This window comes from Impatiens glandulifera, chromosome 7 (assembly GCF_907164915.1).
Source record: "Impatiens glandulifera chromosome 7, dImpGla2.1, whole genome shotgun sequence".
In the NCBI taxonomy this organism is placed as follows: domain Eukaryota; kingdom Viridiplantae; phylum Streptophyta; class Magnoliopsida; order Ericales; family Balsaminaceae; genus Impatiens; species Impatiens glandulifera.
Window position 1 is genome coordinate 35,416,004 of NC_061868.1, and position 60,948 is coordinate 35,476,951.

General features: G+C 29.3%; 5 protein-coding genes and 2 non-coding genes across 7 annotated transcripts; all 7 read left to right on the plus strand.

Annotated features, from left to right (window-relative positions):
- Positions 1-8,976: 8,976 nt before the first annotated feature.
- LOC124909804 (nudix hydrolase 17, mitochondrial-like) lies at positions 8,977-9,936 on the plus strand. Its single transcript, XM_047450441.1, has 5 exons — positions 8,977-9,053; positions 9,164-9,287; positions 9,361-9,447; positions 9,606-9,734; positions 9,826-9,936. Exons 1-5 carry the CDS (start codon positions 8,980-8,982, stop codon positions 9,934-9,936), a joined length of 525 nt encoding a protein of 174 aa, XP_047306397.1. The 5' UTR covers positions 8,977-8,979.
- A 17,441-nt stretch (positions 9,937-27,377) lies between these two features.
- LOC124945315 (1-aminocyclopropane-1-carboxylate oxidase homolog 1-like) lies at positions 27,378-29,718 on the plus strand. The gene is made up of 2 exons (XM_047485725.1): positions 27,378-28,238; positions 29,262-29,718. Exons 1-2 carry the CDS (start codon positions 27,414-27,416, stop codon positions 29,508-29,510), a joined length of 1,074 nt encoding a protein of 357 aa, XP_047341681.1. The 5' UTR covers positions 27,378-27,413; the 3' UTR covers positions 29,511-29,718.
- Positions 29,719-38,105: 8,387 nt separating this feature from the next.
- On the plus strand, positions 38,106-41,174 carry LOC124910480 (probable peroxygenase 4). Its single transcript, XM_047451122.1, has 5 exons — positions 38,106-38,229; positions 38,307-38,392; positions 39,869-39,963; positions 40,671-40,796; positions 40,895-41,174. Exons 1-5 carry the CDS (start codon positions 38,118-38,120, stop codon positions 41,037-41,039), a joined length of 564 nt encoding a protein of 187 aa, XP_047307078.1. The 5' UTR covers positions 38,106-38,117; the 3' UTR covers positions 41,040-41,174.
- A 902-nt stretch (positions 41,175-42,076) lies between these two features.
- TRNAM-CAU lies at positions 42,077-42,160 on the plus strand. The gene is given in 2 exon segments: positions 42,077-42,114; positions 42,125-42,160. It is a non-coding gene; the product is annotated as a tRNA-Met (tRNA).
- Positions 42,161-44,710: 2,550 nt separating this feature from the next.
- On the plus strand, positions 44,711-48,696 carry LOC124910588 (probable peroxygenase 4). Its single transcript, XM_047451259.1, has 5 exons — positions 44,711-44,848; positions 44,925-45,010; positions 47,403-47,497; positions 48,180-48,305; positions 48,404-48,696. The coding sequence occupies exons 1-5, from the start codon at positions 44,737-44,739 to the stop codon at positions 48,546-48,548; spliced, it is 564 nt and encodes a 187-aa protein (XP_047307215.1). The 5' UTR covers positions 44,711-44,736; the 3' UTR covers positions 48,549-48,696.
- A 1,459-nt stretch (positions 48,697-50,155) lies between these two features.
- On the plus strand, positions 50,156-50,239 carry TRNAM-CAU. Its single transcript is given in 2 exon segments — positions 50,156-50,193; positions 50,204-50,239. It is a non-coding gene; the product is annotated as a tRNA-Met (tRNA).
- A 9,497-nt stretch (positions 50,240-59,736) lies between these two features.
- Positions 59,737-60,705, plus strand: LOC124909805. Its single transcript, XM_047450442.1, has one exon. The coding sequence runs from the start codon at positions 59,737-59,739 to the stop codon at positions 60,703-60,705; it is 969 nt and encodes a 322-aa protein (XP_047306398.1).
- The last annotated feature ends 243 nt before the right edge of the window (positions 60,706-60,948 follow it).

Genomic DNA, 60,948 nt, shown 5'->3' on the forward strand with positions numbered 1-60,948 from the left:
GTGGAAAAAGTTCTAATCTAAATATATAATTAGGATATTCATGCATAATTGATCGACTAAACATATAATCCATTAAATTATACCTTCGATGTGTGAATTCGATAAATCTTGCAGGATGCAAAATTAGAGTCCACATGTTAGTTTTGATTACTAGGACGAGAGAACAATAAAGACAATTTTATTGTCATTTGCGGTAAAATCATTCTTAACTCTAACTCTAGTTGATTTAAAGGAGATACAGAAGAATCACAGAATTCAAGGGACTATCCATTTTTCTAATTATAAGCGTTATTTTTCCATCTAGAGAATATGAAAAGACAATCATTAATATCCCGTCTTTCATTTCTGAAATTAATTTACCATTAATAATTGTTTTATTTCATAAATAAAATAATAAAACAATACAATCTTTTATATCCCGTCTTCCGTTTCCTAAATAATTTTTACCATTAATAATTATTTTATCTCGTAAATAAAACAATAAAAAAAATATTTCTAATTATTAATAATATCTAATATATTTACTAATAAAAGAAATAATTCTTTTTTAATCTATTATGTCAACTCTAAGTGTATAACTTCATAAAATCCAATTATAATAATTATACGTTAATTGTCCTACCCAAATTTAGTCATCGTGTATTGAATTAAAGGACATAAATCCTTCAATCTCCCACTTGTCCTTACACAAGTGTACAATATAAAATATATTTGTCTCTTAATGTCATATTTGACAATATGGTGACATTCATATCCTTTATCAAATATGTTTATTAAATTTATGAGTCTGAACTGTCAATAAAACGAATGATTCAAACAATCCATCTGAGTATGGCCATGCATTTTCAGTTCTTGCCTTACATGTGGCCGAGACACCATTCCTTTTCAATGTATCACATTATACATGAAGCATGAGGACTTCTCTAGTCTTGTTTGACTATCGCTTCCCTCAACTTTTAGTAATTCTAACAACTACTTGTATAACTCCTTTTTACTAAAAGTGTTTAACAGTGTCAATGAAATACCAATCAACAAGTGAGATCATAACAGACGCATGTTTGAGGAATCTAGTAAACATGGTTTAACTCAAAACTCTACAACTTTTGAAAAGTCTTAAGGTGATTAGTCTTACATGTATCCTTCATACACATATATGTAAATAACTTAGACATCTTCATGTCCCTATAGCCCATAAAAACTGGCACTATCATTCAACTTACAATATAGTAGTATATAAAATCATCTATGTCTATTTGATAATTTCAAACTATAGACATTTTAATAATTTTAAACTTCATTTCACTTAATGAGGTTTCATTCACCAGAACACTTAAGGTGATCTCATTTGTTAATAATGAATTATTTGGACATATTATTCAATATTGATAAGTACAATATATAAATAAGGATGAAGTATCATATATAATAAAATCATGCAGTCAAACATAAAATCAATGTCAGACACTCATAAATTCATAATGTAATACAAAAATTAAAATTAAAGCCATTCTCCAATGTGCTTAAGACCCTTAGCCCTAGTGTGACTTTCATGCTTGGGCATAGGCATAAGTTTGGTTAATGGATCTGTAATATTGTTATTAGTATGCACCTTACACATCATAATATCACCCATATTAATTATGTGTAGAATAAGGTGATATTTTCTCATAACGTGTCTAGATCTAGAACTCGAACTTGGTTCCTTTCCTTGGGCTATGGCACCATTGTTGTCATAATAAATGTCAATAGGATTTTAAATGTTATGAACAACACTTAGTTCATCTAGGAACTTTCTTATCCAAACGGCCTCCTTTATTACTTCACTAACAATAATGTACCCAACCTCTGTTATAGAATCCGCTACTGTATCTTTCTTGGAGCTCTTCCAGCTCACAACTCCTCCGTTTAGGAGGAAGACATGACCCGATTGAGACACAAAGTCATCCCAGTCTGTCTGAAAGCTTGCATTTGTATTTTCTTGTACGGTTAATTTTCATCTCCCCCCTATACTAAGAAATTATCCATGTTCCTTTTCAAGTATTTCAGGATATTCTTAGCTGCACTTTAGTGTGCTTATTTAAGACTTGACTGATATCTTCTACACATTCTTAAAGCATATGAAACATCTGAACGTGTACATATCATGGCATACATGATAGATCCTATAGTAGAAGCATATGGGATCTTGGTCATTTTTTCGAGCTCAATAGGTGTTTTAGGACATTGCGACTTGTTGAGATATATGTCATCTTGAATGGGTAAAAATCCCCTTTTAGAATTTTGCATATTGAATCTTTCAAAAATCTTATTAATATAAGTTATTTGACTTAATTCAAGTAGCCATTTAGATCTACCTCTATAAATCTTAATTCCAATTATGTACTCGACATTTCTTAAGTCTTTTAGTGAGAAGTACTTCTCTAGCCATTCTTTGACGGACTCTAGCATCAGAATGACATTCCCAATAAGTAGTATATCATCCACATACAAGATTAAAAATGTTACCTTACTCTCACTAAACTTCTTGTAAACGCAAAGATCCTCTTCGCATCTAATTAATTCAAACTCTTTGATCTTTTCATCAATTCAAAAGTTTCGACTGATGGATGCTTGCTTAAGTCCATAAATAGACTTCTTAAGCTTGCATACTTTCCCAGCATGATTCGGATCTTCAAAACTTTTAGGTTGTGTCATGTACACATCCTCTTCCAAAAAATATTTATAAAGGCTATTTTGACATCCATTTGTCATATTTAATAGTAATAATATGCAGCAATAACTAGGATTATCCTAATGGATCTAATAATAACAACTAATGAAAATATCTCGTCATAGTTTATACCATGAATTTGTCTAAAACTTTTAGCAACTAATCTTTCATTGTGATTAGATTACTGGTAAAAAAAACCTATAGCTATTGGTAAACCAATCGCTATTAAACTCCAAATCAATCGCTATAGGCATATAACGATTGATCATATACCGATCGCTCTCCATCGGCAAAAGTCTGATCGGTGTTGCCTTAATTGGCAACTGCGATTGATAGATAACCAATCGCTATATGCCTATAGCAATTGGTGTAATAACCAATCGTTACTACTCAAATGTTTTAGAGATTAGTTAATTAATCAATCGTGACTTCCTTTAGCAAAAATAAAAAAAAAATTATAATTTTATTCCTTTAGCAAGAAGAGTCTTTTATCCAAACAAATTACATTTTAAATGTCATCCTATTATTCCCATGAACCAATTAAGTAGATTTTTACTTTGAATGACATAATTAGGTACATACATTTAAATCGAGAGATCATAATTGGACTGGGTTCAATCCTTCATATTTCTAAAAAAAAGTAATCAATGAAGGTGAAAGGAATAGAAGCTTGCATTCTCCACTTTAAAGTGCTCATCAATAAAAGCTCCATTCTTTGTATGTCCTTTCCTTCAAATACAAACTTTGGTTCTTCCTCTTTTTAAGACATAAATTGCAATTCATCATCATTAATGGGTGTTTCTCGGAACTTATATGTCAGAACAGGCCTTCTTTGTGCTGAAATATCATAGATATGAACCTGCCAAATATGATCAGAAGGTATAAAAAATATACTTAGTATTTAGATTTTTAAAATGTTATAAAAAATAAAGGATGTTTAGATATTTTAGTAAATGATTTGATGGAAGTGATTGATGATTGTTAAATCAATAACCCACATCAAACAAGCCCTTAGGCATTAGTCATAGTTCAATTGATGCTTCCAACCCAAATAAGTTATTGAATCTTATATAAAATAAAAATAAGGATAAGAAGAGTGGAAATTAGTAACTTAATGGTAAAATACAATAACTCATGTTATCATTGTCATATGAGTTTTGAATATTCACACCCGGTCATTTTCAGGAGGAAAAAAGAACAAGTATTAGAATATTAAGTTTAGTTTACGGTTTTGGTTTTGTTTCTATACTCATTTATCTAATCCTAAATAGTTTCTTATTTAAGTTGATTCTATGTAATATTGTAAAAACACTTTTAATTCTTATATATAATGTAGTGGTTTGTTCTACCTTCCCCTTGTTTTATGTTTTTATTTTCTTTCTATTTCTGTGTTCTTAAACAATTATTATAATGGTTAAGAAATATCACATGGATTTTAACCCCTTTTGTATGTAAGTGGAATGATCACGTCGGAGAAGAAAACTATTTAATCGAACAATGTTTATCACCGCACCACATGTCATCCGAAAAAAATCGAGAAAACATGGTAGCAGATACGAAGAATATATATATAAAGAATGCTAAAATTTAGTGTGCACTTATCGATATGATCATAGTGTTTAGTGGTTCATCAACTTAGAGTGACATTGATGCAACAAAAGAAGAGAGTTTAAAAGACAAAGAAAAATAAGACCGAAGTACCAAAGACAAAAAAAAAAACAAAGAAGAATAATTCAATACAAAATTGGACAAATTAACTAGGACAAAAGTTTAATCAACTTAAAGAAGATTAAGACACCATTTTGGAATGGAATAAACCCACAATGATTTTGTTCGTAAGCAAATTTGCTAGCTTATATCATGTTTTGGACACCAAGGCTTAAGATGACCAAATGGAGAGTAATAAATTCATTTTTCTGCTGTGAGAATGACAATAATTTTGATTTTGCATCATGTTTGTTTTAACTTAAAAAATGAATATCCATGTCAAAAGGACCAATCTGGTTGATTTTAATAACTTAAGTAATCTATTCATTTGAACATGTTATTTTGTAAGGAGATTAATGTTTTTGACCTCTCTGTTTTTGTGATTTTTTATGTTTGAATTCAGAATTTTTAACATGTGTACTTTAAAGTAAAATAAAAAATTCTAAATTTGACCAATGTAAAAAAGTTAAGAGTACATGGTGACAATATCATCACATACAAATTGAGGTCTGAAATTCTAGAAATCAAGTAAAATGACTTAATTAAATGTCTTGGCCAAATTAACTTGAGTTGAATATAACTTTTTTTTTTTTGTAAAGCTGTCATGATTCCGCTCCTCCTTTGAGTGATTAATTTTCGCGAACCCAGAACTCATAGAGACTATATTCACTTCTTGTTGTCTTGTTGTCGCTAGGCTAGAAGAGAAAATGAGGTAATTATCTATAATAACCTTTTGCTAATAGATTTTCTTTTTTAAATGTTTCATGAGAAAAACTTGAAACAATGAACATGAGTTCTTTTATTGAACTATAAGTCTCCATTAATTAGCTAGTTAAATTAGTAGTTTTCTTAATTTGTGGTGAATATAAATTATAAGTACCTATAATAACCTTTGTCTAGTTGAAATATTTATTTTATTTTATTTTTTAAAATGATTCAAATATAAAAAATTAAAACAATGAACATGAGTTCTATCTAATACTATTGAACTATATAAGTCTTTAGTAATTGTCTAGTTAAATTATTAATTTTCTATTATTATATTTCGCTGTTTCGTTATCAATAAAATTTATTTGGGTACTTCTTAATATACATAAATAAACAATTATAAGTCAAAACATATCATTCGGTGTAATTTTTTCATCTGTCACATGCAATATCGATCTAGCTTATTTTATTTTTCTTCTTTAATTTATAATTTCTGTAAAATAAGTCATTAATGTAATCATCTAGGACGATTGCATGTGTGATTTATTAATTAGTTGTAATGTTTTCGTATGATATTGTCAATGCAAACATATACAATTGGTGGAATATCAAATGAACCCATGCCATTTTGTGGATGTTTTTTAAAAGAAGGGTCAAAGAGAAGCGGCAGAAAATAATTAAAATATAAAAATCACCAAACAATCCCTCATTATCTATTTATTATATATTTGCTTATTAAAACCCCATTATTTATTTCACTTTGTAGCAAGTGGATCGAGAATATTAAATACCCACTCATGTTTGCATATAATATATATATTAATATTTATGTAACATAGAGAATAGAGAAGAAATAAAGTGGGTATTAGAAGATGGATCCTACCGAGCTTCCTTCCATGTCCCCCTTTTTTTTTTTTTTTTTTTTTTTAAATGATAGGATCTTGTTTTATAATTTATTATTTGTAGTTTATATTGGGTTTTTTGAAAAAGAAAATTATTTAATCTTTTAGTTAGATTAAATTGTTTTAATGTCTTTCTTTATTTATAATTTAAATTTTATAATAACATTTGAGTGGAAAGATAATTTTTAATCTCTACTTATACCTAAGACGTTTTGAGTGTTATCGTTTTTTTCACTTAACTATCATATCTTAGTAGTTAGTTATGTTTCTTAACAAAATAAATTGTATTATTTTTTTTTATAATTTCTTTAATATTAAATAAAAAACAATTTGCTAGATCAATTCTCCTGTTACAATGGATTAATTATAAATAGATTTTGGATGATAAAAGAATTTTCTTCTAAAATTCATAAAACCAACGTATAGGTGGGGAATAATGACACTTCCACTTCCAATTGTTCAAAAAAGGTAATTGGAATTAAACCAAAGACTTTTCATATTCAAATATAGTTATCCAAACTTAAAAAAAAAAAAAAAATAGCCGAGAATTGAGAATTGATTACAATACTACTGGCTGAATGTTAAAATGTCTTGTATATGAATTATTATTTTTAATTGCATGTGAGTTCATGCTGATGAATTTTAAATATATGCAATGGGCGGCGCCAGTTAAATAGTCAAATATAGTAGAGTAAATTATTAGATTGAGAAAAAATAATTTGACAAATTAAGGTTTGAGATTCTATTTTTACTGAAAATATTTAAGTTAAAATATAAGATTATTATCAGGTTTGGTTTTGCTAATGACTAAACAATTAGAAGAAAACCAATATATGCACACAAATTGATGGAGACAGTTAATCCTAAATAAAAGAAAATGAAAAAAACAAATATCATTATATTAAATATCACGGGTTCGATTTCATTTTAAAACGATTTGTTTTGAATCGAAGTCACGATTGTTGGTGTCTTACTAATTCTCCTTAATTCAAAAAATTAAAATTGAGCTATAAAAGTCTAAACAAACGGACTCCTAATCCTTTGTCATAAGCCTTTCCAAAAGCCCCTTGCCTCTACGTATCCCGCGGCTTTGGCTTTCATCATCTCTGACTCTAGGCTTGTTTGATGTATATATGGAAATATTGTAATTGAAGTTAATTAATTTAAATTGTTCAAATATTTATAATCATTAATTTCAAAATTTTATAAGAAATATTTAAATATTTTATTTGATTATATAAATAAAAGATTATTTAGCTATATGTTGTTCTATTGTTGGTGTTAGTTATTTTGATGTTTAATAAACTCTTTTCAAAGTACTTTTCTTTAGGATATTTGATTAAAGAGAAGTGATAGAGTGAGGGAATTTAGTGAGGGAATTTGGTGAGGGAATTACGTGGCATCACCTTCATTGGTTGGAAAATGTAAAAGTAAGAGGAAAGAGAGAAAAGAGAGAAATTATTTGATTTTTTCAGCGAATAAGATTATGACACGTCATTCCCTCACCAAATTCCCTCACCTAATCATTTCTCTTGATTAAAATAGATTGATTAAGAGAGATAAATTATATAATACAAAGGTAATTTTTTTATTTTTAGAAAAGGAATGATATTAATATGTTAGTTGCTAAATTTTAAATTATGTAATACAATGTGTTTGAATTATAATTTATTTATTTTTTAGTATTTGTCTTTCTCACAAACAAACGAAGGTAAGATTTTTCACTCTAAAGTAATAGTTTTATTTCTTATTTAATTTATCGTATTTAAAATAATAATAATTCTTTCTCTTCTATTTTTTTTTTAACTATTCTCACACGTCACATCATTTTTTAAAGTATTTAAATCGCATTTGACAGTTTAAAACACGTACACAAAATTACGACGTTTCAAAATTTTATAAAAAATAAATATCACATTTATCCCTCTCCAAATCTTCTCAACCTTTCCCACTCCTATCACATTTTTTATCACCAAAATCATCTTTAAAAAATTTGAATGCATAAATTTAAACAAAATAAAAATAAAAAATAATATATATATATAAATTAAGGAAAATCAGTTTGATACTTCTCAATTAATATAATTATTTGATTCCATTCAAAAACTTCCAGTATAAATTAAATTTGTGATATTTTTATTTTTTATGTCGTCTATTTCTGCAGAAGATCCTCTACTACCATTTGTTTGTGTTCTTCTTGTCACTTCTCACATGGAGAGGGGTAATGTTGTAATAAAAAAAAGAATTTTTCTTTTATTATAATATTGCCCTTCTCCACATGTATGTGAGAGGCAACCTGAAAAAGAACACAGACAAATGGAACAGATGATCTATTTGTCTATTTCCACATAATCACTCTTTTAGGATAAGTCTAAAAAAAGTACTCAATTTAAATAAATATATAAAATATTATTTAACTTTCAAACTTTACATATAAATAAATAAATAAATAAATAAAAATAATAAGTTAAAGAATTAAAAAAAATTAAAAATGTTATAGCTCAAAGACTAAAAAGACTAAAAATGTCAAAACTCATATAAAACAAATCAAAGTTCAGCACCATTTATTAATAGACTAAAATTCAAATCCAAATAATAATTTGCCCAATTAAGTAATATAATTGATTAAACATAATAAATTAAATTTCATAATGCATTGGGATTAAATCAAAAAAAAGCCTAAAAAGGGTATATGTAGATCATTACTTACCTCTTGAGTCTTGTCCCCTGCGTGCAACTTGTATGGGGGCCCGCATTGTCTATTTCTTATTTATCCACATTTTCCCTCTCACTATAAATAACACATATTTCCTCTTCTCTTTCAACACATCAATTTTTGCCCACTTTCTTATAATAATTTCCTTGTAGTTTCTTTCTTTCTATCATTCATATTTCTTTATTTGTACCTTCATCAATATTAATCATCCATCTTTATAAAAAGCAAAAGAATTCATGGCGTGTTTGGTTTCTCGGTCTGGTAGGCATTTGCAGAGATACGACAACATAGGCCGTCGCATTGTAGTGGGGTGAGTGATTTATATTTTTGTAAATGGTTCGGGGCGTTGAAGACAAATGAGAACATGAGTTATTAGTTTCTTGATTTTTAAGATACAATATTAATTAATAGGTTTTGCAGATGCATTCCTTACAGATTTAAGAGAATGAGTAGGGACTTGGAAGAGGAGGATGAATTAATAATCTTAGAGGTTCTAGTTGTGAGTTCACGTAAGACCCGCGGCCAAGGAATGCTGTTTCCAAAGGTAAATTATAATGTTTGTTTTGTTTTAGATCTCTTGTTAATTAATTTGATCAATTGGTTTGGTTTGGTCTTAGGGAGGATGGGAAACTGATGAATCTATTGAAGAAGCAGCAACAAGAGAAACATTAGAAGAGGCTGGAGTTCGTGGTCATTTCGATCAGGTTACACTCTTTCATTTCTTTCCATCAAGATTTATCACGGTTTTATAACCATGTTTTAAATTTGAAATGAACATAATAACTATGATATAATTTTTACTTTTTAAGTCCAAAATAGTACAATATATAATAATTTGTGTTTGTGTTTGTGTTAATTTCAGGAAGAATTAGGACAATGGAATTACAAGAGCAAAACTAGGGGAATATACCATGAAGGAAGACTCTTCCCTTTACTAGTGACCGAACAACTAGATCATTGGCCAGAAAAAGATTTCCGTCAAAGACTATGGGTACGTATAATTTGTTTGTACAAATAATTAAGTCATGCATGACATATTATTAATTGTCTTAAATTAATATAAAAAAAATAATTAATTGCAGATGAATGTGGGTGAAGCTAGAGAAGTTTGCAAGTGGTGGTGGATGAAAGAGGCCTTAGATTTGTTAGTGGATAGACTTTCCAAACCAAATAACTCATTGAACAAAGCCTAGTTTGATTGATTCCCAATAAATACAATGTCTAATAATTGTAAAAATAATGAAAAATCGGTTCTCAATTTTCAATAATGTTTAAAATGTTCCAGACCAATAGGATTGTTAATTCATAATCAAAATTAATGTATCAATATGTTAATTTTGTATATATGTTTCTCAACTTGTACTTGATGTTTCAGTGTATTATTTATAACTTAGGTAATGTGTAGCAATTTTTTGGTTTTTGTGTGGTGATTATTTTTCTTCTAAAAACTGAAATAATATTAAGGGTTCGAAAATATGGAGACACAAGATGGAGATAAAAAAAATGGAATAAAAGAAAGATTTAAAACCGCTTTTGAAGCAGTTTACCCTTGACATATTAATTTTTTTGGTTATCTAATTTAACAAATATCTCACATTAATAATAAGTTATTTTTAGATATAAATCATTATTTTTATTTGTAAATAATTGAAATTTTATAAATAATAAATTCTGAAAAAATTGGCCTTATCAAAGTTTTTCTAAATCATTCTACATATTCAAACTAATACATTTTAGTCTAAACATATATTTTATTGTATTTCTTTCTAGCTTAGCGACAACAATAGGTGTATATTAATCATTAGGTCCTGAGCGGACTACATACTTAATTCGTTGCCACATTTTTTTATGTTTTATTGTATGATAAAAGAGAAGCGTGATATAACCTAAAATATCTAATTTTCTCAACAAAAATAAGTGATATATCAATTAAAATGTCTAATTTCCCAACCTAAAAATTTAATCATTAATATACTAATAATAAATAACAAATGTATACAAATTATGTATTAATTTGTGTTTATCATCTCACGTTTTCAACATCTTTGGTAAAATCAAGTCCACCGCGGAGACATTCATAAACTTCTCTATCATAGTTTTTAAAAGTAGTCATTAATAATAACATTCTCACTAGTCATCTATGTAGACCCATGAACGACGATCTCCACCTATAGGAGGTCGACTGCTAACATAAGACCGAGAAAACAAATATGCCGCTGGTCACGTTTTTACACCCGATGGTAACCTAAGACCGAGAGTTCCTACACCTATTACTTGTCACATTTCTACACCCGATGCTGACCTAGGACTGAGAAACTACACCTAATGCTGGCTGCAGTTTCTGCACCCGATGCTGACCTAAGACCGAGTAACTACACCTACTATTGGCTGCATTTTTAGTACCCATTGGAAACTCTTGGCTAACCCAGGACCGAGAGAATGCACTTATTGCTGGCTATATTTTCATCATCTGATGGAAACTCGTGGCTAACCTAGGACTAAGAGAATGAACATGATACTGGTCATGTTTCTACACCCGATAGTAGACACAAGATGGAGGATTTGCACCTACTACTACTGAAGGTTGAGACCGACGTTTAACACCCAATGAGCCTAGGACCGACGATGCTGTTCACTTACAACCGAGAATATCAACATTATGTGCACCTGGGACTGATACTGTCTACTACACTTGAGACCGATGTTTTCTATTCCACCTAAAGAATGATGTTAACTAATACACCTGAAGACCGAGGACCATTGTTTTATACATCCGAGGATCGATGATGCTGATCAAGGACTAACTTTGTTGCACGCGGAGACCGATGACCGATGTTGCTGTACTTTGTTTAACCGAGGGTAAAGATTCTGATCGAGCTAGGTTCGCACCTCGGCTAAAAATTAGGTTTTGAGACCGTGGAGGCTAACCACGGTCCTTGTGCATATTTTTTTATATATATTTGTCTTATTTAGGCTTTAGGTTGTCATTTTGGTTTTTATTGGCGTTATTCTATGTATGTTTGTGGCTTATGTGATGCTAGGGTAGAATATAAATATTTTAAAACACTGTAAATCATAAGATATTTTAAAAACGGCCAAAATGAATTAGTAGAGACATTAGGGGCATTATGGGACATAACGTCTAAAAAAACCATTTCCCACATGTAACCAAACACCGAACTTATTTCTCTTAATTTCTTATATTTTATAAATTAGGTGACGACTCTCTAGTCGCGAGGATAATTAAATTTGAAAAAATAAAGTAGACCTGTGATACAATTCCCATGAAATATCCCAATCTCTTCCTGATTTGACGAGATGATATGTTATGGAGTTGTCTATAAAGTCTCTGTAAACACTAAAAATCAACACACCAATTTTTAAAATTAAAACAATTATTTTAATTTATTTTTGAATAAATAAAATCAAAATAATTAACCCCATTTCCAAAAGCCCAATTAAACAATTAATTAAATTAATTATTATGATAATTAAAGCATAATTAATTAGGGTAAATGGCCAAAAATTTTATCTAGGATAAATGTTATACTCATTTTTATCTCAAAATATTTTTTAAAAAAATGAAGAGATTAAAATAAATAATTTAGGATGAAATGAGGTACTCATTTCATCCCTCAAAATTATTAATTTAACCCTAAAATATACAAAATAATAAAATAAATTAGCAAAATATTTGTCATATCTGTTTTAATATTTTGTGTATTTAAAAATATCAAAATTAAAGCCAAGAGAGTGAAAAAAAAATCAATTTCAAACAAACCCTTAAAGTTTTAAAATAAAAATAAAATCGTAATCGAGTGTAGCCGAAATCCTTAATGAAAGTTACAGCAAAAACCGCGTCCATCGGATGAGCGCTGAATTTTCATCCAACGCTCCAGACGCGCCTGAGTATTCCGCATAGCCCACTACAGCTAAAGGCGTGCGCATACGCGAAGTAGACAATCGGCTAACGCTTGTTAGCCGAGACGCTAACGGAACGCCCAAACGCCAACGACGCTTGACGGACTGCTGACGGAACGTGCTAACGCGCATGAAACAACCTCATTTCGACAGCCACCATCGTCTTCATCGCGTTGCCGGAAGGATAAGGATCATGTGTCATCCATTGATTTTCCAAAAGTAGAACTTTCTCCACAATCAATCAAATCGGTTGATTCAAAAACTGAAATGATCATCCTAGTGTTATTGTTTTGGTATTAATTAAGTATATGAGATATAAGGAAACTATTGAATAACTCTTTTCTCCTTAAAACATCTTTAAAAAAAAGTTTTTGATTACAAACTGTTTTGAATGATTTGATACCTTGGGATGATGATCAACATATTTCTAGGAGCTTTACGAAGCTACCTAAACCCTTGGATCGAATAATTCAAGCTTAAATCAAAATTACAAAATCTATATTTTTGTGTTTTTGAGGACCGAGAGACCTAGACCTAGGACCGGAAGGTCCGACCGACAATCATCGGTCTGGACCGAGACCTAAAATTCGAACTTAGGACGATATTTTCAACAGGACTGAGAGGTCTGATCGATGTTCTTGAGCAAGGACCAACATATCCGACCGATGTTCTTGAGCTGGGACCAAAAGGTCCAACCGATGATTTTTATATTTAGGATCGAGAGGTCCAACACAAGACTGAGAATTCCAAAATCAAGGACCGAGAGATCCAAACTCAAGACCAAGAATTACTAAACTCAGGACCGAGGGACTTAGTCCAAATCTAACCCAAGACCGTGGGGTTTACACACCCAAACCGATGATCGATAGTCCTTAGCACCTAGACCAAGGGACTTCAGCACTCCGATCGAAGATCCTGAGCTTCGACCGAGAGGCTTCTCAACCCAGACCGAGGGTTTTTAGACCCCGATCGATAAAAATGGACCCATGGCTTAGTACTTTGGTCCTAAAGCCTATTTGGTTCCCCTTTTTAAAAACTCAAAATTATTTTTGTAATTTTGGAACCCTAAGTCATAAAAATCCAAGAAAATTAGAAAATGATTTCAAAATATTTTTTGGGATATTTTCACAAAAAGATATTTTAACTAAAGCCTGTTTGGTGTTTATGTCTAAAACCTAACACCCTTAAAAATGACTGATGTTCTTTGGGTTTAATCATCCATAATTATCATCATCAACATGTACCATCATTTAAATATTGTTGTTTCAATATTTTAAATAACGATAAAATCTAAAAGCATGACTAAGACCGTAAGAATAATTGGTTAAAACTCAAACGTTATACAATTAATTTTTCAAAAGTTAAATTTATAAATAGAGACCGTTTTTAAATGGGTAAAAAGGATGAAGCGTAAAAACCATTTTCTTTCACCAAATTACGAACTAAAAGAAAACTCTAACCATTACGTTTGTACATGCATGTCAACTTTTATTTTTATTGATTTAAAAAATTAATTGGCGACTCTATTTTAAAACAAATAATCTTTTAAATTAATTATGTTTAATTAATTTAAACAAACATATTTCTAAAAATTAATTTGATTATAGTTGATCAATATATAATTTAAAAATGCAACTTCAAATTAATTATTATTTTTAATTAATTTTAAAGCAGTTAATTTTATATAAGAAAATTAATTTTATATTAAAAAATAAATTAAAAAAATTATATATATAAATTTTATTTATAATTATAAAGAATATATATATATATATATATATAATTCACATCTCCTAATTTTTTATATTTTTAGTTTGTTGAATAAGTATTTTATTATCTTTTTTTCTAGTTAGTTTATATAAATATAAATTTTAATACTGAATTTATTTAATAATAAGTAGAAGTTGACTAATTCTATATAATAAAATAAAGTAAAAAAATAATATATATAGTTATTAAGAAAATTTCCTAATTTTATGCTCTAGTTAGTTAGATTGTTTTATATTTGGTTTATTCGGTAAGTAGATTTTATAAATTAATTTTTATTTTGTTAATTTTAAATTTATTTAACTGATAAATAGATGTTGAATAATTATATATATATATATTATAAAATATATTTGGAAATTAATATATATATATATATATATATATTTACAATTATAATTACGAAAGTTTATATATAATAACTTTTATTACGTAAATGTCCTAACTTTATGTTTTATTTAATATTTATTTTGTTATTTATTTTTTAATAATGTTTACTAATTCTATATTATAAAATTAATTATTTTAAATATATATATATATATATATATAATTAATTTAATTTGTGGACAAAATCATTACTTCTTCTTCCTATTCCTATTCCTATTCCTATTCCTATTCCTATTCCTATTCCTATTCCTATTCCTATTCCTATTCCTATTCTTATTCCTATTCCCTGTAACCATTTCAAAAAAATGGTTTTTAAGGTCTCATTTTTATCTTTCCTAAGGACATGTTCATCTGGTCCTCTCTCTTGGAATGAGGTAAATATATCTAATTCATAATCTTTTATCTATTATATATTATATGAGTGATTCATTTGATACTAGTTTTTTTTTTTTTTTTGTTAATTTATATATTTAAGTAGGTGAGAACTATGAACTATACTATGACGAATCAAATATATACCTGAATGGTTTTTTTTAGGTACAATTTTATCCATGTGGAGGCAATTCTTAGCTAGTTTATTGACAACTAATATAGCTCCCAAATATATGACATTCTTCATTCTTTCTTTTACTAATTTTATCGGCTGAAATCGTAAATTTGTTATCTCCTCTTAATCTTGTAGAGGAAAATTGAAAATTTTAATAAATAAATTAGTATTTTATTTCCAGTCATGCCGAAATAAATAATAGCTAAACATTCTTGTATAAATAATAATGTATTGTTTACTTAAAGCAAATAATAATGTATTGTTTACTTAAAGCTTTTTGCAAACCTAAAGTGCAATATAGATAGATTTTGACATTTAAATTAAATTTTGAGATAGAAATAAACATAAATTTTTTATTTGATTATTGATTTATTGTCTTTAAGAAAAATAATAATGACTAGAATTGGTCATCCACACAAATTTGGTGCACATAAATTTGGTGGTGGTTGCAAGTTAACAAATTTCAATGATCCCCAACATTCCTGGAGTCTCTAAAAAAAATTATATATTTTGAATGATTTTTAAAATAAATTAATTAGCTTTTACTATAAATTTATATTTTCTTATTTGCAACACCAATAATAAGAATAACATGATTCAAGTAAAAAGGAGAAAATCCACAAATTATACTAATGTTGCTAGTGGTCATTCCTTCATATTTTCTTCTTAAATTCCTAATACACCAACTATGGTACAACCAACTAGACTACATGAAACAACTCCATTTTAACCCATTGAACAACTCCATTTTAACCCATTGATTTTGATACAACATAATCACCTCACAACAAGTGAATGAGGTGAATGAGATAAATGCCATGAACACTACAACAAAAATGACTTTCGGCGACGCTTAAAAAGACTTCTCCCAACCTTTAAAAGCGTCGCCAAAAACATTACCCACACTTATTCTTGCGTCGCCAGAAGCAGGGTGGGCGCAAGTTTTTACCACGCTTATTTAAGCGTCGGTACAAGCGTTGCCGAAAGGCAAAAGTTTTAACGACGCTTATTTAAGCGTTGGCAAAATAAAAAAACGTCGCTAAAAGTCTATTTTATTTTTAAACTAATTTTTTTTAAATTTGTTTTTTTCTATTTTCATTTTAGTTGTTATTTTTTATCTCCTACTATTATCACATTTGCCCTTCATCTCTCAAGTACCTAATGAACATAACCCCTAAACACATATTCCAACACATTATAACCTTAAAAACACTTCAGAAACTAATGAACTCTCTCATATTTTATATACCAAAAACTTCTTCTTTTTCTCCAATGTGGGATAAATGTCATATTAACACTTCATACACTACTAATGAACTCTCTCATATTTTACTTTTAATTTAATTAAATTTAAATAATAATTAAATAAAAGATATATATTAATAATACTATAAAAAGTTTAAAAATTATTTTATATAAAAAATATTAATTAAATTTTAATATTAACAAAATTTTAAGTCAAATTTAATTTTAAAAAAATTAAAAAATTAAAAAAATATATTTAAAAAAAGTTTAAAAATAAAACATAAAAATTATTAAAATTTAGAATATTTAAATTATAAAGATTTTAACAAAGTTACAAAGTTGGTATATAAAAACAATAAAGGTGGTGGTATAGATATAAAGGTTGGCAAAAGTTTTTTTCTTTTAACTTTTACCCACGCTTAATATGGGTTGGCATATAAGGGTCGCTGAAAGTATGTTTTGTTGTAGTGGAATGAAATAGATGAAAGTATAGAAGTTCACAACTAATATGCTTGGAGCCATAAAAATTGATCCTATGGAGAAAACGTAAGTATGCAAATATAAATATATTATTAATAGTTCCATAAGATTATGATTACACTATTGTTTATGATGTTTCTTTTTTTTACTGTTATTTTTATGTAGAATTACTTCGTATGTGACAGATCATCAATTCCACTAACACTAGTCTATGGAGGAGGGGTTCATATGTGAATTGGAGTCAAATACCCTATAATATTAAAAACATATGGTGGTGTCACTTTAAGGTATGTACTAATTGTTTAATAGATCTTTCTACTTTTTAATAATTAGTTGGTTTACGTTTTATTATAAATAGAGTAATAGTTAGGTTAATTGTATCAGATGTTAAATGTGAAAGTTAAGTATGTTTCTCATCTCTAAGTCTAGGCTTATTCCTTCCATCTCTAATATCTCTTTTATCTCATCTTCTATCCATTATAAACCCTAGATCTGTTACAGTATTATGCATACCCTGTTATGAGAAATTATAACTATTTCAATAAAACTATTGTTATACTACAGATAAAAAAAAGAAATATTGTATTGAATTATTATTCATCTTTACATAATCTCTATTATATAAACATTATAATTGACATATAAAGAAACTAAATAATATAATATTAATATTATATTTTACTCTAACATCTCCACTCAAACTCACAATGCAACAACAATAATCATTGAGAGTTTGACAATCAGAAAACAAAAGCGCGAACAATAAGAAGTTACATAGAATTCTTAATCTTCTTCTCTTCCTTCTCTTCTCTTCTGCCCAATCCATTGACCATCCATAAAAAAAACAGCTTTTCTTCGATTCAGACCAACCAAAACCAAAAAAACAAACTGAAATCAACAACCCACAACAACCAAACCAAACCAAAACCAATCAAACCAAACATTACAAACTTAGAAAAAACTCAAACCAAATTCAACTCACTATTCTCAACAACAACCAAAACTAAAATGAAGATTCTCAAACTCTTCCAAAAATCAACAACCCACCATAACCAAACCAAAACCAATCTAAATATCTAAAAAGAAAATATATTATTAAAAAATATAAGAATAAATTATTAGAGCCCTTCATCAATGATTAAGGTAACCATTGCTAAAGGCAGAAGACTATAACTTGATTGACTCAAAAACGATAACAAGGCTCTGATACCATGTTAAACTAAAGATAAAGAGAGAAAGATTGTATTGAATTATTATTAGTGGTTACATATATTATGTCTATTATATATAAATTATAATTGATATATAAAAAACTAAATAATATAATATTAATATTATATTATACTCTATACAAGAAAGATAAAAAGCCATACTTAGTCTATATAACTTCTAGTAAGAATGATAAAGCAGTAACCATTTCAAAATCAAATTAACCCCATCTCATGCTTCAAAAATGATGAACGAGCTGCTACATAATTGGATTTATTTAATTAAACATAGAATTATAAGCATTCAAAAGAAATATATTAAATACTTTTAAATAGGTTCAATCATTTTTAATTTAAAATTAGATTTAGAATATTTTGTTGACAATTAATATATAGTTTTTTTAATTATAATGTTTTATTGGATGTATATGATCTTGTAACAATACTGCACATGAAACCGATTTATGAGATACAAATTTATACATTTTTTAAACGAAAGACTAGTATGAAGATTAAGAGCTTTGTCACAAGGGCCAAAAAGACTTTGAAAAAACCCATACATGTAATGTCAGAAGATTGAGAAAAAATGCTCAATACATTCAACGACACGACATACTTAGAGAGATGCAGAAAGACAAAACGATCTCGTGATTTTTACTCAAAAAATGAGGGAACAGTCTATTGTGGCGGCTTAATTAGTTTACAAGAACCTAGAATAAGACTAGTAAGTAATTATTAATTCAACTTTTTTACTAATAACTTATAATTAAATTTTTTATCTTATTTCTCTTGTCTTATTTATAGACTATATCCCTTGTCCGAGCACCAACCATCCTAAAAATATTTGAAAAACACATAAGAAAAAGGATGGTACATGAGTGGTCAACAAGAGAAGATGCTATGGTTGTGGTATGTTTTTAGTTATTAATATAAGTTCATCTATTATATTTGTATACTATTTTAAAACTATTTTAACATGTACAAAAAATAATATGTTTAATTACAAAAAGAGCAAGAAGATGTTCCGAAAAATGAGAAGGCACCAGGGGAAAGATATATGGATGAAAGCGGTTGGAGGTCCTAACAATGGGCGTGTAATTGGATTGGGACACTATAAAAATGTCGACATTTAATGCAAGGTTTGTCAACATCGCTATTCATTGATGAAGTAACAACACTAAGAAATTCTTTTAGTGCAATGCATTTAGAGAACACAACCATGAATAAAACGATGAAGACTTTACAAGCTCAATATGCTGAGAATGAATGGTCAAGTAGTAAAATTGATGGCTTATATACATAATATATAAGACAATAAACTAAAATGAATTCATATGCACTAAAATCTTAAATTGGCTTATTACCTATATAAGCCATCAATTCTACTTACTTGACCATTCATCTAAGCAAATTAAGCTTGTAAAGTCTTTATCGTTTCATTTATGGTTGTGTTCTCCAAATGCATTGCATTTAAATCATTTCTTAATGTTGTTACTTCATCAATGAGTAGCGACGTTGACGAATCTTGCATTAAAACCCGACATTTTTAATAGTGTCCCAATCCAAATACACGTCCATTGTTAGAACCTCCAACCACTTTCATTCATATATCTTCTTCTGATGCCTTCTTATTTTCCGGAACATCTTGCTCTTTTTGTAATTCAACATATTTGTCCGTACATGTTAAAATAATTTAATAATAGTATTCAATTATACTAGATTAACTTATATTAATAACTAAAACCATACCACAACAATAACATCTCGTTGACCTCTCCATGTACCATCCTTTTTCTAATATGTTTTTCAAATATTTCTTAGATTGATAGTGCTCGGCCAAGAGGCAAGGGATATAGTCTATCAATAACACACGTGAAAATTAGATAAAAAATATATAATTATGAGTTACTAGTAAAAAAAGATGAATTAATTAGTAATTACTAGTCTTCTTCTATGTTCTTGTAAACTAATTGAGTCGCCAATAGATTGCTTCTCCATTTTTCGAGTAAAAATCACGAGATCGTTTTGTCTTTCTGTGTCTCTTTAAGTATATCGTATCTTTGAATGTATCGATTAAGTATGTCGTATCTTTGAATGTATCGAGATTTTTGCCCAATCTTCTAGCATTACATGTATGGATTTTTTTAAAGTCTTTTTGGCCCTTGTGACAAATCTCCTAATCTTCATGCTAGCATTTCGTTTAAAAACTTTATAGATTTGTATCATAAATCTGTTGCCATGCATGTCAAGTATTGCTACAAGATCATATGCATCCATAAAACATTTGAATTAAATAACATTGCAATTAAAAAAATTATATATTAATTGTCAACAAAATATTCTAAATCTATTTTTAAATTAGAAATGATTGAACCAATTTTATCTACCTATCTTCTAACCAATAAAATATAAATGATAACATCTAAAATTAAATTGTAAAAAAAGCATTAAATAGTTATACAAATAATTAATAATATATGTAGCAGGAAAAAAAAAAGCTTTCTCCCTACTAGCTCGGTCATCATTTTTGAAACATGGGCGTTCCTTTGATTTTGAAATGGTTACTACGTACTTTATCATGCTTACTGGAAGTTATATAAGCATGAATTTTTATCTTTCTTGTATTTGAAGCCCTATTGTGGTTATGGTTTTATTCAGTGTTCTAAACGGCGGTAGGCGGTGGCGGAGCGGTAAGTGACTGCCTACTGCCTCGGGTGCCTCGGGTGCCTAGGCGGTGCCTAAGCGGTGCCTAGGCGGTGCCTAAGCGGTGCCTAGGCGGTGCCTAAGCGGTGCCTAGGCGGTTGAATATAAATATAATAAAGATGTTCTATAATTATCATTTTACTAAAAAGTCAAATTTATATTCTCTAACATAGTAACATTTAACAAAAATAAGTATGTAGACGAGCTGAAGAAGAGAAAGATGATTAGATGATCGAAGAATATGTAAATGATCAAGGAGGTGAGGTGAATGAGATAAGAAACGAAAAAGAAGAAGATAAATGAATTGGAATGTAAAGAGTCATTTCAAAGAGTTTTTTTATTGATATATATATATATATATTCATATTAGTAATTAATTAATTAAAAATAATAAATAATTAAATAATCTGACCGCCTCATGTATAGGCGGAGCGGTATTGGACCGCCTACCGCCTACCGCCTAGGCGCCGCCTAGGCGGCCGCCTCGACCGCCATTTAGAACACTGGTTTTATTGAAACAATTAGTATTTCTCATCATAGGGTATGCATACTGTAACAGATCTACGGTTTATAATGGAATTGACATGATGTCATATTCGGAGTAGCTCTACATAAAAAAAAAAATAAAAAAAAAAACATCGAGAACAATAGTGTAATCTTAAACTTATGAAACTATTAATATATTTGTATACTTCCATCGTGAGTAATTTCTGAAGCTCCAAGCATATTAGTTGTGAATTTCTATATTTTCATCTTTTTCATTCATCTCATTCTCACCATTCATCTCATTCACTCGTTGTGACGGTAACTATGTTGTATCAGAATCAATGGATTGAAATGAACAACTGAAATGAAGTTGTTTCAGTAGTCTAGTTGATTGAACCATAGTTGGTGTATTAGGAGTTTGGGAAAAATATGAAGGGAAAGACCACTAGCAATATAGTATTATTTGTTTGTGAGATTTCTCTTTTCTAATTGAATCATCATAATAATATTATTATTATTATTAGGTGTCACCTATTAAACCTATTAATGCAAATAAGAAAATATAAATTAAAATTTTATTTATTTATTTTAGAAATTATTTAAAATATATACTTTTTTTTTAAGTTTGTTTTAAAGAAATTCCAAAATAGTTTTAGAAGCGATTATTGAAATTTGTTAACTTGTAACCACCACGGAATTTGAAATTTGAGTACATTACCCCTAGTCATTATTATTTTTCTTAAAAATAATAAATCAATAATTAAATTCATATATTTCTAGGAAATTTATGCGATCAAAAATTAATGTTTATTTTTATTTCAAAAATTTTAATGTCAAAATCTATCAATTTTAGTTGGGAAATTTGACGGAATGACCCTAAAAAGGGCCTTATTTGTATCCGTGGTCACCGCCTAATTTTAAATGCGGTGGTGATCATTTAAAAAAATTTTTGACGAAAATACCCCCATTCGTGAAACGTCTATCGCGTTTCGCGAATGGAAAAGGTTTTTATATAAATACTCAATTTTTTTTATTTCGTTATTTTCTTTTCTTTTCTCTCTCTACTCTACGCTCTCTCTCACTCTTGCAACAGCGACGGAATCCTAAACGAACACATCATACAGATCTACGATCAAAAACCCGTTATTATCCGTTATTCTTCATCATACACTACAACAAAACATACTTTCAGCGACCCTTATATGCCAACCCATATTAAGCGTGGGTAAAAGTTAAAAGAAAAAAACTTTTGCCAACCTTTATATCTATACCACCACCTTTATTGTTTTTATATACCAACTTTGTAACTTTGTTAAAATCTTTATAATTTAAATATTCTAAATTTTAATAATTTTTATGTTTTATTTTTAAACTTTTTTTAAATATATTTTTTTAATTTTTTAATTTTTTTAAAATTAAATTTGACTTAAAATTTTGTTAATATTAAAATTTAATTAATATTTTTTATATAAAATAATTTTTAAACTTTTTATAGTATTATTAATATATATCTTTTATTTAATTATTATTTAAATTTAATTAAATTAAAAGTAAAATATGAGAGAGTTCATTAGTAGTGTATGAAGTGTTAATATGACATTTATCCCACATTGGAGAAAAAGAAGAAGTTTTTGGTATATAAAATATGAGAGAGTTCATTAGTTTCTGAAGTGTTTTTAAGGTTATAATGTGTTGGAATATGTGTTTAGGGGTTATGTTCATTAGGTACTTGAGAGATGAAGGGCAAATGTGATAATAGTAGAGATAAAAAATAACAACTAAAATGAAAATAGAAAAAAACAAATTTAAAAAAAATTAGTTTAAAAATAAAATAGACTTTTAGCGACGTTTTTTTATTTTGCCAACGCTTAAATAAGCGTCGTTAAAACTTTTGCCTTTCGGCAACGCTTGTACCGACGCTTAAATAAGCGTGGTAAAAACTTGCGCCCACCCTGCTTCTGGCGACGCAAGAATAAGTGTGGGTAATGTTTTTGGCGACGCTTTTAAAGGTTGGGAGAAGTCTTTTTAAGCGTCGCCGAAAGTCATTTTTGTTGTAGTGATATGTATCTTCTCTAACCACCGAAAACTTTTTATTGCATCTTCGTGGTTAGAGAAGATACGTATGATGAACAATAATGAATAATAACGGGTTTTGGTCATCGATCTGATGTGTTCGTTTAGGGTTCCGTTGAGGGAGAGAGAGAGAGCGGAGTAGGGAAAGAAGAGAGAATAAAAAATAACGAAATGAAAAAAAAATTAAATATTTATAGAAACCTTTTCTCAAAGGGGTATTTTCGTCAAAAAAAAATTAAAGTGGTCTCCACCGCAATTAAAATGTGTTTCCTTTATATGGTCATTTCGTAAATATCATTTATACAAATAAGGCCCTTTTTAGGGTCATTTCGTAAAATTTTCCTTTTTAGTTTTGCAAAAAGTTTTTCCTTTATACAAGAATGTTTCCTATTATCATTTATTTCCGCATTTCAACATGACTGTAATTAAAATCAGATCAATTTTAAATCATATATTTATTTGATGACCGAAAATGAAAATGAAAATAAGGAATTAAAATGTAATTATAACTTCAATACAATTTTGAAATAGAAATGATAGAATTAAACTTGAAAATATATAAATATGAGGAGTGATAGGGGGAGAGAATTTGGGAAAGGAAATAATGTGTCATTATATCACTTTTTGGAAAAAAGATAGAGATGAGGAGAAAGAAAAATTTTGTTATTTTTTCGGACAATCAAATTGGGCCACGTCATTCCTTTTAAAATTCTCTTTCCCAAATTCTCTCCCAATCATATATATATATATATATATACTTTTGAAATCCTTAGTAACTTTGGATTCCTATGTATCAACCTTGAAATTCTCTTATTTCTCTTGATAAGTCTGAGTATATTCCTCTTTGTTTTCATTAGCAATCATTTTAACTTGATTTAATTGTGATTCTTCAACTATCTTTTCAACATGATTAGGTTTAAGTTCCACCTCCTTCTTCGTACTGCTTTCTTCTTATACATAATTTTCTTTATCTTTTGTTTAATGTTCTTTAACCGTATTTTATTCTTCGATTATAGGCACCTTTGTTTTATTTTTCTGCATCTTTACTTTCTAACCTTAATGAATTTTCTGATATTCTTCCTTAGCCAAATCACATTTTGGGCTTGAATATTGGAAGGTATTACAGAAAGAGCATCTGTCTGGCCTCCACTCATAATTGATTTCCATGACAGTAGGTTTTCCCTTTATGTCTACTACTGTCATACTTTTCGGCAGTATGTTTCTAAGATGCACCTTAATGATAATTCTAGTAATGATAGGTGCTTTCCTCCTTCAGTAATTGGGTCCATGTATAATAGTCTACCCAATAAATCTACAAAATGATTAAGGATTTCAAAATTGTACATATGTGCAGGTATATTCCAGAGCTTGAACCATATATGTGTAGTTTATTTTGACTTACTCAATAGGTTCATGTCTTTAGATCATTTTTCCAACTTCATACAATTTGATCCTATATATGTATGCTCATTTCCTAAAATTTACTCTAGATTAGATCCCTTCTTAAATTTAAAGAAATATAGATCATGGACCAATGCTGTCAAAATCGCGAGTCAACTCGTGAACTCGTTCGAGTTTACGAGTTAACTTATAGGGATCGAGTCACGAGTTGAAGAAACTCGAATGGAAAGAAAATTGTAATGAAATCGCAAGTTAACTCGACTAACTCGTCAAACTCGAAAAAATCAGTCGTATCGTGCGATTTTACCTTCTCCAGCATTCTTTGATTTATGAAACAGACATTGCAGACGATTCTTCTTCATCTTTCATCGGATTAGATATACATTGCTTAAGATTGTAGGATTTATGAAAGATTAATAAGAAAGAGAGGAAAGAACTGAGAATATGAAATGGAGGAGAGCGGTCTATGAGTTTATTCTTGGGTTTAGGAGGAGGGCGACGGCTGAAAAACTAGTAAAAAAATGAGGTGTATTAGGGTTTAATATAATATTATATATTTATAAATATATTAAAAACTTTATATAATATACTAGTTGGATTGAAAGAGAAGATAAATAAAACTGGGTTTGTAAATTATTAATTTAATTATATATATTAATATATAAATATTATTTTTTATAAATATTTTAAAATATTTTTTTCATTTTACATATAAAAATAATCATTATAATTTTATATACCATATTTTTAATTTTTTTATTAAATTAATTATATATACAAATAATTATTATACTTTTATTTTTATATTATTTTAAGTAAACTCTTACGAGTTTACGATTCGATTTTGATTTCCGAGTTTACAAGCGTCTAACGATTTTACGTAAACTCTCGATTTTGACAGCCTTGTCATGGACATTTACTGAAATTTCTCCAACCTTTGCCTTCTCATTGTTTCAACAATGCCTCTTCAGTTTTTGAGAATGATACTCTGTTTTTCCTATGTAGTTTCCCACAATTACATATTTTCTCTACTATGGTAGTCAATTTAAATTCAAATGGAGAATTCAGTACCTCCAATTTTGTTTTTGTATTGCTAATGTAGATTTTCCCTTTACAAGCATGATCTTATGACTTTTTTGCATTGTTGTTCTTCCAGACTTTATTAGTTTTTCATGTCGAGTTTCTCCTGATAGTATATGACTTAGATTTGGGAGTCTTTCATCAGCTCCTTCATTGTAGCAACTGACATTGAACAATTTTTTTTATATTCTTCTTTTCTCAGTAGATTCTAGTCTTGAAGATAATCGATATTGAGTTGAATTGTAATCTGTTGTGTTTTCTCCTTATTAATCATAATTCTCCCATTTTGGCATTTATAAGAAGCTTTGTAATCTGATTTTTGAGCCCAAACAGATTTAGTTATTTCAATATAGCCCTATTTTTCAAGCTCCTTCATTATTCCCTGTTTTCCTGCATTCTTTTCTATAAAAATTTTCTCAACAGCACTTGGAGGAGATTGCTTACTGGTGTTGTTATCATATTGTTCTTTGCTGACTTTTTCAACAATTCTTTTAATTCCTTTGTCCGTTGCTTCCTTAATTCCTTCTAGCACAAACTCTCTAACTTCTTTAGATTTATTACTTTTGTTCTTCCCATTTCACATAATGGCAGAAATAGAGTAATATAATAGAGTAATTGCAGAAACCCTAAAAGATGATCACAAATAAACTGCAATCGAGGGAAAATTCCAGCGACGCTTACAAATGCACAAGAAATACTAGACTAAACATTTAATGAATATAGCAAGACTATACCGGGTATTCTGTGCCAATCGTGTTGTGCTGCATGTGCCTATAGTGTCGCCAGTGTCGATCATGCCGTGCCGCTTTTGTCGATCGCGCTTCCTTTAATTAATGGTGATTTCGATGCCAATTTAATGACTTACGACGCAGGACAATATCGTGTCGCTCTTATATCTTATTCACACATAAAGAAGAATTTCAATCACTATAAGGAATTGGGAGCTTTGTCAAAGATAAGGGATAGTGTTTGATGAAGTTACCAAGGAAACAATGTTTAGGGTGAGATAAAAAGTTATGTTTGGTTGCTGGTTTTTGGATATTCAAGATATTGTTGGTTTAGTTAAAAGAAAATGTTGTTTGCTTGTTGTATTTTCTTGTAAGTTTGTTTAAGTGTTGAACTCTTATTTCTAGTTTGGTTTGTTTTTAAAATTAGGATAGATTGGTTGTTTTGTCATAGTTTCAAAACTAATTTGAAAAACTCATTAAATACATTAAATATATAGATATTAATATTAATATTAATATAATCAAGTTTGCATATTTCTTACCATTGCGATCACATAATTGTATCCACTCTTAAAATCATATCCTAAAAAGAAATCCAACAAAATATACAGATTACATTAAAGAAAGAGAAAGAGAAAAGGATGACAGCAAACGAACAACCATACGACCGGCTCCGGGAGGTGAAACAATTCGACGATTCAAAAATCGGTGTAAAAGGCCTAGTCGACTCCGGTCTAACCACAATCCCCCGATTCTTCCAACACCCACCCAATATCCGATCTGGGTTTCTCCCTTCCTCCCGATCCAAATCCTCTTACCAAATACCCATAATCGATCTCTCCAACCACCGTACCAAAATCATCGATCAGATCAAATCCGCCTCCTCTTCTCTAGGATTCTTCCAAATAATCAATCATAACGTCCCTAAACAAACCCTAAACCACGCAATCTCCTCTGTAAAAGCCTTCAACGAGCTTCCAACCGATGAAAAGTCTCAATACTACCATCGCAACCTCGGTCGCGGTGCATCGTTCTCTACAAACTTCGATCTTTACCAATCCCAAGCCGCGAGCTGGCGAGATACACTCCAGATTCGTCTCGGACCAACACCGCCGAATCCGGGGGCTTTGCCGGAGGATTTAGAATTGGCAATTGTGGAATGGGATAGGGAGATTAAGAAACTGGGTGAAGAACTTATGGGGTTGATTTCGGAAGGGTTGGGGTTAGAGAAAGAGAGGTTGAAAGATATGTCTTGTTTGGAGGCGAGGACGGTGGTGGGTCATTATTATCCTTATTGTCCTCAACCAGATTTGACGATTGGGATTTCATCTCATACGGATCCGGGTGTTCTTACTGTGCTTCAACAGAATGAAGTGGGTGGGTTGCAGGTTAAGTTTGATGATGATTGGGTTGATATTGAACCTGTTTCTGGGGCTCTTGTTATCAACATTGGTGATCTTTTGCAGGTAATAAATACAGTATCTTTATTATTGTTGAATATCCCATAAAATCTGCCTCAAATATTTTACTTTATTATGAAAAAAACACATTTATTTATCAAGAAAAACTAGAATTTGTTCAAATAAGAGTTTTTGAAAAAACTTTGGGTTATTTGAGGAGGTTGAAATAGTTTTGGGTAAAAAAAACCTAAAATAGACGGTGTTTTAGTAGTTTAGTGAATGAATTGAGTGATGAGATTTAGAAGAAAATTGAAAATGTGTTTTTCGAATTTGGGTTATTCAAATAATCAAACTAACAGGACTAAATCTCATTCAAGAAATAAAACATTTTAGTTGGCTTAAACATTTTGAGTGAAGTGGATTTATTCTAGGGTGACTAACACTACTCCCACGTTCATGGTTCATGGTTCATGGTTCATGGTTCATGGTTCATGGTTCATGGTTCATGGTTCATGGTTCATGGTTCATGGTTCATGGTTCATGGTTCATGGTTCATGGTTCATGGTTCATGGTTCATGGTTCATGGTTCATGGTTCATGGTTCATGGTTCATGGTTCATGGTTCATGGTTCATGGTTCATGGTTCATGGTTCATGGTTCATGGTTCATGGTTCATGGTTCATGGTTCATGGTTCATGGTTCATGGTTCATGGTTCATGGTTCATGGTTCATGGTTCATGGTTCATGGTTCATGGTTCATGGTTCATGGTTCATGGTTCATGGTTCATGGTTCATGGTTCATGGTTCATGGTTCATGGTTCATGGTTCATGGTTCATGGTTCATGGTTCTTCAATTTTAGTTTTTAGTGGGAATTGAGTGTGAGATATTTAGTTTTTTAAGTAAGATTTCAATGGCTTCACTTATTAGTACACTTTTTTTTCTTCAAAATTTGGATCCTGAACATAAAATAGAAAGTGTTTCCAAATAACACTAAAAATCTCCTTATATATACATATGTTTTTAACAACTTTACAACTGAAAATATGTTTCTAGTCAAAATAAAAACTAAATAAGGTATTCAATCCACAGATCATGTCTAACGATGAATTAAAGAGCGTTGAGCATCGCGTGCTGGCGAATCCCAATCATAATCCGCGATTGTCTATCGCAGTTTTCTTCAACCCAAGTAAACGTGAGGAGCTTTTGGGACCGCTGCCAGAACTAGTGAGTGCAGAAAAGCCACCTGTTTATAGAGAGTTCATGATGACAGATTTCTTGAAAAGGTTCTTCTCTAAAGAATTGGATGGCAAGAGCTTAACTGATTACTACAAAATCTAGACTTGACTACACTCTCTTTGTATAATTTATTGAAACATTGTTTGATATATTAATAAATCAATTGGCATTGGAGGTTCGAACTTATATTGTTTTTATTAGATGGGGCTCGAATTATGAATTGTGCATTGTCAAGATATTAGTCATTTGAGGCTTTCTCAAATGGACAAAAGATTGTTATCTTATTTTAATATATCATATTCGTTTTTTCTAATTAGTTTGATGTATTTTAAATAAAATGATATTTAGAGACGTTTTAGTCAGTTTTTTTACATTGATTATTGTTTTAGATATTTACGCATTCTAATTTGTCGAAATTTATTTAATTGAATAAAAAATTGTGTAATCTAAGAAATTTTTTGATTATTTTTTAAATAATTTTCTAACGATATAATTTTGCGTTGAGTTTACTAAATTTTTTCATTAGATATACACCATGTGATAAAGTAAAATATTATATTAAAAAAAAGACAGTGTTTATTCGTTTGTTTGTGAAAAAAACTTTAAATTGTTGAAATTGTAATATCAAAGTTCGAGCCTTATTCAAATTTGAATCTCGAGCCATATATTAATACCTTACCTTAATATAACAATAAAAGACTTTTACTTGATTACTATATTTAATGATAGCATAATTGTCAAATATTGTATTCAGGATTTGTATTTCTTCTTTTAATTGCATAACTCAAGATAAACTAGTAATCTATGTTTTCTTTCTCTCTCTTTTGTCTTGAGTTGTACTGGCTAAGAATCAAAACAAATATTCTAATTAATCCTCTTAAAACAACTGTAAGCCATGTTGGGTCAGGGATCTCAATTTTGTAGTAATATTATATATTCATTAGAATTTTAACTTATTATACCTTAAATCTTTAAGAGACCAAATTATGTCAATTTTAATTCTCAACTAAAACTTAAGTTTAAGTGAGGTTATAATTTATATAATCATATTAATTTTCTAAATTCAAATAAAATAAATTTTAGTTTAAGTTCTCTTCTGCAAATATCTTAAATACCATTTCGCAAAGTTTCAAGATATATTTTCTTATAAAAAAATGAATGAATAATATGAAATGGGGGAAGATTACCCAATGATTTAAAATGGAATAAGTTTAGTTGGCCCACAAACATCGAATTGGGCCTCAAGAAAAATGCCAGAATCATTAATTTGAATGTGATTTTTTTGATGATTCTCTTTATGATAGTCAATGAGTTCAGTTCAAGCCTTTTCAAGTGATGATGATTTCTTTTTAAGTTTTCTAACAAATGATGTCTTCAAATCTTCATTCATGAGTTATTTGGGAACTTGTGAGGAATTGCTAGACATAAGAATTTCTCTTTTATCTTATTGAGATCTTAAGTATATCCGATTTATTACAGTGTTTGATTGAGATCTTAAGTATATTCGATTTATTACGGTGTTTGATTGGTGTTAGAAATAGATATAATAATATCTATATTAATATAGAGTATTTTAATATGATGTTTATTATATTTTTATTATTATTATAAATTTTTATCCTTCTATAATTTATATCTCATATTTGATATAAAATAATAATTAGTTCTTTAGATAAAATAGTATTATAATATCACTTAATTTTTAATTTATCATTATATCATTTATTAATATTGCATATAATTTATTAAATATATTTTATTTAGTTATAATATTATTACTATTATTATATATAATCATTTTTAATATATATATATTTTTAAATATTTAAATATTTTAATTATAAAGATAATTTTATTAATTATTATTTTCTATATTTACTTATATATTATTTTTATTTTAAATTTATTTTATTACAATTATTGATAATATTTAAATTAAATAAATATAATTTATAATTTATATTATAATTATTATTTAATATTTTAATTAAAATTACATTAATTATTAAACAGTACAATAATTTATAATAATAAACAGTATTATTTATAATATAAATTAATATATAAAATAATAATAATTTTAAATAAAATTTATATTACATTCTTATATTATATACCAAACATAAAATTATAAATCATATACAAATAAATATACTATTTATTATAATTCATATCACATTAATAATGTATACAATTTATACAACCTTATATTATTTATATCTCGTTACAATTTATAACTCTATACAATTTATACATACCAAATACTATCATAGATTCTCAATCCTATATATAGTTATGTAAGAAAGGCCATAAACAATGATAATTAATAACAAGAGTATGCAATAGATCATCATGCAAGTGAATCAATCATTAAGAATTCAATTTAATTTAAGCATCTTTTATCAGCATTATCATTTCTAAATTTAATTTATCATATAAGCTCATAATAAATATTAACATGAACATGAACATGGATATATCTAATTATGGGTTCAGGTGGGTTGAAACTTAAAATAAATAAAAAAATTATATTTTTATAGTATAAATATGAAATTACCTCATAATTTCTTAAATTTTTTAATTTAATACACTGTTTTTTTAGTTTAATTTAATTTTAAAAAAAAGACAAAAATTACATTTATTCATTCTCGTTTTATATATAATTTTCTCGTTATTTTATTTAAGTCTATCCCAATTCTTTTTCAAACCCACACAAACTCGAATTCCAATATGTAACCCTCAATTGAGCTAGTAATTAAAGACAACAAAAACAACAATCAATACTTGTTTAACAAAATTTGAGAGATAATTCTTTGAGGACAAGACAGTTGTTTGATTTGTGTTTCTTTTATTTTTTTTAAAATAAATATATAATTAAAGTATTGGGATGTGTAAAAGTAAACTTGAAGAGATAAATATTATTAAATTTTTTAATATATAATTAAAATATTATTGAATATATATTAATATCTAAATTAATATCTAAATAAGATATTTTAAACAAATTTAAAATATTATCCAAATTCATATCTAAATAAGATATTTTAAACAAATTTAAAATATTATCCAAATTATATTCAACTTTGAATCTTTGACGTTTTCAAATTAGACCATTAAATTAGTTCCAAGTATTATTTTGCTGTTATATTTAGTTTGAGCTATGTTTTCCATGTACTTAGTTTTTATAAGGATCACATTGTAATTATTTTAATTATTAATTTAACATAATGTAGATCACACTTCATGCATCATTGCGTTTTTTCTAAAGATTTCATATTTTATATATTATTTCTTCTCTCCAAACACAATCCCAAGAATATCTCATCCTATTGACTTCAAATCTTCTTATAATATCCCTTAAGAAAAGTTTCTCTTTATTAAAATAAATGTAATCTCGTAATTTAATATTTTTCTTTAAAAAGAAGTTAAAGAAACTCAACCGACATTTTTGAGATATTATTATGGACAATTTCAAAGAGAGAGAGAGTATTATTATTATTATTTTTTTCTATTTGTGTTGTTTTATTGTACTACTTTTGGATGTAGAACTTGTGTTAAGCAATGTTATTGATATATTTAAACTACAAGTTAATTCCGTGTGTCATTATTTACGTAAATAGTTCCCTGCCATAAATACATTATTTTAATGAAAATTGAACAATTATTGATTGAGTAATCCTACACGTTGTAGTCACCTATGAGCATGTCAGATTTTAAATATTGTTATTCTGTCATACTATCTTACATAATAAAATGTAATAACAACATTTTCTTCATGGTAAATGTGTTTTTCAAGTTAAACATTTATTAATAAAAAATAGACACTAAGGTAGTTTAGTAGTAAGAGTCGGTTTAAGAGACCAAAATGTCACAAATTCAATTTCATCTGAAAGCGTTTTGAGTTTAAACGGACACATTTATGTGGTTACCTAAGTCTCATCCATTTTGTTTTTAAAATTAGTCTTTTATTACATTTATTTTTCATTGAATCAATAGCCTATAGGATTGTGTTTGTGATGGATATGAAAGTTGTGTTTGTAGGTAAGGAATGGACCATTCAGAGATAGAACAAAAATTTAGAGTTATAATAACTTTGAGTGAGACTTGCATAAGAATCGAATTCATGATATATAGAATATATTTAGTTTATATTGAAACTAACTAAGCAACTAATATAAATCAATTATTATTTTTGACAAATTGAGATATATAATTAAATGTTAGGTAGCTTAGACTTAAGCACGGTACAATACTTACATAAATTCATTCTAAAGTCAAGGTGGTTGATGCGAACGATGTTAAATTGTTGACTATGAAGATGATTGGAACAACGATGTTGATATTACAAAGATAGCGACCTTGGTTGAAAAATGTGAGGATAATTGATGACTAATAATGTAATTTGAAAAAAATGTGAAGTATATGACAAATTTATTTATTACGAATTATTCACAATATTACAATTATAATAAGTTTATGTAATCTTGATAAAGTAGAGTGAATATTATAAAATAAAAACTCATGTTTTTAGTGCATAATTTTGACACAAAAATAAAATTAATACAAAAAAGTAAATACAACTTTACATAACTATAAAAATATGGTGAGAATGTTATGAAATTTTTTGAAGAGTTTTTATTTTTATTTTTTTGTTTAAATACGGAGTTGAGTTGTAACTTTAAAGTTAAATATTTATTTGGGAGAATTTGTTTTGTTTGTGACATATGTGTTCATTATATTTTATCAACTATTATAAATATTGTATTTGTGTAATTTAATTATTTTCTTTTGAATTTTGCAATTATTTAATGTCTTTAGTTTGAATTAAAGAATCATTTTTTAGTATCACAACATAAAACAGAGAAATGTAAGAAGAAAAATAGAATACTATAACATGAAGAAAAAAAATAAAGGTATTGAGTTTCATATTAACTAAGAAATTATTTTGGCAAATCAAGATTTTATGAATTATTTCCCTTTAATTTTTTTTATGGATTTTTTATTATTTTCATTTTTTACATTCATTTGGACTTGTAGTGGATGTTGTTTTGATAATTTTGATAGTAACTTGAATTATAATTGATTTACTTTTGACATCTTTAACGCGTTATTATCAATTTTGATGTACTAATTACAATTTTTTTACAATAAAAAGATATAGACAATCTCTTTATCCTTCTGTTTTATTAATTACTTATTCTTTTATTTGTGTTCATGTTTTTGTTGTTACATTTAGATGTGGCATGTTTGAGAAATGTCGTCACTGATGATATTCAAGTTAGTTCCGTGTCCAAATACATTAACAAATAATAATAATAATAATTAATTAATTGTTAAGTACTCTTCTACACGTTGTCACCAATATCAGCAATTAAAAATTGTGATTCTATCAAACATCATGTCTTCACAATAACGATTCCATTGATTCTATTGAACAGTTCTTAAATTTAAAGTTTATTTTATTTCCAAATTATTTTTAACTAGTTTTGTTTTCTAACATGGAATTATGATATGATCAGATAAACAAATTACTTTCATGACAATTACATTAATAGTATATTGATTGACATGTATCAATAAAGAAAGTACGATCTTATCAAAATAAGAATGTAAGTAAGTTTAGACAGGTATATTCAAATAATCGAATTTCATTCATATTTGAATGTGTGAAATCTGATGTTTTTGTTATTTTCCCAAATATCTATTGTCCATCTGTATGGGGTGATTGATATTAATTTAAACATGTATATGATAATCTAAACTTAGAAAACTAAGTATGGAGAGTAACATTTTTCAGGGTATTGGTTTTTTGTTTCATTTTGGTGTCAATTAGCATAATTTGTTGGATCTCTATTTTGGATTAAAGGACATTATTTTTTTTATTGTGAAGGAATGCTACAGAACATGAGGTTGATTTCATATTGGGACAATGGATGGTGAGTGTCCTTCCTTGGTCATCATGTACAATTATAGACATATTTGGAAAACATTTTTAGGTGTTTAGAATGACATGATTTTTATTGTAATCGGGTTCGATTTGGCGTTTTACTACGTGTATTTCAATTTTTTTTAGATTTGTGTTTTATTGTAAATTAAAGGAATAACCCTTCTAACTCTTATTCACATGTCGAAATTTTTTAGGTCGACGTGTAATTAAAAGTCTCACATTCTAAAAAAAAACGCCAAAAAAGAAAGCTATATGTTTTTTCTTTAATCTTTCATTATTTTGCTTTGCCTCCCATGAGCAGCTGCATTTTGTGGATGAAAGTCTCATTCACCTCCTTCTCCACAAGTTGATGCTCAATTCGGGTGGATATCGATTAGGGTGAGTAAAGGTTCAAACTAAAGTAATTTAATCTGTAATTAAAACTATTTTATTAATTAATACGGATTGGATATGAATTGGATTAATACGGTTTGGACCATCCAAACTAACAAAAAAATATATATATATATATATATATAATTTTATTATTTTTTAATTGTGAATTTGAAATTATTTAATAATAATTTTTTTATAATTAATTTATTTATATTTAATTAAAAATGAACAGTGAATTAAATATATTATATATTTTAATTCAAATTATTTTGAATTATTCAAATTCAATCCTAATTAAACTAAATCTAAATTTAAATCAATCCGAATTTAATTCAAACCGTGAAATAATTAATCAAATGTTGTAATTCGAAATCGGTTAAGATTAATCCGTCAAATGCTCACGTCTAAGATAATCTCATTTAATATTTTCTTAATTAATTACTTAATTTTGATTTATTTTATTATTTTTATTAAAATTTTAATGTTATAATTAAAAAAATCGAATCTTAAAAAAAATTATTGATTAAGTTATGCGAAAATAAGTCAAAAATATATTATATTAAATTGAAATTTAAAAAAAAAACAAATTAAAAATATATTTTTATTTAGATAGTTGGGATAATATAAACCTAATCCAATTTGAATTAATTCAATTCAAACTCAATATATTTTTATTTAGATAGTTGGGATAGTTGTAAATGATTGTAGTCTGTGATGCGTGAACGGCTAGAAACAAATCTTAATTTGTCGCCGCTCGAGGTGTTTGAGTCTGCTTTAGGACGACAGGGACACGGGAGAGTGACATGGATGGGATCGGGTATACGTCCCACTCACTTCAGACCCGATCAAAGGGGAAGTTCTTCTTCAAGCGTCAACTCGCGTGTGTCACAACAAACGTTGATGGAGGAGAACAGGATTCTGCGAGAAGAGTTAAATATGATACGCGTAGAACAGGAAGCACAAAAGGAGGCACATGAAGCACAAAATGAGGCACAAGAGCAAAGGATTAACGATATCCAGGCGGAGGTGCGCGCACAAAAAGAAGCTTTTGAGGCGTTCATGTCTATGATTTCCTATCCTCCCTCTAAACCTTAATCAGTGATTCCCATTACAATTTAATTTCAAATTTTTTGTATTACTATTTAGTATTTTGTTGAATTTGGATTTAATTTTATTTAAGAATAGTTTTTTTTGTATTGTCTTCTTTTTCGTAAAAATATTTAAAACAGGTTTTGTGAAAATATAAAATAATCGTGGTTTTTTTATTTTTTTTAAATTATTAATCATGGCGTTACGAAAGCCGTGGTTAATAATATATATTATTAACATATTATTAACCACGACGTTACCAAAGTCGTGGTTAATAATACAGTAGGCGTTACCAAAACCCGTGGTTAATAATACAGTATTATTAACCACGACGTTACCAAAAGTTGTGGTTAATAATACTGTATTATTAACCACGGCTTTTGTAACTCCGTGGTTAATAATATGTATTATTAAGCACGGCGTTACCAAAAGTCGTGGTTAATAATACAGTATTATTAACCACGGCTTCCTCCACATAAAGCCGTGGTTAATAATCAAAAACTTTTAACGTCGAGATTTATAGTGTCCACGAGCGACGGCTTTGTTCGCCGACGTTAATAATCATTAACGTCGGCAATAAAGCTTTTTACGACGGTTTTCGCCGTCTTTAATAGTCTTTTTTTTACTAGTGATACAATCCGATCTCAATCCAATCCGAAATATCAAATTCAAATTAGTATTTCGAATTCGGATCGAATTACGGATTAATCCAACCAATGCTCACCCCTAACATCGAATGCCCTAGGAATTACATGTGTTCGGGAGCATCTACTATATTATTTCTCACCTCAAAGACCTGCTTTATTTTGTTTATCTTTTTTTTCTTTTTTTTAAGTTTTTTCTTTTTAATTCAAGAAGCCCTCCCCTACTTTAGTTTCATGATTAAGTTGAAATTTTGTGAATAAATGAAATTAGTTCTATTATTAATTGTATAATTTTGTAACTTAAAATCATAATCTATAATGTAATATTCTTTTTGTCATCTTTACTAAAATCAAATACTCTACGCTATTTACAAATCTATAAAAGATCAATAAAATGATTTCATACGCTTACTAAAATAAAATAAAAAGCTTATCAATTTTAAAAATAAAAAATTCACATTATTTGAAAGCGTATCTTATGTAACGTGTACAGGCGGTTGTATATTTCTTTTCCTTTCTCTTTTTCTCTCTCTCACCTATTGAATGAAAACCCAAACCCCATTACTATTTAACCTAATTAATCTCTCTCTATATATATTATATACATACATACACAGATAGAAGTTACATCAAAATATTACAAAGATCTGATCAATGGCTTCAAATGATAATTCACAAATTGAAGACATCAATGTTCTACAGAAGCACGTAGCTTTCTTCGATCGAAACCATGATGGTATCATTTACCCTGGGGAGACCTTCAAAGGTAATATCCTTCAAACCCTAATCATGTTTTTTTCTCAAATCTTTTTTTCCAACATGTTTTGTTTTTCAAATGATCAGGTTTTCGAGCAATTGGAGCCAACCTTCTCTTGTCCTCCGTCGCTGCCATTTTCATCAACGTGTCTCTCAGTCACAAAACTCGACCTGTACACTTTCTCTCTCTCTTTCTAAGCTGATTTAGTTTTTTTTGTCAAAATTATTAAATATATTAATAGTTAAAATAATTGATATTATAATTGTTAGTCAAACTGAACATGAATATTTACAAAATTGGAACTTAATTTAAGGAAAAAGACAATACAATTAAATGCATCTTAAAAATTCTTATTCAATATAACTTGAAATAACTTAAGTTTTGATTATTCATTAACCTTGAGATCTACGCTTATATATATATTTTATCATACATTGAAATTTGTTATATTTGTTTAGTAGCAGCTAAGACGGATTTATAGAGGGCTAGACTCAACAGAAAAAAATAAATATTTATTTTTATGGTACAAATTATGCACATATTGGTTTTAATTTCTTAAATTTTTTAATTCAATACACTATATATATATATTTTTTTTTTTGAAAAAAAAAGACAATTTACATTTATCTATTCTCGTTTTATCCATAATTTTCTTGTTATGTAAATCCCAAAAATTTTCAAATCCACCCTAACTCGAATTTCTGAATCCGTGAATGTATTGTTCAATAATTTAGTCACATATGTCCTATGCAGATGAACAATCAGTGATTTGGATTTTACTTAAATAAGATTTTTTGAAAAAATATTTTGTATGAATAAGAAAAAATTTCCTCTACTTTTTTTCTAGGGTGAAAGCAAAGAAAATGAACATATGAAAAAAAAAATAGATACCTAGATATATATAATACGTTTATTTCAAGGTAAATGAGACTTTAAAGCTGTACGGGTTGCCTATTTTGTCTCTTCTTTTGACTTTAAGTGTGAATTAGGCATGTCATATGCCATATAACTTTGCACATTTAGAAACCATTTTGTTGTCCTAGGAAACTAGTTAATTAATTGATAAGATGTGAAAATAATATTTAAAAAATACTTAAATAATATAATTTATTATTTTTGAAAGAAAATTTACATGTTTTTGCTATATTACTAATTAAGTTAAGTTAAGTCAATTAACTTATTGAATTAAATTAAGTCATATTTTATAGTTTAATATGATTTGAGTCTAAATAATTAATTAATTAATTTTATATAATATTTATTAAATAAACTTAATTTAAATAAATAATTAATTATACATATTAAATATTGATTTGTGTTATAAATATCAATTTAATAAAATTTGGAGAGATTTTAATATCTACAAATAATTTTGAGCTTATATATTAAAGTAAAAAAAAAATCCTATCTAGAACTTAAACCTACAAATAGTTAATTCACTTGTATCAAAATATGTATTGTATTTCCATTACAAGCATCCTCTTCACATTGACAATTAGCATCTTTTCTCACTTAATCAATTTAAAATTCATTTTTTTAAAAACATTAATAAAAAGAACTCAATAATCTAATATCAATACAACCTCAGTGATAGTTATTAAATTAATTGAGCTTCATCAAAATAATATAAATATTGATTGGTATACAGGGCAAATTTCCCTCTCTCCGATTTCCTATAGTGATAAAGAACATCCAGAGAGCCAAGCATGGGAGTGACTCAGGTGTATATGATTCCGAAGGAAGGTAATAATGTTATGATTTTTTTTTTATATAATTAAGTATATATTAATAAATTTAATATCATTTGTTCGTTCAAATCAACTTAAATGTTTCCAATAATGTCTATATATATGATTAATGAGATTGAGGACATGTAGAACTTTTGTGTTATGATGATTTAAAAACTTAATTAAGATAGCTAACTTTTTTCTACCCTAATATTTTAGCCTAGGATTAATGAGAATAAAGACAAGTAAAACTTGTGTTAGGATGATTTAAAAATTTAGTGAAGATCGATAACCTACTTTTATATTTATATGTTTTTCTTTCTCTTAATTTTAAATAAATAAATCTTAATTTTAAAAAAATAAATATTATTAAGATTTAACTAAATGACAATAAAAATTACTTTTAATCATTTTTAAAGGTTTAAAAAGAAAAATAAATCAAGCACTTTTTTATTTATTGATCACATTTTATACTCTACATAATTAGGCTAACTAGCATAATCTCAACTACCTAATTTTTGTGTATCATATAAATATATAGATATGCTGTAATATAGATTTAAGGAAGTGAAATATACGAGAAAACTCCCCTAGGATAGATAGAAAAAGTTGTCCGATTTCAAAAAATGCTCTATTTACCATATTAATATGTAATTTTCTACTATGGGGTTTTGGTTTATAATTTTTAACTCACTTATTATGTTTTGTGTGTACTTTGGATAGGTTTGTTCCATCAAAATTCGAAGAAATATTCCAAAAACACGCTCTCACTTATCCAAATGCTTTAACGGCAAATGAGTTGAAAGCGTTATTGCACGCTAAAAGAGTTCCCAAGAACTACACCGGATGGTTTGAACTTGCTCTTTCTAATTATCTATTCCGATTGTACTTAAGATACTATTAATATTTATCGAATATGATTATTGAATTAAATATTCTAAGTGTAGGTTTGCAGCCTTCATAGAGTGGAAGGTGTTATACATATTGGCCAAGGATAAGAATGGTTTGTTGCAGAAAGAGACAGTGAGAGGTCTCTATGATGGAAGCCTCTTTGAGAAAATGGAGGAGCAGGAGAAAAACAAGAAAAAATAATAAATGACAAAAATGCCCCCACCAGCCTAATATATATTCTTTTTACTGGTTTGGTTGTGTTTAGATATGCTCACTCATGGTAAATGAATTACATGATTAACCTATGTACTTAATAAATGATAAAAATTTGTTGTGCTGTTTATTAGTGTGAAATGAAATATTATTTGTTTTTCTATTTATTAGTGTGAAGTTGAAATATTTGTTTGTTTGTTTATTTTCTGTATTAGTGAAAGTGAATCAAGTGGAATATATTTTTAATACTATTTTTCTTTTTCTTTTTTAGAAGTCTAACTATTTTTTTGTCTGCCTAGAGTACAAATTAGGGATCAGATAAAATCAAAAGTTATCAAAACCTTACATATATATATATATCAAAAAATACTGTCAACATAACATTTATTTTTATAAAAAGATATGATTTTTCATTACACACTCTTGGTTCAGAGATCTCGGACTTTCATGAATAACTTTGAAGTAAAACACTCGCAGACAAACAAAAAATACACAAAACAAAAGCAAGAACTAAAGAAGACAGATCGATAACGCCCCACATCCAGCAACCAGTTACAATAAAAAAAATATGACAAACAAACCAGACTTAAAATAACTTAAAATATGCATGGTTTATGGACATATCTAACCCAGCAACAATATGACAAATTAGTTACATAAAACTTGAAACATATTCAAAACTTAAAAGAAATTAAACAAAAAGAAGAAAATTATACAAAACTCAAGTAGCAAGGTAAGATAATTCTTAACACATCTTACAAACAGTTTTACCATCACCTTCTTTTACAAATAGTAAATCTACAATTAAAAAAGTGCTTCAAATTATTCTTTGCAATTAAAAGAGGAGTATTTTTGAAATTGTGGTGATGAAAGACTCAGAAAACAAGATTAAACTTGAAAATGAAAAATCCATTTTTTTTCATCCAGTTGATAAATGATGTCTATTAAACAGTAAACAAAATTATCATATATTACATTTAATTTATTTATTAGTTCAAAATTTAATAAAACCAATTTATCAACATGGGGTGGTGGCGCAGTTGGCTAGCGCGTAGGTCTCATAGCTAAGAGTAATCCTGAGGTCGAGAGTTCGAGCCTCTCTCACCCCATTCTTTTGTTTTTTTTCTTTCAAAGTTGCAAAAGAAGAGAGTAAATGGAACAAAAGTTCAAGTAGGAGTGGAAAACAGTTAAAACCTTGCAATAAGATATGAAAATATGGACTAAAAGTCTAAAACTTCAACTTACAATTAAAGCCAAAATAGGAACTAAAAGTTATTTTTATCTTTTTACAGCTCTAATGGTGGCTAATAAGTGACATTACCCATAGCAAAATGGTGACAATTATATATCCACCTGCAGCATAGTAACCAATTTAGAAAAGAAAAGCATACCTAAGGAAATCCTTAACCTGAATTAATAACAAGAAGACCTAACCAATAGACCACTTCTTATTCTACTTCTCCTATTTCCTTTCTGTCTCATATATTTTATTATTGTCTACTACAAATCAATCAAACAAATGTATTGTGTTGCTGCACACACAGCTGCTATACCAAAAGGAATGAACAATACAAGTAGTATAGTGTATAGATGGACATCTATTGGTCCCTTTTTCTTTTGAGGATAGTCTACAACCTGCTTATTTTACCTGAAAAATCGAGATTTTTACTTCAAAAACATTATTAACTGTTCTTGCTAAAACTCTGCTTTATTATCATTGTAAACAAATTCATGATGTTAACTAGTACATTACATTATTTGTTCATCCAAGTTTTGTTATTCAAGAGAAAGGTTCTCAACTTCGAGACAGGATATTCTGCTACTAATGCTATCTGCTACCTCTGTCCCTTCTCACAAGCAGAGGGGCAGTGTTGTAAATAAAAGAAGACCTTCTTCTTCTTTTATTTACAACACTGCCCCCTCTGCTTGTGAGAAGGCACAGAGGTAACAGATATCATTAGTAGCAGAGGATCCCATGGGCTCAACTTCAGCCTGAAAGTCCATTAGGACAATTAACCTAAAATATATATAAAGGTTAGTTTTCCTGAACTCTGTATACCTATTTGATATAATATTGATGTACAATCAAAAATAAATAAAACAAACTCTATTCCATTAATGCTAAGAGTAATATGTCTTTCAATAAATTTAGGTACCACTAAACACAAAAAAATGTTTTGTTGTTAATTACAATAAATTAGTATCTATTATTGAAAAGGAAAACATTCTTGAAGAAAGACTTTATCTACCCATTTAGAATCTATATACCCATTTCTGAAAAAAAAAATAATAATAATGTCTCTCTACCTAGCTAGAATGTGAAGAAGAGTTTGAGAGTTGTCATTGATCTATTAAGAATAAATGTTTATATATATATATATATATATATATATATATATATATATATATATATATATATATATATATATATATATATATATATATATATATATATATATTTTGTAACATTGTAAAAATTCTTTATTTGTTATCGTAAAAAGTTTGAGGTTCGAGAAATTCAACATCGATTTACGTGTTAATAATAATATTTTTATAAAATAAAATATTATTTAAAAGATTTTTAAATGATTCTTGACAGATTTTTAAAATTAATTAAAAATAATTAATTTAGAATTTAATTTTAAATAATATGGAGATTTGCAGTAATTAAATAATCATTTGAGTTTTTTAGAAATTCATTTTTAAAATTAATTAAACATAATTAATTCAAAATATTATTTATTTTAAAATATAATCTCCAATTAATTTTTGAAAATCAATAAAATGGCATACGCGTACAAACGTATTGGTTATAGTTTCTTTTATTTCGTAGTTTGTTGATACTCGAGAAAAAGTTTTTGCGCTTCATCCTTCGTATATATTTTTAAAACGGTCTCTAATTATAAATTTCATTTTTGAAAATCGGTTGAATAACGTTTTATTTTTACCGATTATTTTTCGGTCCTAAACATGCATATTGTTTGTGCGTTATTTAAAATATTGTAACAACAATATTGGAATGTTGACACATTTTATAATGACTTTGATGGTTATTTGAATATTTTCACGGTGGTCTTATTCTCGGTGGTCTTATTCTCGGTGGTCTTATTCTCGGTGGTCTTCTTCTTGATGGTCTTCTTCGCGCTTGTCGTCTTCGCAGTAGTTGTCTTCTAAGTCGTCGTCTATTTTGATTTGGGTTTCTCATTAAGAGAGAAATCTTAAGCTCGTACTTTTCAGATCTTTTCGATGATAAAATAGTATGATTTGATTTCTTCATTCTATTTAATTTTTTTAAGTGGCATATTTTATGCACGTGACTCAGGTAAAGAGTCGCTGTCTACTATCAGCCTGTTGTCTACCATCACCCCTGTCATTACTCTTAATGTACACATTACTTTGATATCTTATGGAATGTGCATAGTGGGTTGTATATTTATTTCCTTTTTCTTTTTCTCTCTCTCACCTTTCAAATAAAAAGTACACATTACTACTTTGAAATAATGGTATCTTATGGAACGTGTACAGCGATTGTATATTTTATTTCCTTTTTCTCTTTCTCACCTACCGATAAGTTTTCATAACTCGTTTCGTTTCTATTTAACCTAATTTTTCTCTTTCTATATATATATATATTATACATACATACACAAATAGAAGTTACATCAATATTACAGAGATCTGATCAATGGCTTCAAATGATAATTCACAAATTGAAGACATCAATGTTCTACAGAAGCACGTGGCTTTCTTCGATCGCAACCATGATGGTATCATTTACCCTGGCGAGACCTTCAAAGGTAATTTCCTTCAAACCCTAATCATGTTTTTTTCTCAAATCTTTTTTCCAACATGTTTTGTTTTTCTAATGATCAGGTTTTCGAGCAATTGGAGCCGGCCTTCTCTTGTCCTCCGTCGCTGCCATTTTCATCAACGTGAAACTCAGTCACAAAACTCGCCCGGTACACACTCTCTCTCTCACACAGTTAAAATAATTGATATTATAAAGAATTTTTTTTTTTAAACGAATAAATGTCATTTTATTAAAATCCAAAAACGGGAAAGAAAACGGACATATTTTCCTCTAACTTTCTAACAAACCTAGAAAGTTAGAATAAAGTTCAAGAACCAAACAATTTTAACAAAGCAACATACATGATTTACAAACAAAACATAAAGAACTAGCTAGCCTTAAAACATTTAAAAGATGTGACTTCATCATAATTGACTTTTCATTCGTGACAAATGACTCATTCCCGCTCGTCTTTAGAAACCCGTCTCCACGTTCTAATTAGCGCACCACAATCAAATACAATGTCGTTCCACACATGATCAACGTTTCGACGAACTCTACAAAAGACTCTAGCATTTCTCTCAGCCCACAAATGATAAACGATGGCAGCAAACCCACACTTAAAAACGTTAGCATGAAATTTACTACCTTTAGATAAGACTTGGGCAGCAACTTTTATATTCTCCCAGGACCCCGGCAAGCTCACAATTCCCATGGCTAAAGTAAAAAGATTCCAAATAGACCTAGCAAAAAAACAACCACCCAAAAGATGTTCAATGGACTCCGCAAACCCACTAAAAAAGAACACAATAGCGTCCGGAATATCCATATAAGCAAGAATACGATCACGGGTACTAAGTCTACCACGAAAAGCCAACCAAAGAATAAATCGGTATCTCGGAATAATTTTCAAGGACCACACAAGTGAAGCCCAACTTACAATTTGACCTCTTTCCCGAATAACGTTCCAAATCGCACTTGACTTAATTTTCCCATTTTCTTCCGCTTTCCACAAGTGCACATCAGCCATATTACAAATATTGAGACCGTTCAAATGATCAATAGCTCTTTTGCCTTCCAATACTCTAGTAATAACCGAAACCCAAAGCCCGCTATGAATGTTATGGACCGCGGCAGCCGTACAATCCCTCCGGATCCTTAGGCCTCGGAATTCGTCTCTACTAATCAATGGTTTGTTTTCGAACCATGGGTCGTGCCAAAACAGACTGCCACGCCCATCACCAATTCGGATGTCAAATATCAAACCAAAGCTGTTTTTTAGCAAAATTGGAACTTAATTAAAGGGAAAAAAACAATAAATTAATTGTATCTTAACTTATTCAAAACATCTTTATAAAGAATAATAGTTTTGATTATTCATTGACCTTGAGATCTACGCTTATATATATTTAATTGAAATTTGTTATATTTGCTTAGTAGCTGTATTATTCAATAATTTAGTCACATCTGTCCTATGCACGGATGAACCATTAGTGATTTTGATTTTACTTAATTGAGATTTTTTGAAAAAAGTATTTTGTATGGATAAGAAAAAGTTTTCCTTTACTTTTTTTTTCTAGGTTATAACTTTTTCTTCCACAAAAATTATAAACTCATCTGAATAGTTCATGTAACAATATTAAATCTTATCTTATAAATCAAAGTTCTCAAACTTCAGTTCTCACTTCAAAACCTTCTAATTAAAGGGTCATCATAAAGTTGAAGGAATAAAATCATGAATTAACATATGACCAAGAAAAAGTGTGAAAGGAAAAAAAATAACTTATGAAAAAAACAGATACCTAGATAATACGTTTATTTCAAGGTAATTAATCAATCTAAAATTATTTTAATAGTTAAATAAGTTTTGAATAAATTAATATTTCAAAAATAAATGTTGAATAAATATATAAAGAAAAATGAAAATTTAATTACTTGGTGTTATAATTAATTGATAAGATGTGAAAATAATATTAAAAAATACTTAAATTATGTAATTTATTATTTTTGAAAGATATTTTTATATATTTTTGCTATATTACTAAGTTAAGTTAAGTCAATTCATAACTTATTGAACTAGATTAAGTCATATTTTTTAGTTTAATATGATTTGAGTCTAATTAATTAATTTTATATAATATTTATTAAATAAACTTAATTTAAATAAATACTTAATTATACCGATATTAAATATTAATTTGTGTTATAAAAATTAGATTTAATCAATTTTGGAGAGATTTTAAAATCTACAAATAATTTTGAGCTTATATATTGAAGTCCAAAAAATATCCTATCTAGAGCTTAAACCTACAAATAGTTGCTTCATTTGTATCAAAACATGTAAATAGCTTAAAATATGTATTGTATTTCCATAATTCCTTTACAAGCAGGATCCTCCTCACATAGACAATTAGCTTATCTTTTTTCACTTAATCAATTTAAAATTCAATTTATTAAAAAACATTAATAAAACTCAAATAATCAAATATCAATACAACCTCTAATAGTTATTAAATTAATTGAGTTTCAAAATAATATAAATATGATTGATTAATATACAGGGCAAATTTCCCTCTCTCTACTTCCCTATAGAGATAAAGAACATTCATAGAGCCAAGCATGAGAGTGACTCTGGTGTATATGACTCCGAAGGAAGGTACACATTTTCTCTCGATTTTCATATTTTTTTTAATATATTATCGAGTATTAATTTAGATGAAATAATGATTTAAACTTTTTTTTAAATATATATATATATATATATATATATATATATATATATAAAATTTTAATATCATTTGTTCGTTCAAATTTGGCTCGAAAGTTTTTCCAATAATATCCATATATATGATTAATGAGATTAAGGACATGTAAAGTTTTGTGTTAGGATGATTGATAAACATAATTAAGATTGCTAACTTTTTTCTACCCTAATATTTTAGCCTAGCATTTTTTTTTTAAATGAGCAATTTTTATTAATTTTAGCCTAAGATTAATGAGATTAAAGACAAGTAAAACTTGTGTTAGGATGATTTAAAAGTTTAGTGAAGATAACTTTTATATTTATATGTTCTTGTTTCTCTTAATTTTAATTAAATAAATACTATTTAAGAAAAAAAATGTCAATAAATTAATTTTAGTCATTTTTAAAGGTTTATAAAGAAAATAAATCAATTACATTTTTTCATCGGCCTAACATAAATATTTTAATATTTGTGTATCATGTAAATATAGAGATATATATTGTAATATATATTCTATTTTTTATTGTTATTATAAGTTTTTGTTTATTTTCTCAACTTACTTATTATGTTTAATTTTGTGTGCACTTTTGAAAGGTTTGTTCCCTCAAAATTCGAAGAAATATTCCAGAAACACGCTCTCACTTATCCAAATGCTTTAACGGAAAATGAGATAAAAACGTTCTTGCACGCTAAAAGAGTTCCCAAGAACTACACCGGATGGTTTGACCTCGCTCTTTTTAATTATCTAATCCGATTTTACATAAGATACTATTAATATATATCAAATATGATTATTGAATTAAATATTCTAAGTGTAGGTTTGCAGCCTTCATAGAGTGGAAGGTGTTATACATATTGGCCAAGGATAAGAATGGTTTGTTGCAGAAAGAGACAGTAAGAGGTCTCTACGATGGAACCCTCTTTGAGAAAATGGAAGAGGAGAAAAATATGAAAACAAAATAAATGACAAAAATGCCCCCACCAGCCTACTATATATTATTTTTATTGATTAAACTATGTACTTAATAAAGGATAAAAATTGTTGTGCTCTTTATTAGTGTGAAGTGAAATATTATTTGTTTTGCTATTTATTAGTGTGAAGTTGAAATATTTGTTTGTTAATTTTCTGTACTAGTGAAAGTGAATCAAGTGGAATATATTTTTAATACTATCTTCTTCTTCTTTTTTTTTTTTTTTTTCATTTTTAGAAGTAACTTTTTTTTTGTCTTCTTAGAGTACAAATTAGGGATCAGATAAATTCAAAAGATTTATCAAAACCTTACAAATGTCTATATGTCAAAAAAACAGACATAACATTTTTTTTATAAAAATGATAGATCTCTGACTTTCATGGATAACTAATTTGAAGTAAAATACTCACATACAAAAAAAATCACACCAAATAAAAGCAAAAAGTGGAGAAGACAGAACGATAACGCCTCACATCCAGCGAAAACCAGCCCAAACGTACAACCAATTACAATAAAAAATAAAACAAACAAACAAGACTTAAAATAACTTAAAATATGGATGGTTTATGGACATATCTAAACCCAGCAACATTACAACAAATTAGTTATATAAAACTTTGAACATATTCAAAACTTAAAAGAAAACAAAAGAAGAAAAAAAAATGCAAAACTCAAGTAGCAAGGTAAGATAATTACTAATGAGTGCTTAGAAAAAGAACACGAATAATATTTTCAAAAGCATGAATCAAGATTTCATTTCTATATAGATAATAGTATATACAATACAATGATACAAATAAATCAAATCGTTTTATAATGATACAAAGTGATCAAAGTGCATATGCTTAAGTCTTAATTATGGATGGCAATGGGGCGGTTTGGGGCGGGGAATGCAATTACCATCCCCATCCCGTTTTATTTTCGGGATTTTTAATACAATTCCCGCCCCGTTCGGTTTTTTTCGGTTTCGGGGAATCCCGCGGGGCACCGTTAATAATTTTTATTTAAAAATAAATAAATAAATATTATACAATAAAATTATATAAACCAATTTTTTAATATATTATATATTATAATATATTACAATTTTATATTATTATACATAAATAATTTTAATACTCTTATAAAATATAGTAAATAAATAAATATATTAGTAATTTAATATATTTAATTATGTTTATGTTATTTGGGACAAAATTGGGGAGAAAACGGGGTGAAATCGGGGCGAGTCGGGGGACAAATACCATCCCCGTCCCATCCTCGTTCGATTTCGGGGAAAAACCGTCCCAAACGGGGCAATTCGTTTCGATTTTCGCAGGGAGATTGTAAATTTTCATCCTTAGTCTTAACACATCTTACAAATAGTGAATCTACAATATTTAAAAAAGTGCTTCAAATTATTCTTTGCAATTAAAAGAGGAGTATTTTTGAAATTGTGGTGATGAAAGACTCAGAAAATAAGATTAAACTTGAAAATGCAAAATCCATTTTTTTCATCCAGTTGATAAATGATGTCTGCTAAACAGTAAACAAAATTATCATATATTACATTTAATTTATTTATTAGTTCAGAATTTAATAAAACCAATTTATCAACATGGGGTGGTGGCGCAGTTGGCTAGCGCGTAGGTCTCATAGCTAAGAGTAATCCTGAGGTCGAGAGTTCGAGCCTCTCTCATCCCATTCTTTTGTATTTTTTCCTGAGGTCGAGAGTTCGAGCCTCTCTCACCCCATTCTTTTGTATTTTTTAGCTACTATACCAAAATGAATGAACAATACTAGTATAAATGTATAATATGTATTACCTATTTGATATAATATTGATGTACAATCAACAAAATAAAACAAATTCTATTCCATTAATGCTATGAGTAATATGTCTTTCAATAAATTTAGGTACCACTAAACACACAAAAATGTTTTGTTGTTAATTATAATAAATTAGTATCTATTATTGAAAAGAAAGACTTTATGCTGCTAATTTAGAACTTCAATATCCATTTCTGAAAAAAATAAGCATGTCTCTCTACTTAGAAATGTGAAGAAGAGTTTGAGAGTTGCCAATGATCTATTAAGAAGAAATGTTCTTTTATACATATATATATACTAGCACTACATTAATGTTTTCAATTCTCTTTCACTAATTTTAACTTTTATGTGATCTCATGGCCTTTGAATGGGTAAATTTAATTTAAGTGCTTGATTGTCACATTTCTTCTATTAGAATGTACTTTGTGAGAAATTTCTGAAATGTTTGATGGTTGAATTTGCTAAAATTGGTACATTGTAACTAAAACGGTTAATTCAATGCTACATATACATGTAGGGTATGTATTCCACTCATAAGTATCATCTTTCTTATTTGTTAGATTTTTTTTATTCGTATATTTGCCGTTATCTTAGTGGATAAATGCACTACATGTACTAATAGCATCGAACTAGACCAAAACACAGGCCAAAAAATAACTGAAGACGCATAACCAAAACATAAGACAATACAAGATGGAATTACGAAATAAGAACATACATGAAAGTAATGCATGAAAGAATTGTCCAATAAGAAGAACTATTTCTAGCAATCGGTACGATGCTTGGATATCGAAGCCGGGCGTTTTCGAGAATCTTGCGTTTTCTTGACTTCAATTTGTTGCCCCTGAACTACATCTACAACAGCAGTTCCGCCGATTGAAACCAGAATGTTGTTGTAGGTGTTAGCCTGTTTAAGATCACCATTTTCAAAAAAATGAATTACCCTACTCTCCATCCAATCACGCAACTCCTTCCTGTAATAATCTGAAGCAAGGAACTCAATCTGATAACCCTGAAGAACACGATCCTCACAATAACGTCCCTCCATCTTTTCCATCATTTCATTGTAACGATTCTCATAATCTAATGGGTCCGGCTCCTTCCACATCCCACCAGGAACCATTCTTTTCGCAACGGAGGCTAACTTATTCTCCTTCTCCGTCTTAAGAACTTCGATCTGTCGCTGCAGTTCACGAATCTTTGGCTCAAATTCCTCCCGGGTTCTCTTTTTCTCAACGCTAAGAGCACTTATTTGGTAGTTCAGGGCCGATATCAAATCAATGTCAAGGGGGATATTCTGACCGGGTTGGGCAGTTTTCATGGTTTCGTTCAAACGTTTCTCGTTTGTAATCAGTTTTTGTCCTTCATGGGAACGTACCCATTTGAGGAAGCTAATGACTTCAAGGGTATTGGAGGAGGTTCGGTATCTGATTACATCGGCATAAAACGCAGCATGGTAGATCAGGTCTTGTAAATGATCACCGAGATGAGAAAAACATTTCGTCAACTTGACGAATTGCTGATGTGTTATGCCGCACTTTATGAACGCGGCGGGGGTGAAGAGATTGGCTTGGAACCCAATTCTAATGAAGGGTGCTATGAGAGGGGCAAGTTCCGCAGCTTGTTCTTCCAGATTTTCATTATTGGAGGCCATTGTCAAGGTTGATCGAACAGACTTGAAACAGAGAAGTATGAAGGTGAAAGGGCAGACTTTACTTTGATTTTTGTTTGTATAAAGAGATACAATTTGTATGTTTAAATAAGAGAGGAAATGGAACTCGATACATGTAGTAGTGTTCATATTGAGTCTTTTCAAATCTTCATATTGGGGTTGTGTTAGTTTTTTTAATAAATAAATAAAAAGTAGTACATATTTGAAGAAATTCAAGAAATTTGATTGATGGTAGTGACTTACATAGTTTAGATTAGTCTCATTTGGAAAATATGTATTCTTTTCTGAAAATGAAAATTAGAGTTGTTTCACAATTCATAAGACCTGTTGTTATTGCTACATGAGGTTATCAATATTTGTATTTTGTACATATAATATAGAAGATAAAGAGTCACAAAGTTTATTTTTGGATTTAAAAACAAAAATATGAGAAATAAATTACATTGATTTGGTGGATTTAATTACCAATAGATAAGTAGTGGTTGAGTCTTAATAAATAATATTTACTTTTTTTGGGAAAAGATTAAGGAGAGTGTCGTAATTAATGGTATTGGGATTTGCTATTGGTTTGGGAAGAGAGACAATGAAGTGATTGTAAGAATAGGAAGAATGTCAATTTTACACACCAAGTGGTAAGAAGTGTCAAATTTACTTATTAAGTATCAAAATTCTATTTATATGTATGAACTTATCAAAAAATGTCAAATATATATTTAAAATAACAGAAATGTTAAACGGTGTTAAACGGTGTTAAAATTTTTACAATGTAATATATTTTTTATTTTTTCAAATTGACATTATTTTTCCATTTAAACAAAATTTATTTTTACTTTCTCTCTCATCCCTCCACAACTCTCCATTTTTTTTTTAATTTTTCTCTCTTTGATTAACTCAAGTTCTTTTGGATTTTTACCTTCTTCTAACCTCCAAATGCTCTCTAACTGAACTTTAAATAGTCATCATTGTTGGTGAAAGTTTTTGTTGGCCGATTCCTAAATCATAGACGTTGTGGCCAAAATCTTCATTAGTCGAACCCTAAATCATTGTCGCCATTAGCGGACAATGTTGAATCAATGTAAAATCTCCCTTAACCGACTTGTTTTAATTTTAGTTTTCATAATACTCACCCTGTTAAACTTTATCGATAATGGAGGAGAACAGGATGGAGGAGAACAGGATTCTGCGAGAAGAGATTAATATGATACGCGCAGAACAGGAAGCACAAAAGGAGGCACATGAAGCACAAAATGAGGCACAAGAGAAAAGGATTAACGATATCCAGGCGGAGGTGCGCGCACAAAAAGAAGCTTTTGAGGCGTTCATGTCTATGATTTCCCCTCCTCCCCCTAAACCCTAATTAGTGAATTCTCATTACAATTTAATTTCAAATTTTTGTATTACTATTTAGTATTTTGTTGAATTTGGATTTAATTTTATTTAAGAATGGTTTTTTTGTATTGTCTTCTTTTTCGTAAAAATATTTAAAACAGGTTTTGTGAAAATAAAAAAATAATCGTGGTTTTTTAAATTTGTTCATTATTATTAACCACGGCGTTACGAAAGCTGTGGTTAATAAAACAGTATTTATTAACCACGGCGTTAGGGAAGCCGTGTTTAATAATACTGTATTATTAATCACCGCTTTCGTAACGCCGTGGTTAATAATACTGTATTATTAACCACGGCTTTCGTAACGCCGTGATTAATAATAGTGTATTATTAACCACGGCTTTCGTAACGCCGTGATTAATAATACACTATTATTAACCACGGCTTTCCTAACGCCGTGATTAATAATACAGTATTATTAAACACGGCTTCCCTAACGCCGTGGTTAATAAATACTGTTTTATTAACCACAGCTTTCGTAACGCCGTGGTTAATAATACACTATTATTAACCACGGCTTCCTCCACATAGAGCCGTGGTTAATAATCAAAAACTTTTAACCTCGAGATTTATAGTGTCCACGAGCGACGGCTTTGTTCGCCGACGTTAATAATCATTAACGTCGGCAATAAAGCTTTTAACGACGGTTTTCGCCGTCTTTAATAGTCTTTTTTTTACTAGTGATCAGCTCCCAGACGTAACCCCAAAATCCAAGTCTTTCTCGGTTAAATCTTACACTATCATCATCATTGGTTGAAACATTCATTGATCGAATCCTAAATTGTCAATGTTGTGGTGAAGTCTTTGTTGGCCAAATCCTAAATTGCCAGTGCTGTGGCGAAGTCTTAATAACTCGTTACTTTTTAGAACAATTTTTATAATTAATCAATTAAATATTATTATTAATAATAAAATTACTCATAGATGAAGAAATGAAGAGAGAAATATTTAAAGAAAATGGTAAGTTGTGAGGGTAAAGAAAAGAGAAAATAAATAAGAAAAGATTTTAATGTTTTGTTTGAATAAAAATAATTAAAGTAATGTCAATTTAAAAAAATAAAAAATATGTGGATATTACATGTGGCAAAAATTTTAACACTGTTTAACATTTCTGTTATTTTAAATATATTTGACACTTTTTGACAAGTTCATACATATAAATGAAATTTTGATACTTAATAAATAAATTTGACATCTTCTTACAACTTAGTGGGTAAAATTGACATTCTTCCCTGGTAGGAATTCAAAAAATGCAATTAGATTTTGATAATAGAGGACTTAATTAAAAAGGCATTTAAGTACAAAAATAATAAATTTATTAATTAAAGATTAAAATTAAAATTTGTATCATATATATATATATATATATATATATATATATATATATATATATATATATATATATATATTTATATTATTTGGTTCCTTATAATTATGTCATTGTGTAATATAAATTTTTTATTTATAAAAAGAAAAATTAAAGTCTCTAATATAAAAGATAATTGCTAAGAGACTAAATGTTACTATTTTATTTTATTTTATTTTGTTAAAAAAATTCTAAGTTGAAAAGAGAGAGTCAAACTAATGATTATCAATTTTATACACTAAAATCATATCGATTATGAAATGTTTTTTTTTTTTTTACTGTAGACATGGTTTTCGACCGAGGATGACATGATTTTCGACCGAAAAACTTTTGTTGTAAGTTTTCGACCGAGAATAGTAAACGCAACTATCACTCATGACTAAGAAGATTCAACTTGGAAACGGTTTGTTTGAGTTTCTTCCGATTTTCGGGATTTTGCCAAGGATCGTCTTTAAGTTCGAGAATGATGGCTGAGCCTTCTAATATGCCGCCCTAAGTTGGATCACAAGATTAGTTTTTTATAGGAAAAACTAGTGATCTGGTCCCTCGGTCGAATATATCGATCATGAAACGGTTTTTGACCGTGGGCATGATTTTTGACCATGTTTGGACATGATTTTGGACTACAATTCACACAAAGTATCGCATTTTACTACGTTCTTTTTCGGAGGAAAAGATCATTCGAACATTGGGAATTTTGATGCGAAAAGGTCATTCCACTTGATTAGATAACTTATAATACTGCGAAAAGAACATTTGAACATTGAGCATTTGGCTGTCTGATGTGTAGGCTGAGTAACGATGAGCCTACGCTCGACTAGCCTCCTCAACCGACCTAAAAGTACAAGGAAAAATAAAGGGAGTCTAGAGAAATTGGCTGAAAAGGCTACCACTTTTTCTAGGTGTCCGACCAGTCACATGGCTGGTCTATCAACTGGTCAAGCCCGTCTCCCGACTCATCTCCCAACCGGCCATGATGCCCTCCCCTGGCCGGTCATATATCCTCCACCCCGACCGGCATGGCTGCTTTCAACCAAATCACCAGCGCTACTCCTTCGACAGGCCATGTCGCTGTCACCCTGACTAGTCACGATGTTGTTTTTCCAGCCGAGCTCACATCAGCCATTACGGCATGTCACGACATCCCCACTTCGACCGCTCAAATTCCCGATAAGTCGTGGACCATGGGATGAAATGAAATCGCAAATCTAGCGGGTATTCAGAACCAAATTCTCAAGTCTCTCGCCCAGTTCCAAAGGCATGAACTTGTCATGACCACTGAAAGGAGCGAACAAATCATTTTCCAATTCAAAATCCGATTCGAGCAAGATTGGATCTCATTCAACAAAGATAAAAATACGAGGAAATCGTTCTGTTGTCGGTTGGTTTCACGAGGGAGTTACAAGTGCCCCAAAACCTATGCAAACACTACACAAACAAATACAAACCGAACATGGAAAACCAACAAGGTTTGGGGCAAAAACGAGACAGCTAATGGAAGCAAGCTCAATGTGGATCCTAGCCTAAAAATTAAAACACTCGAACACCCGCTCCAAATTGAACTCCCCTTGGAAATTGAAGAGGGATGCGTCAACGATTGGAAGCGAGTTGTCGTCGGTCACTTCATGCGCACCCATAAGGCCCCATTCCGAGCAATCAAGGCCGCCCTTTTCCGAGAATGGAGCGAAAAGGGACTAAAAAAAGTCAAAGTCAACGACTTTGGCTATTTCTTCCTCACTTTTGGCACAGAGCCTGAAGCCCAAGTCATTACCGACTTAGATTTCACCTTCATGTTCAACTTATGTTTCAATCTCGCCAAATGGAATGAAGAAATGGACATCAATAGCAAACCGCCACAATCCGAACAAGTGTGAGTGAGACTAAGAAACATCACATCACACCTTTATAATGCCAAATCATTTTTCTACCTCACCGGACTCATTGGGAAGCCGCTTAAGCTCGATCCCGACTTTGACTCATTTGAACGGGTCATGTTTTCCCGCGTTTGTATTGAGATCGACTTAACAAGTACAAAACCGGAAAAATTCGAGTTAAGATGCCGGAATGGAAACATGGCCAGCCTATGACCACTCCCGAACAAGAGAATGTCAAGGTGGTCAAGAAATCCTATATCGAAATTCTCAAAGCAAGTGAAAGCCACAACGAACGCGTGAACGAGAACCAAACCGATACCGATCCCACTAAGCCTGAAACCGAGGCCCTTTTCCCACTAATTAGGTTCGAAAAGTCCGACGTCAACGTGGATGATAGCGAAAGCTAAAGCATCTCGAAAACCATGAGCTCCGAAACCAAAGAAAGTCGCAACATTGTCAAAGAAACCACCTTAAGGGATACAACTCATACTCTTAACTCCAAACTTAAGCCCAAAAGAAAAAAGTGACAAGAGAAGCTAGCGAAGACGAAGAAGCCGGAACTCTATCCGGAAATATATTCCCAAAAGACCTAAGGGTGACAAGAAAGAAGGAAAAAAAGAACAAGGACAAAGACAAGAGAGACGAGTCCGAGGAAATCAACCCCTATCGTCTTATTTAGTTGATTGATTGCTAGTTTCATTCCTTATTCACTTTTATACTTCGATTTAATGTCCATGTGCGTTTCTTAGGCCAACTGTGGATTCCTCATGATCATCGTGTGTTGACTTTGAGCAAATTGTCGTAAGTTCAATTTCAGTTCTTGTACTCCTTTAACCATTTTCAGGTCTTTTTAATTAATGGCGTAAGCCATTTCTCAAAAACAAACTAAAGATTAAAAATCCTACCATTACAACGAAAAAATTATATTCTTCGACGTTGTCTATGCAGTGTTTGAGTTCAAACAACGAATAGATCTAGGGTTTTGGGTTTGGAAACAAATCTAGAGTCTTGGGTTTGAAAACGATTTTTGCTGGATAAAGTTGAGAGAGAGGGAGATGAAATGACAGAAACGTGCAAGAAATAAATACATATACATTTTTAGTCTTTTTTGCTTTTCTTTTTCACTCTCCTACACATGTGGCACACCACGTAAGATTCGTGATTTTTCTTTCATTACTCAAATCTCTTATTTTTAATATATAAGGACCATCTAATATACATCAACAAGAGAATAAAGACAAAGAAGAAGTCGCCAATTATTACATTAACAAGAGATAACAAAGTATGAATTGAACTATACTCATGTAGAGAAAGTGTGTTGGGCGTTAGTTTGGGTGACAAATAGACTGCACCACTATATGTAGGTTCACCCAATTAGGCTAGCATCTGGGCTCAATCCTATTCGCTTTCTTTTCCAAAGAACTCTTATGTCTCCACAAGTGGATGATGATGATTTTGAAATATGATATAACATATACCGTTCAGAAATCCATCAAAGACAGTGTTGTAGATGATTTCTTGGCTGACCAACCCATTCACGTTGAGGGTGATGGTGAGGAAATGTCATTTCCGGATGATGAAGTCATGGCTGCTTAGTTTGATGCTTGGAAGCTCATATTTGATGTAGCGTTAGGAAAACATGGGTATTGTATCAGTATTCTTCTGATCGATCTATCTAGAATCTATAACCTCACATTTTTTAAACTCGAGTATGATGTCACTAACAACGAGATAAAATACGAGACATGCATTGTTGGTATCAAACTCGTTTGTGAGAAGGGAGTGCAGAAGCTTGTATTCATCAGGGATTCTAATATAATAATTCCACAAGCGAGTGGCGAATGGCAGGTCAAAGGAGAAAATCTCAAACAGTACCATTCTTATATTTCTCAACTCTTAGAATAAACTCGGGAGCGTCACATTTGTTCATTCTCTGAGAAGTCAAAATCGATTTGTTGATACTCTTGCTACGCTTACAGTAATGTCGCAGATTCCAAAGGGAATTAAAATCAAACCTCTCAAGATTAGGTAGAGGCACAATCGTGTCTACGAGAAGCCAACGATCACCAATGTAGACGTCACTGTCAAACCGTCGTACGAGCCAATCTAGACCTTCCATAGAGAAAGGAGAATATCCTCTGCATTTCCGCATTTCCAGAAGAAAGAGCGACGAACTCCTTAACAATTCACCACCAATTCAAAAAACAAAATTATCAATTAAAATTTTTAATCGTGTTTTAATTAATAAAATAATATAAGTTGTTTTGTTTGAAAAAATATAAAAAAAATTAAAATTAAAATTCTGACCTAAAATTAGTGGAATTGAGAACTATAAAATTACATGAGATTAAATTTCGTTGAAATTCTAATTTCAATTCTTAATATTAAAGGTATACCAAACTTAATAATTAGAATTGACCCAATTTCAATTTCATTTCCAATTTCATAGTTACCAAACATAGCTAAATTTTTTTGTTTTTATGTTATCTCATAATTATTTGTATTTAAATGTATGTTGTGACCTAATACTTAAAAAAACGACTCATCAAAATTACTTTATTTAGACTGATCTGATCCGGCGAACTGTTTGAATCAGTTAAAAAAAAACCATAATGAATTCGATTTAATCGATTTAGTTTGATATTCGGTTCAATTTAAATGGGTTTGAATACACCTCACTAAACAACTCAATATTTATATAACTTTCACAATAGGTGGTTCCATAACTTATAGAATATATATAACATTCAACCAAATTAATATATATATAGATATTTATTATAGTTAGTATGTTCATAACCAGCCGGCCATAACAACTTATAACGTGTGTGTGAAGCATACACACTATGGTATAAAATTACCCTATGGCCTTTAAATCGGCTATAATCAAATAAAACATGATAACTTAACTCATTCTTTTGTATTCATATTAGCCATTTCCAATGTTATCATCTTCTTCTTGATCGATGCCACCAATGTGTGAAACCATTTATAAATAAGCATTTCCAATTACACACCAAGAAACACCATAAAAAAGGACAACTTGAATTCATTTACTTCTGGTATCACAATGGAACTGTTCGGTTTTGTGGGCATACTCAGGGAGACCTTCAGAATCCTCCTATCAAAAAATGGGAAGCTAATTGCGGTTATAACCTTCATCTCCATGTTCTTCAGCCTTCTTTTTTCGATCGGCCACATCTTGTTTACCGTCAGATTGAAAGAGGACATAATTGAGAAAGGTGTGCTTATTATGCTCTCTGGTCCTATGGACCCTGAATCAGCAGATTTGATTACTTTCATAGGAAAAGACATTGGAATCCTCTTACTTGTGTCATGGGCTTTCTTTATTTCCAACATTATTCTCTCGGTTTTCACCATGGTCTCAACAACATTTGTGTCAGCCAGGTTCTACCAGGAGAAGGAGAAGACATCGTTTTCATTCAAAGAATTGTTATTGAAGGTCAATGGGTCCATCTTTAGGCCAACTCTTACATTGTTTTACATACTTCTCATGTGCATTGGTCTCTTTTCTTTGGCATTTAGTCTCCTCGTACTACTTTCATTGTTCATCGACTTATTTACAACGCTAAAGGCCATAGCCATAGCAACATCAATCATTGTCCTCACTATCTGGCTCTACTTATCCGTTGTGTTTCGTTTGGCCATGGTAATTTCAGTTCTTGATGAGCGGTTTAGTGGGATTCAAGCGCTGGGAAAGGCTGGGGGACTTGTCAAGAAAAAGAGGTTGGATGGTTTTGTGTTAAACCTTCTCTTCGCAGCAGCACTTATAGCTGTGGATGTTCCCTATATAAGGATGAGGATAGACATCCAATCTGCATCGGTTGTCATTCAAGTGATTATCGGGGCTATCGTGGTAGTTTTCTCCGAGTTTGTGGCCGTGTTTGAACATATGTCCTACACGGCATTGTATTTCGAGTGCAAGAGGATACATGGAGAAGAGATCATTGAACTACAGGGAAATTTGGAATACAAAAAACTTCCTTCTATGGCAATAACTGCTGAAGATCTCCCTTAGGGAGGTTATAAATGTTTATAAATTCAAGTTTCTTGAATCTGAAGTATTATAAATGATTGTTTCAATTAATAATGACTATCTTATTCTAGTTATGCAATTATTTCGATAAATATGAAGCTAGTAAAGTGATTATAATTTTAGGAATTATAATATATTTTTTTTTGGTAAAGGCATGTTTTAAAGTAATACAAGGATAATTAGGTTATTTGAAGAGTGATGAAACTTGAGAACTAGATGATTTGT

Bases quoted from the DNA above. Each gene is read 5' to 3' on its own strand.
- LOC124909804 (XM_047450441.1), top strand. From the start codon at position 8,980: ATGGCGTGTTTGGTTTCTCGGTCTGGTAGGCATTTGCAGAGATACGAC. The intron at 9,288-9,360 runs GTAAATTATAAT...GTTTGGTCTTAG, and splicing joins AAGGAATGCTGTTTCCAAAG to GGAGGATGGGAAACTGATGA. The intron at 9,448-9,605 runs GTTACACTCTTT...TGTTAATTTCAG, and splicing joins TTCGTGGTCATTTCGATCAG to GAAGAATTAGGACAATGGAA.
- LOC124945315 (XM_047485725.1), top strand. From the start codon at position 27,414: ATGACAGCAAACGAACAACCATACGACCGGCTCCGGGAGGTGAAACAA. The intron at 28,239-29,261 runs GTAATAAATACA...TTCAATCCACAG, and splicing joins ACATTGGTGATCTTTTGCAG to ATCATGTCTAACGATGAATT.
- LOC124910480 (XM_047451122.1), top strand. From the start codon at position 38,118: ATGGCTTCAAATGATAATTCACAAATTGAAGACATCAATGTTCTACAG. The intron at 39,964-40,670 runs GTAATAATGTTA...TACTTTGGATAG, and splicing joins GTATATGATTCCGAAGGAAG to GTTTGTTCCATCAAAATTCG. The intron at 40,797-40,894 runs GTTTGAACTTGC...TTCTAAGTGTAG, and splicing joins CCCAAGAACTACACCGGATG to GTTTGCAGCCTTCATAGAGT.
- LOC124910588 (XM_047451259.1), top strand. From the start codon at position 44,737: ATGGCTTCAAATGATAATTCACAAATTGAAGACATCAATGTTCTACAG. The intron at 45,011-47,402 runs GTACACACTCTC...ATTAATATACAG, and splicing joins TCAGTCACAAAACTCGCCCG to GGCAAATTTCCCTCTCTCTA. The intron at 47,498-48,179 runs GTACACATTTTC...CACTTTTGAAAG, and splicing joins GTATATGACTCCGAAGGAAG to GTTTGTTCCCTCAAAATTCG.
- LOC124909805 (XM_047450442.1), top strand. From the start codon at position 59,737: ATGGAACTGTTCGGTTTTGTGGGCATACTCAGGGAGACCTTCAGAATC.